Source organism: Strix aluco, chromosome 21 (genome assembly GCF_031877795.1).
Source record: "Strix aluco isolate bStrAlu1 chromosome 21, bStrAlu1.hap1, whole genome shotgun sequence".
NCBI lineage: Eukaryota > Metazoa > Chordata > Aves > Strigiformes > Strigidae > Strix > Strix aluco.
In genome coordinates this window covers 2,247,935-2,318,781 of record NC_133951.1, presented here as the reverse complement: position 1 = coordinate 2,318,781, position 70,847 = coordinate 2,247,935, and the positions used below count along the sequence as shown (strand labels likewise).

General features: G+C 51.3%; 1 protein-coding gene across 1 annotated transcript; it reads left to right on the top strand.

Annotated features, from left to right (window-relative positions):
* The first annotated feature begins 11,099 nt into the window (after positions 1-11,099).
* Positions 11,100-50,902, top strand: LOC141933148 (heparan sulfate glucosamine 3-O-sulfotransferase 3A1-like). The gene is made up of 2 exons (XM_074847548.1): positions 11,100-11,677; positions 46,444-50,902. Exons 1-2 carry the CDS (start codon positions 11,103-11,105, stop codon positions 47,060-47,062), a joined length of 1,194 nt encoding a protein of 397 aa, XP_074703649.1. The 5' UTR covers positions 11,100-11,102; the 3' UTR covers positions 47,063-50,902.
* Positions 50,903-70,847: the final 19,945 nt, after the last annotated feature.

Sequence of the window (70,847 nt, the reverse complement as noted above, 5' to 3'; positions counted from 1 at the left end):
TGGTGGCCGGCTCCATCCCCACCGCCGGCCAGCGAGCTGTGCTCATTGAAACACTGACCGCGATTCTCATGCAAATGGCTGGACGGCGAGAACAGATGTGAAACATTTGGTTCTGTTCTTGTTGGCTTGTAAAGAAATAATGCGACTGGAAGGGGGGAAAAAAGGGGCCAAGCAGGGTGCGGGGGAGAAAGTTTATAACAATGGTTCTCCCTTGGTGGCCTGAAGCAATGGAGTTTATGTCAGGCTTTGCCAAATTCATATCTCTAAGTGAATGGGACTAGTCCTGTCAAGCTTTGAGGTAGGGGCAATACACAAATATTATAAATACAGGGAAGTGTAGAAACTGTGTCGTGTCCAGTGTGGAGGCATCAATCACCTCCTTCCCGTCCTGAGTTTATAAAGTGGTTTCTGACAGTACTTAGACAGTTTACGCCGGCCGTGTGGACTGGCTGGAAAAGCTGACTGCATGCTCCAAGTATGTCGCGTTTGCTCTCAGGGAGCTCCGGTGATGAGGTGCCCTGGCAGGTTTTGTTAATATTAGCAGAAGGAAAGGAAAAAATCCACTGGTGCAAAGAAACAGGCAAGCTGAAAACACAACCCACGCTCCAGCTGACCCCCGGCTGGAAGGAGCATGGGGTGTCCATCACCTCCCTTCCCACACCCTTGTTCAGCACACGGGATGGGGAAAAGGGGCTGGTGGGAGAGGAAATCTAGTAGTGACACAGATACATGGTGATGGTCCATCTTTGCTGCTGTTTTTCATCATGGCTCTGTAACTACAGAGTTACTGCTATCTGTTGGCATGGGATGTCCATCTGGACATAGATGTGTCTTCAAAAATGTGTACGAGGCCCTTTTTTCTGTGAACATCCATGTAGAGAAACCTATGAAGACACACAGCCTTCAGTGAAAAATACACATGACATGCAGATTCATAGAGCTTGCACATTGCAAACACGCAGATGCTCCCCCCAACCATATGCACGCCCATACTTCTGTCTGCTCTCCTGTGCGTGCATGCAACGCAAACTCTTATATGCATCAAGAGCACTCCTTCACACATACATACACTGGATCCTGAGCTTGACTTTTCCCTTCTTTATCTATCTGGATACCTCTAAGCTGGGACACAAGCTCACAAAATGAAGGAGAACCTCAAGGCTGAGCTTTTCCCTCCTTCAGTAGTGACTAAACCCTCCCAGCATATTGCTGCAGGTGCCTCTGAAGCTCTCAGGAGGGAGGGAAGGGCTCATGGGTGAACATGGAGGCCAAGAAGGGAGTAAAGACTGAGAAGGGGGAGCCTGAGGATGGGGGGGGGGGGCTGAGAAATGACAGATCTGGTTAGCGTATGGCAGATGTGGAGGCCAAGAAGAGCCGTTGCTGCCTATCAACGTGTTCAGACTAACGTGACCTCTTCAGGTCAGCCCTCTTCCCTATGTAGAGGAGGTGACCACATCTCCCTGGGCACGTCCAACTGAGGCTGGTCAGGTGGACCTGTCTAACTCCACCCAACCCCACTGCTCCTCTTAGTCAAACCTCACACGCAGCTGCATCAAGGGAAAGGTGTCTGCTTATGTTTTGTGAAGCACTAAAGATCGTGTTTTGAAACAGCCAAGCCGATGACTGCCTGTGCAGCTCAGTAATTACACACTCCGTACCATGCTGTACATGCAAATTAGGCCTAAATTGACACCGGGATGTTGTGCTCCCAAGTTGTCCAAAGCTCAGTCCTGGGATTGCCTCCAAAACCCTCCAGTGTCTGGGATGCACTCGCCGGCGGGCAGTCCCCAGGGGGGCTGTGAGTCGCACCCTGATCCGATCGCACCCAGACCTCATCCCAGTGGGGCGAAGGGCTTATCCGCAAGCTGGCATGTGGGTGTGAATCCCTGTAAATCCCCCGGTGCACACCAGCAGGCGGGTGCGGACACGCTGCCAAGCACACAACAGGGCAGGTTTCCCCCTTCCCAGGAATTTTCTGGTGGGTTTAACACGGCCGTCGCCACTGCTCGGCCATCACCCAGCCCTATCTCGAAGCCTCAGTGAGTTATCCAGGCATGACTTCACCCGCTGCTGAAGCACAACCATCTTAGAGCTGGCAGCGTTTTTCAGCATCGCCTAGCAGGAGCGCGGGCTGTCTGAGGATGGGGTGCTAAGAATATAGTATTCAGCCCAAACTCCTGGGGTGATGCAAGCAGGCCAAATTTCCCATACAAGGCAGGAATGTGTGTCTCTCGTTCCCCCTTCCAGCAGGAACTAATGCTGTGTTGCTGCTTTGCTTCCTTTTAAAGTGCTCTCTTCAGCCCAGCAAAGCCAATAAGCAGAGCTGTCACCAGCTCCGCTCAGCCGGGACGGAGCGGGAGCAGCAGCGCAGGGTCTCCTGGAGAGGGGGGCAAAGCCTGTGCCCTTCCCCTCGGCGGCACCCAGGGATTCACCGGCTCTGACGCTGGTTTGCTGGGGGTGCATCATTACCCCTCTCTGCCTGCTGGTTTCACCGTAGGGCTCGGTGTTTTCTGGGTGCTATAAACACCCCGGGAGCACCGTGGGGCTCTGGGCTCAGGTCCTGTCACTGAGCCAGTTGTTTCCAGCTGTGGTTTCAGCCCTCCTGAGGGGGGTGGGGTATTTCAAAGGGATCTCATGGAAAGAGAAAGCCATGAGGCTCAAATCGGTGCCTCTGCTTTCAACCCCCACACGTACCATTGCTGTACAAAGGACAAGTTATTCCCTTAAAACCTGCTCTGAAGGGAGAAGCTCATGGGCTTCAGCCAGCCCTTTGTCAGTGGGTCTCTGACTCTTCTGTCCAGCACAGCTGCCCTGTCCCAGCCCTTTGGCAGCCTGATGCAGCGCTCAGTGCTCTCCAAGCATTGCTTGATATCCAATAAAGTCAATTAAAAGACTGCCCTTAACTTCGGAGCTGCTTGGTTAAGACTTTGCAGAGAGCCAAGGCTTTGTACAGTCTCTCATGAGGCAAGAAGTGAACCAGGACAGGAGCACAGGCAGCTCACACCTCCACATAGGGTGCACCTTGTCTCCAGCCCGGTCCTTGGGGTCATTTTCTCCAGCTGGCATGTCCATACTGGACTGGGAAACCTTACCAAGTATCTCTCTTCATCAAAGCCAACTCTTCTCCACGAAACACGCCACTTTCCCCAAAAGCACATTTTTAACAGAAAAGTTTTATCAACAGTTTGAAACTGGCCTTCTCTGTGTGTTTAATATAGAACCATAAATGCAGATTTAGGGTTTAATTTTCCCTGTACTGTTTTCATTGTCTGGCTTGGCACTTTTTTTAAAAATGGAGAATAATATTAAAAAGTACAAAAGGCCTGGAAGGTATTTATTGTTGTTCCAACCCGTAGCCAGTCACAACTGTATCAAACCCAGCACAATGAAGCACGCAGCGCACAAATAAAACGAGACACAAACAAAGGTAATAAAAGAGACAAGTATCTGTTTCAAAAGCACTGGAAGAGCAGCAGGAGTGTAACTACTTCGTGTTCCAGCTAATATAGCTGTCTGGAGTGATCCTCAGAAAGCTATACCAGGGAGCAGTTTATGGGTTTCCCTTGGAGAGCTCTTGTAAATATTTGCCTGCAGTGGCTGAGGACCATTGGGAATGCAGGGGAGATGTTCATCATTTCAGTTTGCCAGCCCAGCTAACAAACCCGCTGTTTGGGGTGCCCGTATAGTGCACCCTGCACACGGCCTGTGGGCATGGATGTGTAGGCAGGGCGTCACGCCGTTATTCTCAGGACATGCCTGATGCTCGGTTACTCCAAGAGAGATTTTTCCCCAGATGAGAGCTGCTGGTGCATAAGCACTCTGGGGTGTAACAGCTCGCTTTGGGTGTGCAACTGCCCTGTGTGGGGATTTGTGCTGAGCACGGTGCATCCCCATCTCTAACCCCTGCCCCAGGTCTCCAGGTGGAAATCTATGGCTTCCTGCAGCCACTCGCTACCTGGGGAGGGGTGGATGTTGTTCTAGTCAACCCAAAATGACACAATGCCTTTCCCCATCTCGTAAAAGCCAAGATGAGAGCTGGGCTCATCATCCAGACCCCTCAGTGTAGTACCTAGACCTCTCAATGTAGTTCTCAGTTCTCAGTGTAGCACCCAGGCCCCTCATTGTTGCTCCCAGACCCCTCTTAGACCTCTCCATGCACTTGCTCTTCAGGCTCACAGCCCTTTGCAGCCAAGCAACTCCCATCATGGCCTCACAGTACCAGCCTGCCTGGGGTAAGGGGTCCTTACCTGCTCTTGGGGTGAACGGGGCGGGCTGCAGCCATTGTCATGGTGCAAACAGCCTCCCTTATGCGGACAGGGTGGGTGGGTGCGTGCCCATGGAGTACATTGCCTGTGACTGGCAACATACCCAACACGCCTTGTGTGTTTTAGATGACTAAGGAGTCCACTGGATGCAGTGCCAGTCCCCTGAGTTTGCTGGTTGCAGTGAGTGCCACTAGCTGAGGTCCATGGGCTGCTCCTTGTCCGGACCTGCCCCTGGCTGAGCACCAGAGGTGGGCTCAGTGCACTCGCAAGGCCCCAGCTCAGTTCATGGGCTGCCGAAGGAGCTGAGGTGAGCAGACATCCAGCTGAGCATTTCAGTGAACCACCGAGGCTGCCCAATTCGCCCTGCCTGGCCCCCCATCACAGCAGCCTGAAGCAGTGGTAGCCCACCAGAACCACAACTGGGAGCTGTGGCTTCAGGAAACAAGGGAGAGGCAAGATCTGTTCCACTGGCCCTGGAGGGTCCGTAGCCCACCCCAGTCTTTGGGAAACACTGAGGCAGCTCCTTTCACGGGAGGCTGAGCTATTAACAAGGCGCAGAGGCCCTCCAGATAAATCATCAGCCCATATACCTCAGGGAAGGACAAACAAGGATCATTTAAACATCAGCCCTTTTGCCCCCGAGATTATATTGCGCATGACAAAGTGCCCCGCTCCAGGCCACTCTCTCTGCTCCTTTATGGCAGAGGCACCACCCTGAGCGTGGTGGACACGTTGGGAAGGGCAGGTCCAGAAATCAGGACCCTGCCTGCCGCAGCCGGGCAGCTGCAGCCAGCAGCCCTGATCTCCCATCAGGGCTTTGAATCCCATTCAGTCTCCTCCTCTTACTGGTTCTTATTAATTCATGCTCCCGATCTGAGGCCTCCCAGATGTCCTCACATCTTATGCCAGCTCTCTAATCAAGTTGGTCTGTTCTCCCTCCCTGCTGGGCAGGAGGTATCAGATACAAGGTGGACAGAGTGCCATGGCCAGACAGCAGGTACAGAGATATGTTGCCTCCTGCCTCAGCCAAAGCAGGACTAAGATTTCATCTGCTTTCTGCTCACAGGACTGTTTGCCTTCTGGGTGCAGGCACTGCATATTCTGCAACAGGACAGGTCATTCTGTCAGTTTAAGTGAGTGCAGGCTGAAAATACTCCCTCAAACCTTTTTTTTTTTCCCCCTGGTCTATATGATGTTGCCTGTGGATACTCTTTTCCTTTCAAAAAAAATTATATTAAAAACAAAAGAAAAATCCTGTCCCTACATTTCTAGTCTCTATGGCTCAACATTTCAGGAAACCTTTTCAACAAACCCCCCAGCACTGGAGATGCTGCTCAGCTCTCCAACACGTCTCCAGCACCTGCCCCTACGTGCTCGGCCCCGCGGTGATGCTCTGTGGGGATGCAGTTCCCGTTCCCAGTACTCACATGGTTCCGCTGCTGCCCTGTACAGCCTCGGCACATGCTGCTCCTAGTCAGGGCCCTGCAGATCCCATAAGAGAAAGACCACAGTCCCTTGTTTAATAACATGGGAACATTTGGCTGGGACCTCGCTGTGCCAGGCTCTGTACGTCCACACATACTCTGCCCCAAAAAGCTCGGTGGAACCAGAACTCACCCAGAAGTGCCAGGACAAGACCAGCAGCCACAGTCCTCCTGCCACCACTGCCAGCCTGGGGCTGGGGACATCCCAGCACTGCTCAGGTGACAGCAGCAGCTCATCCCTGGCATCCCGGCCCCGCTCCAGGGCACTTCCCACCAGCCTGCCCCATGCCACACCTCGCTGGCTGCTGGTCCCGCCGGCCCTTGAGGACAATGCGTGTCCCTACAATCCAAAGGCAACAAGTCCTTGAACTTTCTGTGTGATTTCAAGGAGGGGGAAGGCCCAGGAGATTACCGAGATCAATAGAGGATTTGGGTAAAACAGGACCCACCATTGACTCCTCCCTCTCCTCCGGGCTCTCAAATCCTGGGCTGCTGCTGGCCTGTCCCCATTAGCTATTGTTCCTATTCATTTTAGATGAAGGGGTTTTTGTTGTAGGAGCCCATGCGGGGTCACATCGCCCCTCGGTTATCAATCTGTTTCTCTCTCCTCTGTCCCATACTCCATCTCCCTGGTACAATGGGATGTTTTCTTCAGCAGCAGCTTCCTGACAGGCAGCGTCCCCTTTGCCTTCAGACCTTATAATCACTTGTTAAGCTGCGCTAGCCTCAGGCTCCCGGGTCCCTTTTCCACCATACTCCCAGTTTAACCCCTGATCCCATCAATGCTACGGGTCACCGGGAAAGGGGAAAAAATACAGCTGTCCCAGTGGGGCTGGCACGGGCTGTGCATGCACGAGGCGTTGAGCTAGAGGCCTTCCCCTTTCCCAATTGTACGGGATCACCTGGAAATATCAGGTGGTGGAAGCAAAGTCTTCAGCTGTTGCTTGCCAGAACGACAGAGGATTTGGGTTGCTGAGTTTAAGCCTTTGAAGACTCGCTTGCCAGAGGCTTTCCTGGTAAGCAGGTCTGTTTCTCGGTGCCCCATGAAGGGACCCCAAAAGAAGGGGATCCCAAAGCAGCCTATTTGGCATAGAAAACCTTGTTAATGGGCTGCCACTGGCGGTGGAGGAGGATTTTGGCAGCAGCCATGCTCGCTCTCAGAAGTAGCATCAGAAATTGCCTGTGCAGCAGAGCATTCCTCGGGGGGGGAGACAGGATGGGGGCAACAAATAAAATAATAAATAGATAAAAGGAGAAAGGAACAACCAAGCAAGGTAAGGAACAAGTGCAGACAGGACCCCGGAGGAGAGCCTGCCAGGACCATCCCGGGGCTGAGCCCACGCCAGCAGCGGGGCTGGTGCCAGGGAGCCGTGAGTCATGGGCATGACACGCAGCCCTGCGAGCTGGGATGGCCGTGCTCACCTCCACAAACTGGGATGGCCACGCTCACCTCCACATGCAGCCCTGCGAGCTGGGATGGCCGTGCTCACCTCCACAAACTGGGATGGCCACGCTCACCTCCACATGCAGCCCTGCGAGCTGGGATGGCCGTGCTTACCTCCACAAGCTGGGATGACCATGCTCACCTCCACATGCAGCCTTGTGAGCTGGGATGGCCACGCTCACCTCCACAAGCTGGGTTGGCCACGCTCACCTCCACAAGCTGGGATGGCCACGCTCACCTCCACAAGCTGGGATGGCCACACTCACCTCCACAAGCTGGGATGGCCGTGCTCACCTCCACATGCAGCCCCGCAAGCTGGGATGGTCACAGTCACCTCCACCCTGTCAGCCCCCCAAGGAGGGTGATCGCATGCCCCTGTGCCCGCCACAGCACATGGAGCTCCCCTGGGCACCCCGAGGCACCCCGCTGCTGCCATGCTTTGGAGAAGCACGCCGGTGTCTGTGAAGGGCTGTAGTGAAATGCTTCGAAATAGGTAGATTGATCAATGCGGCAGAAATTTAAGGGGAAAAGGAAGAGGCAGCACCGAAAATGTTGTCAGTTGTGTAATAGACTGAGTAAAATGAGAAGCACCTTTTGCTCCAAGTCTCTAAGTCATTAAAAAACCCCCGCGTTATCCCTGGGAAGGGTTATTTTTGTATTAGGGCTAAAACAGATAAGAGGTGTAAATTCTCAGAACTGGATGTCATGACGTCAGCCACCCAATTTTTCTGGCTTTATACTACAGCATTCACCCAACAGTCTTTGTACCGAGAGAAACTCATCTAAAAATAAGGACAAAACCAGTCTGTTAATAAACCTCTGTGGAATCTTACATTTGCAGCTGTACTAGCAGTGTCCACAGCAATGTGGGGCACAGAGGGGTGAAACTATCCACTATTTTATTTCCCCGTATTGCCCTTTCTACCAGGTAAGACACCTTCCTTCTCGGAGTGCTGTTGCTGGCTGCCGGAGCCCCCGGTGCCTTCAGCCCCAGCAGGCTGAAACGATGAGTCAGGTTCTGAAAAAAATCACAAGATTGCCTTAAATATCGTAAGGCTGGTTTAAATACAGATATATTTGGCTTATTGCTTTCTAGACACTGAAACTTTTTAAATAGACTCTGGTCATATTTTCCCTAGGCAACTAGTGACTTTTTAAAGGAAAGCCGAGATTCTCACCAACATTTCCAGGGAAAAAGCAGCAAATGTGAGTCCGGCTCTACAATCACAGCAGACACACACACACCACTCTGCACTCTTTCACACTGATTTCACTTCTCTTTTCTTGTTTTCTCTTGCTTGAAATGATCATTTATTCAAACAGAAAATGTAGCATTATTCTAAGCGTCTAGGAAAAAAGTATCGTAATAACTAGCATAAAGAAGCCAAGCCACTTTGCATTGATCATGCTCCTTCTACAGGGCCCACTCCAAAGCCCATTGATGTCAGCAAAGTCTTTTCATTGACTTCAATGAGCTGTGGATCACAGCGCAGATTTATAAAGGCATTTAGGTTCCTAATGATGTAAGTAGTTGCCTAGAGGTGTTAGGGGCCTAACCTGCTTATAGCCTTTTGTAAATCACACCAGGCATCTACTTACATGTTGAAGCATTGAAATACCTGAAACGCTACAGTGTCTTGAAGTCACCAAACACACCGAGTTGGAATTACGCTCACTAATTTTAGATAAAGTGATCTGGCTGCGTTGCAGCTGGGGCGGGTATGGATTTGGAAATCCGTATATTCACAGTAAGTTTCTATGCTTAGAGAGGAAAAACGTCATAAAGTTGGGAGAAGATCTAATAGAAAAATCCATTGCAAATAACATTTGTTATTAATTTTGGCCTGTTTACTATTTGGAAACACATTTTTATTAGCCAGCCAGCTCTGCAGATGGCTGATAATTATTCATTGAAATTCCCGCCCCCCCTTTTCATTGAATAATTTGTGGATACACCAGCTTTATTTCCAAGTAGTTGAAGTTTAATTCCTCAGCTAGGTCCACACCAAACAAGGGGGAAAAAAAAAATCTAAGTGTTTCATGTGCAAGTTTGTTTAAAAATTCTATAATCTATGACAAACATTTCAAATTAAAAGGACATTCCCACAGGCAATGAAATAATGAAGCCCTTAGAATCAGGCAGCCGAGGCATGAAGCTGATAGCTATTTCCACATTTTATGCGCTCTCAAAGGAGAAGAGCAAATTCTGAGAGCAATAGCATGTTGTGTTTGTAGATATTTCTTACCAACTGCAGGCCAGATTCTGCAGCCAGCCTAGGGAGAATTGCTTCAAGTGAGTGGGGAAAAGTCCGATTTCAGGTCTTTCTGGGCTGTATTCAGTAGAGTGCTTAGTGTAGCTGTCGGCTGTCATACTGCGAGTGTATTTTACACCCGTGTCAGTGGTTTCACCCGTTTTAAGGGGGACTGTTCTTCCCTGTACAGATATTTGTGTATGTAAGGGCGGGTATGATCGACGGGCAAATCAGGAATTTGTGCTCAGGTGCCAGAGGGATGGTGGGGGTGGATGGACAGACGGGTGGCCAGTGCGGGGCCAGACGGCCCCCACGCTCCCATGCCACGGCCCAGGCCTTGCGGGAAGGTCCTGCGGAGCCCCGTGAGCCCGTCGGCCGGCGGGCAGCCGGCTGCATCCCCGCTCCAGCTCCCGCGGGCGGCTGGAAGGTCAGTCCGCATCCAGAGAAACGCTGGAGGGGCCCGAGATCGTCTCTCTGCCCTCCGGGGCACGCCCGCACCCCCGGGCCAGCCTCCGGGACACTCCCCTCTACCGCCCGGGAGAGCCTCCGGGGCACCCCCGCACCCTCCTGGACGCCCCTCTACCCCTCCTGGACGCCCCTCTACCCCTCCGGGGCACCCCTCTACCCCCCGGGAGAGCCTCCCGGGCACCCCGCATCCTCCTAGACAACCCTCTACCCCCGGGAGAGCCTCCCGGGCACGCCCACATCCTCCTAGACACCCCTCTACCCCCCGGGACAGCCTCCGGCGCACCCCTCTACGCCCCGGGAGAGCCTCCGGGGCACGCCTGCACCCCCGGGACAGCCTCCGGGGCACCCCTCTACCGCCCGGGAGAGCCTCCAGGGCACCCCCGCACCCTCCTGGACCTCCCTCTACCCCTCCGGGGCACACCCGCACCCCCGGGACAGCCTCCGGGACACCCCTCTACCCCCTGGGAGAGCCTCCGGGGTACCCCCGCATCCTCCTAGACACCCCTCTACCCCCCGGGAGAGCTCCCGGGCACTCCCGCACGCTCCTCGACACCTCTCTACCCTCGGGACAGCCTCCGGAGCATCTCCGCATCCTCCTGGACACCCCTCTACCCCCGTAAGAGCCTCCCCGCGGCACCCCCGCCCCCCCCGGGACAGCCTCCGGGGCACCCCCGCACCCTCCCCGGCACTCCTCTACCCTCGGGACAGCCTCCGGAGCATCTCCGCATCCTCCGGAACACCCCTCTACCCCCCGGCAGAGCCTCCAGGGGCACCCCCGCACCCCGCTCCACCCGAGGGGGTGGGAAGCGGCCTCCCCGCGGCTCTGCCCCCCGCCCCTCCCGCCTCGGCCCCGCCCCTCCCGCCGCGGCCCCGCCCCTCCCCGCACGGCGATGTCTCCGCCGAAGTTTGCCGCGGCGGCCGCCGCACGTGGGAGCCTCGCGCCGAGCCCTCAGCGCTGGCGGCCCCGCGTCCTCCCGCCCGGCCCCGCAGCGGCGGCGCCGGTTCCCCTCCCCCCCCCGCCATTTCCCCGCGGGGGATGCCCCCCTGAGGCGCCGCCGCCGCCTGGCCCCCGCGCCGGGGATGCGGCAGCGCGCAGCCCCCCGCCACCGCTGAGCGCTGCGCGGAGGGGCCGCGCCGGGGGGCGGCCGCGGAGCATGGCCAAGGCGCCCGGCCGCCGCCTCGGGGTAGCATGGCCGTGAGCGCGGCGGCCGCCCCCGCCGCCGAGCCGCTGCCCCGCAGCATCTTCAAGAAGTTCCTGGTGATGCTCTGCTCCCTCCTCATGTCCCTCTACGTCTTCTACTGCCTGGCCGACCGCTGCCAGACCCTGCCCGGACCCATCATCGCCGCCGGCGCCGCCTCGGAGGAGGAGGAGGGCGGCGGCGGCGGGTACCTGGGGGGCTCGGCCGAGCTGCCCCCCTGGCAGGCGGCGGCGGCGCGGCGGAAGCGGCTGCTGCAGCGGCTCAAGCAGCAGCGGCGGCGGCGGCAGGAGGCGGCGCCGGGCCAGGAGGTGCCGGCCGGGGGCGGCGGGAGCCGGGCCGGCGGCTCGGGCGGCGGCGGGGGCAGCGCGGCGGGCACGCCCGGCACCCTGGCGCTGCTGCTGGGCGAGGGCAGCAAGCGGCTGCCGCAGGCCATCATCATCGGCGTGAAGAAGGGGGGGACGCGGGCGCTGCTGGAGTTCCTGCGGGTGCACCCCGACGTCCGCGCCGTCGGCGCCGAGCCCCACTTCTTCGACCGCAACTACGAGCGGGGACTCGCCTGGTACAGGTACGGGACGGGCTGCGGCGGGCGGCGGCTCGGCGGCGGGGCCGGGGCCGTGGCCGGGCCGGCAGTGCCCCCCGCTGGCCGCGGAGCCCCTCCACCGCTCTCCCGCCTCTCCCGGGCCCCCTGCCCCAAGCCCTCCACCCCGCCAGCCCCGTCCCCGCTCTCCAGACCCTCCCGCCGATGCTGCTCTCGCTCCCCAGCTCCCCCAGCCTCGCTTCCCCCAGCCCCCTCTCCGTTCCCCCGTTCCCCGGGGCACTCCTTCCCCATCCGCTCTCCCCCCGTTCTCCCGTTCCTGCTCCTAGATCCCCCAGCCCCTCTCTCTCCCCACATCCTCCTGCCTGCCCGCCATCCCATCCCCTAACCCCCCACCCCTCCTCTCCCCCGCTGCCCGCGCATCCCCCAGCCCTCCTGCCCCGCGGCAGGGCGCCCCCGGGGGTGCCTCCCCCCAGCCCGGGGTGCTGCCCGCGGAGGGGGAGGCAATGGGAAGAGCAGTGGGTGCCCCCATCGCCCTGGGGACCTCATGGGGATGCTGAGGCAGAGCTAACCCCACCTGCCCCAGGGATTCCAGGCCCCCCAACATCTTGCTGCTCCTCAGCTTTTCGGGGGGGGGGGGGGGGGGGGGGTGGCTTTGCCAAACCTGTGGCTGATCTAACTCCCAGCCGAGCCGCCCCGCAGCCCCAGCTGCCTCCCCTGGCAAAGCATCGTACCGTCACCTCCCGCCCAGCTGATAAAAGCAGCTTTCCCATATTCAGTGTGGAGAAAAAACATATTTCCCGTGCAAACGTTTCAGCAGCCCAGGAACGAGTAACCCAAAATGTCAGTTCCAGGACCGCAACCCACGCGCTCACCTTGCCCGAGAAACGAGCAAAAAGGTAGATGGGGTTCTTCTTTCAATTAATTAGTGTTTCATTAAACCAAATAAAAGGTATCCCCTTTAAAATGAGACAGTAAACGTTAAAGCTAAGGGGCAGGATTCTTACTAATGTTGTTTAGATGTTTTCCTTGTGTGTTTTAAAGTTAATAGATGAGCGTCTTCTGGCAGATTCCTGTGGAAAGGATTGGTTAGGGTGGGGGCGAAACTGCTCTTTCGCAGAGTGTGTCTGTGTTTGTGGCTTTCCTGAATGAACAAGCAAAAAGGAGAGGATTTCGGGTACCCCCGGTGCTTGGTTTACTTTCATGTTAAGCCCAGCTATTAGCAGAGAGAAGAGGATGATTTTGGCTCAGCTTGGGGTGACAGTATTGAAATGTGGAGTAGGATAGTACTGACAGTCCAAGTGTTTATGTAAAAGTCTTAACACGTGGAAGTAATGAGCTTCCTTGTGTATCCGCTGGTGTCAGAAACACGCCGGGTTTTTGCAGGCAGCAGAGTGTGGGTTCTCTGAGAAGAAAGCTTTCCTTTTGTGTGGGCTGAAGCTGTCTACAAAATTATATTTTTAGTGTGCACTTAGCCAATTTCCACATGCTGACCCTGTATCAGAAAGGAAACATTAAAAACGAATCTGAAAAACCTCAGGAACTTTAATCAAGTCTTGACTTTGAAAAATAAACACATGGCGCTGGGGTGGCATCTACTGAAATTTATGGTGGATATGCAGAAAAGCTCGTTTATCAAAGATGCTCCCGAAGCCTTGAGGAGCAGATGGCAATGGGATAGACCCGCTTCTGGAAACTGTGCCCAAGCGAGGAGTGCAGACCTAGACAGAGGAGGAGCCACAGGCATTTAGGGCATAGCACAGTCCTCGGTGTAGGGGATTTGATTTTCCAGGGGTTTGGTCTTGGTCTCACAGCTCGTACTCATTCGAGGTGCTGCCCTGCACGCTATTTGTGTAATCGTTATGTTTTAGCATTTGGTACATGAGCTCTCCCATTAATTGCTGCAGTTTGTTTGTTCTGGTATTTGATGTACTGAATTTCACCTTTTTTTTTTTTTTTTATTAGCCCTGTGGAGGCTGAGGTACAGTGAATTCTTTGTATAGGATTATTCCTTTGAGACCTAATCTTGCCAGCTTTGCTTGTATGAGTAATCTTTACTAACACACAGAGTCCCGGCGTGATGGCAGAGCTGCAGTGTCAGCCCGCTGGTAACCAGTTACCAGCCTGTTATAAATACTCATTTAAAAAAAAATATCTGTCTCTCTCCATGGGTTTGCTGTAATCTTTGATGAGGGTTCAGTGCCGGGGAAATGGCCAGATGTTTGCCAGGGGTCCTGATTTCTTATCTTTGGCATCAGAGGCTTAGGTTTCACGTGCATTTATGTTTCCCAGCAGTCAGACTAAACAGCATCATTACAAGGTATAAACACTTGGGTTTGCTTTCAGCGCCCGCAGGAAGCCGGCGCGGGCAGCGAGCGCCCTGTCCAAGGGAATAAAAAGCTCTTGGCTGTTTGCAGTGACACAGGCTTGCAAAGGCAGAAGAGCCAGCCAGCCTTCACGGCTGATGGTCGGTGCCGCTGTCACAAGGATGCCATGCCAGGGCGGTGGCAGGGTGGTTCTGGGGTCTCGGGCATGAGGGGGACCCCAGTTCCTCTCAGAAACAAAAGAGCGGCTCCGGTAACAGCTGCTTGTTATACGGGTGAGGGGGGATAAACGGGGGGCTGAGCTGTGGCTGCAGCATCAGGGTGATGCTCCCAGAGGGCCAGTTGGGTGGTACCTGTAGGGCAGCGGCTTGGAGGCACGGGCTTGGCACGTGAAGGTCCTGTCGCCTGCTGGGGTGCCACACAATGCACGAAAAGGCTGTCTGTTAAATCAGGTGGAATAATCACTCGGCTCTTGTAGCCTGAGCTGAGCCTGGGTACGAAGGCAGCTGCCCTACCGAGAGGCTGATTTTATAAAAAACAATCTGAGTGATTTAATTTAGTAAGTGTGACACCTCCGTGTGTGCTCGTGTGTGGGTTGAGTATCAAGGGAAGTTGTGTGCCGAAAGCAGCTTTCTCCGTTTCAGGTTTACAAGTCCTCTCTTCGTACAGGGACAAAAGGAGGGAGGGCAGCCCACAATGCTCGCATTGACTTCCCAGCGCAGAAACCTCTGCTCCAGCCCTGAACAAGGCTATTGAGCTAACAGAGTTCAATAGCAGGTGAGCATGGGTTTTAATAGAGTTCAACTGCCATCCCCCACCCTGAATACAGCTGTATACAGCCTGGGGAAAACTCCCAAGAATAGGGGCTAAGCTAGTCAAGTAAAAAAAAAAAAAAAAGATTTTAAAAAAAAAATATCTGTATTTGCGGGTGATATTGCAAGTCTGGCTGGTTCCCTCTGATCCTTTGTTAGTCTCGCGCTGATTGAGCTGCCTGTTGGAATGTCATTATACTGTCAGTCACCCCAGGAACACTTATTTCATATGTTTTAATCTCTCTGCCTCTGTAGCACCGATGCCAATTTCACTAGAGCGAAGCCAAGCTAATGTCATTAGATTACACCCGATCCACGGGAAGATGAAAGATGATTCAAAGTTACTCCGTCAGGTTGGGAATTTAAGTATTGCTCCTCCCTGATGCTTCTAGAGCTGGGAAGTGCCATCTCCTAATTAATGTCCTCTTGGGATTTTTCTCCAAGGCTTTCTTTTTTTTTTTTCTTCTTTCTAATCTGGGCAACCACTGACGATTCTGAGTAAAAGGGAACGTCTCAGTTGCTGAAGAGGTCTGGGATGGAGGAAAAGGAGGTTTGTTTAGAGGGGGATGTGCTTACAGCAGCTGCATCCCACCTTGTGCCGTTTCCCATCCTCTGTGCCTCAGATCATGGTGACATCGGAGCCCTGGGGATGGAGGAGTCAGGCCACTCCTGTAGCAGCGGGTGGCCTGGAGGTCCGTGGGCTTTTGTGGTTGCTGTAATTCAGCAGCGCGGTCTGTGAGTGCTGTGGAAGCGTGAAAGTGAGGACGGGAGCGTAGGCATGGGGAGCAGGCGGGTGTGTGTGATGCCAGGGGAGACTTGGGGGGAGCGAGTACAATCCATGAAAGGTGGAGCAGGACTAGATGGCCATCAGGAGGAAAGACCTTGTTGTAAAACTCCCTGCGGGGGGAAGATGGTGTAGCAGTAGTTGCCTTAAAGTGCTCTTCTCCACCACTTTTTTTCAGCCATCCTTGCAGCCTCTGCAAGAAACACCAGGTCTTTGTGTTCACAGTGTGCCCAGCCCAGAACACGTGTTTTGCTGTTGGACATCGAGTTTGAGCTGGTTTGGGTTTTCCACTCCCTGATGCATGCCCGCCTGTTTGTAGGAAGGTCTGGTTTAGCAGCACCTGCTCCTTGTCCTGGGAACATCTCCCAAACACACCTAAATTACTAATAGCATCAAGCCCAGCCTGCAGCAGTTCCTCTGGAAATTGCAGACTTGGACAACCATGTGCTGAAGAGGATCAAGGTCCTTGTTTATTTATTAGCTGTGTAATCAGATACCTCCCCGTACTGAGCTCATGGTGCTGGATAAAAAGGGAACAAAAGATGGTCTTGGCCCCAAAGCGCAGGTAATTCACTGTGAACAACAGCTGGCGATAGGCTGAGACAAAGATGGTGGAGAGTGTGTTGGTTGGTTGGGCAGCGTGGGTCTCCTGGCCAAGGAGTCATTGGAGGTGGAGGATGAGGTGGTTGAAGGGACTTCTCCTTAGGGGGGAAGAGCAGGGGGGGAGAAGATGCTCATTGGAAATGCTGATGAGATCAGGGCTGGGGTCACTGAGTCTGTTATAAAAACACTAACTGGTTCTGGTGCTCATGTGCTTTGCTGCTGCTGTTATGTGTGATCTGGATTTGGATACTTCAAGGCATTTTGGTAAAGATTTGAAAGAGTTTGAATGTTGGCACCCTACTGCTGGGGAGATGTCTTGGTGTGCCTCAGTTTGCCCATCTGTAAAGTGGGAGGGAAGTCACTGCCCTGTGCTGCAGGGTTGTGACTCTGTGGCACCTCTCTCCAGTGCAGAGATGAGGTGCTGTATGGAGTCGGAGCTTGTTGGGCTATGCTGTGGGTTAAATAATACCCAAAGTGGGTGAACCCCACCAGAGCTGCTGGCAGGGGTCCTGCAGCCTTGGCACTGTCCTCTCGTGGCAAGGTGGAGTGCCAGCTAGTGCACACACCTGAGGGATGGCACTGACCAGCCACACACCCCCAGCAAGAGCTAACTGCTAAGAGCTGGGGAGGGATCTTTCCCCTTACTCTTTAAATAAACCCCAAAGGGTTGTTATTTTTGGGGTTCTTTTAAGCATTTTGCATCTACACGGATCCCTTCTGTTTTCTGTTAATAGAGTAGTTCATATCCAGGGTTCATGTCCGATCCTGGTGATGGGGTGAGCTCTTGAGTTGGAGTATAAGGAGAAGTCAAACCCATTCCCATTCAAAAGAAATACTTAGAGTTTTCGTGGACTCTCCTCTCGGCAGATCCTTGGTCTGTACGGGGATATACTGGGGAGGTTCAGAAGTCAGTAGACCCCGTCCTCCTCGTCAGTACTGCCTTACGCCCCCGTCCCTGGGATGCGGGAGCCTGGAGGGAATTGGCACCATCCTCGTCCACCCCATGGCTCTGCCTGGGCCTGGGATGCTTGGAAACCAGGGCTCCCCTGGCCCTGCCTGCTGGTGCTGAGCAATCTTGAAAATATTGCCTCGACTGTCCAAGATTTTGTCAGTTAAATTCATAGAGCCGGGTCTCGTGAAAAGCAGCGCAAAGCTCCAGCTGGCTGGGGCAAGAGCCCATTTATGGCAAAAATTGTGATACTCTTTAGAGAAGCAGTAGATTCACCTCGCTTAAATCACTAGTCCTCCTTTAAGGTCGGATCTTGCAAATCACCACCTATGCACGTAGCCTGCCATCAGCTCTGCTGCCTTTGGGGGGGGCTCCTGGGAGTAATTACATCGAGTCTGGGGTCCAGGGCCGTGCTCTGGCCGCACCATCACCACCAATATGTGTGTTCACCACAGCCGAGGTAGGATTTCACCCCGACCTTTTGAAGTCTATAATAAGAGCAGTTAGGTCTGGGGAGGGGGAAGGGAGCTGGTGCCTTTCCAAAGAGTTCAGAGCAAACAACAAGTGATCAGAAAACCTGAGAATAACCCCCTGTGAGCCCCCTCCCTGACGTAGGCATTAAAACTCCTGAGCTGCTAATTATGCTTTTCCCCTGGAGAATATCGAGGTAACCCAAACTGCTTTCTCAGGGAAACAGCAGAGGCTGGCAAGGGGGAGCAGGGGCGGTGGTTGTAGCCATAAATCTTTCCAAATTCTCATTACATGCAGGTATTCTGGAAGGGAAGTGGATTAAGTTGCAGTTAAAGTTGTGTTGCTGGAGTTGGATACGGGGGTCTTAGCCCATTACAGAGCCCCGTGTGGGTCACTGGGACTGTTCATGCAAGGTCTGTAGGACCGGGGCCATCCCCAGGACTCTTGACAGTGGCCAGTGTCTCTGCCTGTCTCCTGTATAACCCACCTCCTGGGAAATTCAGTTTTTCATAGTTTGGAGTTAAACATGTTAACTTCCAAACTGCGCCCTCCTGAGCCCTTGTGACTCCCTGGGGCGGGTACGTGAGCAGGACGGTGCCTGCAGTGAGAATATAAATAGAGTTGCTCGAGGAAGTGAATTATTCTTGGCATTTCTTTCATCGAATGATGTGATTCTGCAGGAGGAAATCTTTCAGCAAAAGAAATCGCCGGTTCCCTTCATGCATGGCAAGACCATCCTTCTTGCTTCCTGGAAGTGAGGAGATTCATAACGTGCTCTTTCTGTTGCAACGCCATCTGTTGCAGATAGAAAGATCCCTGCTCCAACTCCCCCAGGCTCGAGGCTGCTGCCGGGTACATCTCTGGTGGGAGACAGAGAAACTTCCCATTGCTGCCCCAGGGGAGCTTTGGAAACCTCGTGTTGTTGTTTTTCCCAACTGTCAAGCAGCCGTGCCCAAGCGTTGTGTAAGAAAATCCCACCTGGGCAACTCCAGGCATCCGGACACCTTCCTTGCACAAAGCTGTGCAGATCGTGGGTGCCAGCACAGCAGCTTCAGCAGGATCCTGCCTAGCTCCCGGCTCTGAGTGGGAGATGGAGCAGCCTCCCCTGCCCCAGCCACGCTGCTCGGCTCCAGTTCCCAAGCACAGCCAGTGCCTGGAAACTGGGATGTGAACTGCTGGATCAGGTCTGACCACAACCACCCTTCCCACACCTTCCCCTGGTGAGAGGTGTTCAGGTTCAAGCACAACATGGTGATAGGAAGCTGGCTATTTATTTATTTATTTGTTTATATCTCTCTCCAGCAAGATCTTTTTTTGCTGAAATTTTCAAAAAGCCAGGCTGATTTGTTCTGACATCGTCTGTTGGAAAAGGGCTCCCTCCCGCAGCCTGTACTCTCTGGGGAAGCCTTTTATGGGAAAATATCAAATCCAATTGTTTTGACTTCTGTGTTTATCTGATGTTTTGTGTGTGTATGCTCACGTGTGCATCTCTGGGCTCTCAAGTGTTGCGTTTTTGTCGTTAACATTTCATTTCTGCTTTCATGGTATTGTTGTAACATTGAGTACCATGTATCAGCATCTTTCAATGTTATTTAAACACTTCTGCGCTGTCTGATCTGGACTGTTTGGGAAGCCCTCTTTGGGGAGAAATTCCCAAGCGTTGGCATGTTCCAGCTCGGAGTAAAACAAGTGAAGAAACATCTGGATTTCCCACCTGGGGGAAGCTCTGTGTCCTGACCCCTCCGGCACAGGGTTAGCGACTGAAAGGCAGGAGATGCAATGGCCCCAGAGAAGTGGTGTGCAGAGAGCCCAAGGAGGTGGCCTGACTTGGCTGAGACCCCCAAAACCACACTCCAGCATCAGCGACCCCACGGTGTTGACATGCTCCGAGCCCCTGTAATGTGCCAGCTGGAGATGCCGCTTTCTCCATTTTGTGCCTGGACTTTGTTGGCTCTGGAGTCCTTCCCCCAGCTGGAAATTTGCTCCTTAAACCCCTTTGGTCTCAAACATTGCTGGACTCCGGGTTGTGCCTTGCCAAGTTTTGCTTTAAGCCTCAATCAAAAGGCGTTTGGGAGGACCCCGGGTCACCTGGCGCAGTGAGGCATGGCTTTCCACTGCTCCTGCTGGACCTGTGCCCATGGGGGGGTCCCCAGGCCTGGATTCGGGGAGCAATGGGTTACCCCAGGTGCAATTAGTACTGTGCCATTAACACGCTGTGATTTGCATAGGTAAAACTGGTAACGGGAGGAGGAGGTTGTATGATGTGCCGAAGCCAGAAGTGGGAGAGATCTCCCTCCTCTGAGACACAAACGCTGGGTCAGTGGCCTCGGCCGTGGTGTTTCTCTTTCCAAAGCCACACTGTTGGGAGGTGCTGGCAGAGCCACAGCACGGCTGGCTTCCCCGGCTCTGGCAGCTGGTCCCCGGGTTAGTGCAGCGCCAGGGCCAGCAGCAGCATTGGTGGAATGGAGGATGCTCCACTCTACCAGGAGGAAAACAGGCAGAAAAGCACCCAGAGCCTCTGGCAGAGCAAGGCTTAGCACGTGGAACCTCTTGGTGTCTAGCTCCATGGTGCTGTTGATTTTTCTCAAACTGTGGTAGAAAGGGAGACTGGTTGGTACAAGCATTGGTGATCGGCGTTCAGCTTGTGCTGGGTTTCCCTCGGCATCACCTCCTGGTGCTGCTCTGCTCCTCGACCTGCTCCTTGTGCTTAAGGTCATGGAAAGTTCCCCTGACTCCTCTTACAAGGGTTGAGGGTGCTAATCCCCGTGTCCGGGCTAACTTCCAGCTCAGGTAATTCTAGTTTCTGCCCCTAAAAATTAACTCTGCAGTTTAAACTGGCTCCAGTTGTCTTTGTTCCCTGTCCACGGACCTGCTGGGCACTGTGCTGCTGGCAGGGACCCACCACGGGGCTCAGGGTGGTTGGTGTTTGATGACTGGGGAGTGGTCTTTCTTCTGGCTTGCAAGATGATTTGGATTTTTTTCTGTGCAAAAGCTGCATGTCACGGCAAGGGATAAAGCTAATGTTGTGTAATAACCCTGCCCTCTTGCACTGCTGAACTGTGCTGTGTGAATATTAATATTTTCTTATAAATGTTTGCCTGGTATTTCTCAGTCTTGTACCTGGGTGACAATGGTTGTTAGCTCCTTCATCATCTCTAGAGAAGGAAAAAAACCAAAAGCCCAATCTCCCTGCACGCAGCAACCAGAGCACAGGTAGCGACATGCAGAGCTGGGTGAGAGGAGCGTGGTTTGGGGTCAGTGGCTCTTTCAGCCGCCTCTGTGCAGGGCTTGGTGAGGCCCAGCTTGTGTGTGTTGGTTCCACCAAAGTCTGTGTGCCCTGTCCCGGCCAGCTTCCCCAGCAGGGCAGGGCCACATGGAGGAGGAAGATACTGAGCTCAGACACGTGTGCACGCGGAGGCGCGGATGCACTGGTGCCTCGGCGCTCGCTCCTCCCCAGCCCGGCTGTGTTAGGGGCAGCAGGGGCAGTGACCAGCTCCCTGCAGCCTTAGCTCATGGGGGGTTTACTGGGTTTCTTGCTCCGCCAACATGTTAGAGATGACACAGCTTTACCATGCGCTGGGAAAGTCCTTTCCACCTGCTTCTGGGCTGGGGGCCATCACTCCTCCAGCTCCCCTGCTGTCGCAGGGCTGGCTGTGCCTGGAAGTCTGCTTAGTTGCATCTTTATCTCCTTGGGTGCTCATGGTCCCTCTTATGTTTCCTCCTCCCCCGCACTGATGCGCTGTGTTATTGAGTGGCTGTGAGCTGTGAAAATCTCCCAGGAAGGATGCTCTGGAGCTCCGCTAAAGACTCTCCCCGCAGCCTGGGTCCAGAAGCTGCTGAGAGGAGCTTTCCTAGCGACCGTGGGGAGGAAGCCCCAGCACAGTGGGATGAGGGCTGCAGAGCAGCTGCCTAGCACAGGCTTTTGCTTTCCTGCTGGGTGCACAGAGCTGGGGTCTCCCACGAGCTGAGGCAGCCAGGCTGCGGGTGCTGCTGGGGATGGGTGCTGCCGGGGGCAGGTGCACAGGGCAAAGCCACCTCAGTGCGCTGGCAGCGGGTCAGGACGTGGCTGGGACCCTCCGCCCTGCACCTGCACGGGGTGGCTGAGAAGGCAGCGGCCATCCCTCTTGCTTCTCCATCTATACTGTCAGCAACAGGTTGGGAAGAAGCAGAAATAGGGACTTTTTCAAATAGTCTGACTAAATTGTGGAACTGGCTGCCATGGGAGGTTTTTGGCTAAAACTCTAAAAAGGCTGCAGAAGTGTTTAGCAAAGAAAGATGCATCAGGAACTGTCAAGCGTGAGGGACCAGAAGCAAAGTCCCACTGAGGGGGTCCCCAGGCCTTGGCTGGGGACCCAGGGGTTTGCTCCTGCTGCTGGCACAGGAATTAGCTCATGGGTCAGGGGGACCCCAGGGTCACCCAGGGAGGCTTATCTTCCCATAACTATTATGGGGGGGGGGGGGGGGGGAAGTATCGTTGGTGTTACTTGGTTAGAAATACCCTTTCTGGAAGGGGATGCATTTTTCAGTTGGCATCAAATGGCCAGTGGTGGATAGCGAAGAAGGGAGCGTTGCACTTTGCACCCATGGCCTGGGGAATTTTGGTATAAATGACCATCAAACAGCTGCACCCCATCAGCTCTCGTGCTGAAGAGCCTGGATGTGTGTGTAAGTGTAGTAGTTCATACTAGGTGCAAAGAAAAAAATAAAGATATCTCTTATCACTTACAGGCTAGTGAGAGCTGGGTAAGCACGGCTGAACTTTCTGAAGTATCTCTTCAGATTTCTGCACTTCTGAGGTACCCGAGGCTGCTCCCTCCGTGCAGCAGCAGCAGGCAGGGGCGGGCAGTGACCCTCACCTTCTGCAGCCCTGCTGGGACTGATGTTTGCTTTGTAAACATCTGGAGTGGTTTAAGGTCCGACTGCCACCCCAGATCTTCATTTCTGCCCGTCTGCTGGAGAGTTTTGGTGCCTGGATAGAGGGCGTGAGCCCCGCTCCTCTGCTCTGGGCAAACCTGCCTGGGTTTAAAGGGCTGCTGGAGGTTTCTGAGCAAGCACAGAAAAAGCCCCAGCCCTTCCTTGGGTTTGGATGGCTGGAAGGTGATACGTGCCCCAGGAGAGATGCAGTGGGGATGGCTGCATCGCCCCGTCCCACTTTCTGTGGCATGAGGTCACACAGCAGAGGGGGAAGCATCATCCTGGGGAGCAGGCGCGGGGCAGGCTGGAGGAGGGGGAGTGCAGAGCTGTGTGCTGGGGCTGCTGGAAGGAAAACTTTCTGCCAACAGTTGTCTTTCCAAGGAGACCAGCAACGTCAGCTTGCCAGGAGCAATCTCTCAATGTCATAGCAAAGAGGTGAAGGTATGAAGGCCTGGACATCAAATGTCTCGCACCAAACACCGAGGAGTTCCTTGTCCAGCTGCTCCTTGTTTGAGCTAGGGTGGCCGGTTCCCACCTCGCTGTTCCCAAGTGTAGCAGGGTCTGGCTTGGGCTGGACCCTTCTTAGGGCAGGAGATGGGATTTTGTTGTTCCCCTGCGGTGACAGGAGAGCTGAGCTCCCAGGGACGGTGCGGACATCGCCATGGCACACACAGCACATGCTGCCTGTCTCCTGTGTTGTGTCCAGGGCAGCTGAGGAGGCTTTGGGACACACGCAGCTGGGCTGGGTGCTGGTCTGTCCTGTGCCTCAGTTTCCCCATCTGCGAAATGGGGTTATGCTGCTGAGCTTGTAAAAAAATATTAAGATCATTGCAAAAGGTGCTTCTAGAGGGACAGGGACTTGGCTTTTCTGCAGTCAGTGAGCACCAGGATCCCTCCCTCCAACACTGCCTTCTCCGTCTTGCCTTTGCACCGACCACAGGCAGATGCAGAGGATGCACAGAGTCAAACAGCAGTATCACATCAGATTTAAACGTGCACATGGTGTGATCCCTGCTCAGCCTAGCATGGGAGCCGGGCTTGGGGCAGAAGAGCTCGGCCCCAGTGCTGCCTTTGCCATGAGTTGTGATGCTGCTCTGCCTGTGTGCTCCTGGCTCCAGCGTCCTCCCTTCCAGCAGCAGCAGATCCACCACAACAGCCTCAGAAAGAAAGAATTTAGTAGGACATGCAAGCAGTTAGCCCGGGAGCCTCCGAAGGGGCCGAGACAGGGGGAAGGACTTCATGGCCTGACCCAGATGCAGTGCACAGCATTTAATTGAGTTTGACCAGCTCCAGTGCCACGGGTCGGGGTCAGCCCCGGCAGCGAAGCCCATCGAGGCGCTGGAGCCACTTCATTTGGTTCGTGGACGGACTGAGCTCTGCCCTGCCTGAGCGGGGGGTCGTGGCCCTCTGTCACATCGCGGGGACCCGCTGCCTCCATGGCACGATGCAGCAGGGTCGGCGAGCCAAGCTCTGAGCTGCGGGTTTCAAGGGGGCTGCGCCTCGGAGTTTTACAGCTTCATCTGCTCATTGCTTCCTAATTGCTGTTGAGTTTTTCGGCAAAGTGACAGCGAACTGCCGGGTGGCAGCTGATGCCTGGGTGTGTCCCCATTTCTGGCACTCCCATCCCTGTAGCCTGGCTATTCAAGGAGCTTTATGACAGTAAAATCCAGCATTTGTTGCCCTCCCTTTCAGCCTGCCCCAAAACAGAGGTGGGAGGAAATCGGTGCTTCCCCCTCACCACCTGCCTCTGCTGGGTGGTGCAGTGGGGCAGCAGCTTGCCTCCCTGGCCACCAGAGCCAGACCCTGGCATCACAGGCAGCTTCCTGCAGCAGCTAAGAGGAGAATCCATGGGCTTGATTTATCCCTTGGGACCCACCAGCCTTCCCAGGCCAGACATAAAACTTCTGGTTTCATAGTGGAATTCCTCTGGATTCTTTGGTACATGAGAAATACGTTATTTCAGCACTGGATTTTTCAATTAGTATTTATTTTTGGACAATATAAGCATCTCCCCAGCACATGGTTCTGCTGCTTTCTCGGCTGTCACCCCAGAGCAGTGCCCCTGGCCCCACGCTCACTCGGAAGCTGCCTGGGCTCAGTCACATTATAGCCCTGGGAAGGTAGATGGGAACAGCACTGGGGTGGTGATCGCAGAGGTGAGGAAGGAATTTGAGTGTGTTTCCTCTGGACTAAATCTGGTTTAAAATTATGAGTGGCTCTGGATTTTATTAAAGCCCTGAAAGCAGCACTTGGCTTCGTTGACCAAATCCAGCAGCATTGTAAAAGCTGGTGTAAGCCCACACCAAGATGAAGGAGCCTGAGCCTGGGTGACCTGCAGAGTCATCCTCAACCCTGGCTGCTCTCAGGGCCTTTCCTGGCCGTCACCCCCCTGGGGACATCCAGGGGTGAGTGGGGTGGAGGAGTCTGGACCCAGACGGGAGCCCACTGGGTGTTTCAGCAGGGATGGGACATGCATCCTTCTTCTCCCCTCCATCCCTGGGAGCTTTTGGGTGGGTGCCCTGGTGGGTCTGGCCTCCGCTTATGGGCACCTTTGTGATCACCTTGGTTACTGGGAGCCAGGTCTTCCTGGAGCCCCCCTTTTCCTTGCACATCCCCAGAATAAAGCCAGATTTGTCAGACCAGTGAGTTTTGCAGCTGAGCCTGCTCTCATGGGAGTCTGTCTGTCTATCCGAGCGGGCTGTGCTCTTGCCTGCCTGCGGCTGCTGGGGTTTCCCGGCATCCCTGGATCTGCAGGTGGCTCTGCCCAGTTTGGGGAATGCATTTAGGAGTTGTTTGACCCCTTGACTTCCTGAAGATGCATCAGCAAAGGGGTCCAGAGGAAGCTCTGTCCTAGCTGATCTCTGAAGCCAGGCATTAAATGCACAGCGTACCCTAGGAAAGGGCTTGGAAGGAGAGTGCACCATGTGCTGAAAGCCATCCCATCCCTGCGCTGTCCTCAGGGAGGGGGCACTTACCACACCCCCGTACTTGGGAGTGGAGCCCTGCGATGGTCCTGCTCCTGCCCTGACTGGCCTTTCCCAGCCCACTCCAAGCCCTCAGGTCCCCAGAGCCATAAAACGGATTCCAACGGAATCCTGGGGATGAGGAGAAGGGAGAGACGCGGGCTCTCCCTCCCTCCTCTCCCTGCAGGCACCCCTGGCAGAGCAGCAGTGGGCAGAGCCACAGCGAAGAGGCACGTTCCTTGTTGGGAGCCGTGGGCCATGGGGGACCCGGGGGGAAGAGAGTCGGGAGGGAGCTTTAAGGAGTGATTAACGGCCTCAGCCACAGCAGGGCCATGGGTCAAAGAGACCCAATTATTTCCTGGTGATATTCCTGCTGGAGGGAATGATAAGCCAACAGGGCAGATACAGGTCCACCTGACCCCCAGCTTCAGAGCAAAGCGAGGGCAGGGACAATGGGGACACCCCCTGAGCCCCGTTCACGCTCTCCGCAGATGGGCTTTCAGACACAAACCCGTGGGTCACTCCGACGTTGCTGACTCAGGCACGGTCCCCTCTTCAGCACAGATTTCCAGGAATTCCGCCCTTAACATCTCCCGCTAGACAAATCATAGCCATCATATGTTTAGGGGAAAAATTGGATTTGCCTTGTAATCTAATCAATGTTAAATAACAGTAATTCTAACTCCGAGGCTGTGTTTAAAGTGCTGTTGGTCTCTGGAGATCATTGGAGTTATTTAATCTAATGAAATCACCATTACTGTCTAATGAGGGTGCACCATGGGGATGTCTTTCCTGGGAAGGAAAGCAATGGTTAAATAATTGGCAGTCAGGGCCAAATATTCAGGGGGGGTAAACAACAGAGTGCAGTAAGTTGAAGGTTTCACCTGGTAGGTACCCAGAGCTCTTTGGCTGCATCTTTCTAATGGTAGCTCATTGCTCAAGACATGTTGGTGGTGAGCACGTGCCCAGGTTCCTCCGGTCACCTCCCTGGGCAGGCTGGACCACACCAGTGCCGCCTTTTCCCTTTTTCTGGCCCAAGCAGGAGTTGTGGTTTTTAACCCATCTCCATCCTGTGTCACACTTGCTGTGCTACCCCCAGTGGGTTGCTCTCTGCGTTGGCTCTCCCTGTGGTGGTCCAGGCTGTATTGTCTGCTGGTTTTTAAGATGTTTTTCCCCCAAACCTGCTGTAGTTTTTGCATTTTCATTAAGCACTTTTTCCTTATCCCCTTCTTAGAGGGAGATAGGACCTGTTCCAGTTCACATTTCCCATGCTGGCTTCGCAGCAATTCCTGAGCCACCCGTCAATTCAGTCATTACGGAGCAAGCCGAGCCATATTGAGCCGGTTGCTTTCCTACGCACTGAACTTATTGTATTCGAATATATTGGAGTTATATCAGCAGCAGGCAGGGACTCTGCTGCTGTCAATGCCAGCACGGCTGTATCCTGTGTAACGGGGGAGTGTTCCTCCCCTGTAGCGCGTGCTCTAGTTTCCCATTATTATTTCTTTAATAAGACTGATACTTACTGTACATCGCTCATTTGCTGCTAAAATTGGAGCCATTAGAGCAATAAGTGGCAATTACCTTCTGAGCGGTGTGGCGTGTGAACCCAGCACGCTGCCTCCATGAAGGAGGAGGCTGAAACCTGCCTTTTGGGAGTAAACGCCCGCAAGCGGCCGCGTAACGCTGGAGCAGCTTTGTGAGGACGGCTGGGATGGCTCTCAGGGGTGCCCAGCATCCTCCGGAGGGAGGATTGCACCCATGGGTGCTGGGAGAGGACGCATCTGGCTTGACATCTGGGGATGAGGGGGATGAGGAGGGGTTGTGGCTCTGCACGTGCTGCTGAGTTATCTCAGGACACGTTACCCACCCAGCGGCCACACTCTCTGACCAGCCCGTCCCCAAGGAGTGGCTTCTCCCCTGGAAAACAATTTCCATGCTGAAAAAAAATAAAAAGGAACATGTCTGGTAATTTAATCATATTAAGTGTTCCTAAAATCACGTCTACACTGCACAACAGCATGCCAGAGGTCTCTGGAGGAGCAGCTGCAGCAGGACCAGTGAGGATTAGGTGCAGAGAGATGGGGCAAAGGAGGGATTTCTGGAGGAGGGAGGGTGAGAGGTGCCAGCAGGCAGGTCTGAGAGTCCCATCCTCTGTGACCACAGCCCAGCCAGCTCTGCAGGACGTCAGCCCTTGCCCCCTCTGTCCTCAAGGCCGGTGTGGATGAGCCACTGCGTGGGTCCCCTCGGCGTGGCGTGGGAGCGCAGGCGATGCTCCACTGCTAACGAGGAGGTCCGGGAGCTGCCGTTGGCAAGGACGGTCCCTACGGGCAGCTCCTCAGCGACAGCCGGGATGTCTGTGTTCATTATGCACATCCCTTTCATGCCGCCTTCATTATTCGCATGCTATCTAGTGTCATTAAGATATCAAGTTCATTTAGGTACATCCACATTGGCAGTTTAATTATGTCTGGGTACTACTCTGTATTTTATTCATGGACTATCTGGGGGCGGTTGTCAAACACAAGACCAGGAGATAAAGGTTCGGTGGCTGCAGAATGCTAATGTCCTGCTGGTTCCCTTTTGACAAATACACATGCCAGTTATTACCAAACTGATTATTTCATTCATTAACGCCACATACATCAGCTCCCTTCACCCAGTATTATTGTATACATTCATCTTTTCATAAACAATTACCTGACAAGGTTGGGAAAGGCAAGTACTGGGGAATTAATGCTCTGATGGGAAGTTCCTGGCGTGGGTTAGTAACAAGGTGCTGGGGGGATGTGGAATGCCCCATTAGCGTGATCGCTTCATTAATCAAATTAGGGACAATAGCACGTCACTTGTGTGCCATGTTTCCCAACAATACCAAACCTGTTTGCGTTGTGCTGGGGGCTCAGCGGACGGGGCCCCGTCCAGTTTGTGGTGTTGGGGAGACAGAATGAAAGCCCAGGGACCCAGCGGGAGGGTTGGGAAAGCATTCACTGGGGCCAGACCATGGTGTGCGTTTCTCATCTGCCCTTTTAAAAATTATTATTTTTATTATTGTTGTTGTGAGGAACATTTGCATGAGAACAGGTTCTTTGTTTATTGTTTGTGCCTTTTTTTCGGCTTCCTCATATTGCTTTCCCAGAGCTGTAACCCTCCACGGTAGCATTAGCGGTGGTGGTGGGAATGATTAAGACACCATGAACATGCAACCATCTGGAGAACAAACACCCCTGGGTCTTCTTTCTACATTTTTTAACTGTAAAAGGCTGGTGATGGAGAAGAAAAAAAAAAAAGTACAGGGAGACATGAACAGTGAAGAATAACCAAACTCATGAAATAAGTGATTCCTGTAGTTTTCTTAGAGATCATGGAGAAACCAGCCAGAGGAGACTAGTGATGCTGCTCACCCAGCTGGAGGTCACTCTTGCAGTCTGGATCTGCTGCCAGTAACATCTTCCAGCACATAATGTCCAGCATTAACCCCTGAGGAGGGAATCAGACCTGGATCTGCTCGCAGTGACTTCCCCTGAACACATAGCCCACATGGTTTCACTGTGCTGTTGGTCCCTTATTTATTTCTTTAAATACATTGTACCCTCACCTGTTTCCACCAGCAAGCTCGCTCATTCTGATACGGAGAAGGAGCAGCTGCAGGAGGCCACCAACACAGCCAGAATCAATTCAGCTTTTCACTCAAGCAGACACGCTCGGGAAGTAATGCTTCAGGGGTCACACTTCTGCACTACTCCAGCACAGGATTTGCAAACTAAATAAAGGATCCGGGTGAGATTTAAGTGCCTAACTCCCTTAGGCCCCTTTGAAAAAAGCCCCACTGGAATAACTAAGAAGCTTTCACTGTGCTTTTGCAAAAGCATTAATCCTCCGTGCTATCTCCACGAGTCTCTTTGATCACACTTCAAAATCTTCATCTCCAGGGGTCCTCTCTGGGCTTTCCAGAGTGGCTTAAGAGCAGACAACTCGCTGCTTCTCGGGGAGACCTGGGCTCCCAAGACACAGACTCAGTTTTCAAAGCCCCGCCGTGGCTCTCCATGTGGGGATGGAAAGATCACACCATGCCAAGGCTCCCAGCGGTGCTGCTGCCCTGCAGGGTGAGACTCCCATGCCCTGACCATGGGGTGATGCCCGACTGTTGTGGTGGGCCGTGGTGTCAGCATGGATTTGAAATCTTGCTGCTGTTAAGAGTATCAGTGTGGATTTAGCCAGTTTTTCCTGCATTTTCTTGCATTTTCCCAGGAAAGCACACAAAAGAGGGAGCACACTCAGGCTGGGTTTTCTCCCCTTTGTGGATGCTGAGAAATGAAGGGGGAAGGAGGGTTGGTCTTGCTAAGCAGGGCAGCCCTGGAAAATGAGCGGCTGAGGGTCATCTTCAGGAACCGACCTGAAACCCCCAGCCCATGCCAGTTCAGTGCTGAGTGAGGAAGATGAGGGTTTATTGGCCTGGATCCAAATGACTCAAGTTGACTCATGAAGCTGAGGTCACTAATTGCTTGGGGGTTTTTCATTCATTCGTATTCTGGAGAGCACTTTCTTCTTTTTTACATTAATGAGCTGGAGTCACTCGTAGGAACCTTGGTGTCACTCTAATGCCCAACCAACAGCCTCCATGTCCCCCCGCCTCCTGGTGCAGCGAGGTGAAGGTGACCATGGTACAAACCTACGGACCAGCTGGACCTGAGCCGGATGCTGTACCATGTACTCATGAAATTTAGATCTACTATCAACTAAAACTTCCTGAAATATGTCAGATGACTCTGTTTGATAGCAGGTTAGACAGTGATGCATTCCCTGGGAGGAGGTGGAATAGCTGAGCGCAGAAAAGAGCTCTTGATGTGCGACCTTGTGAGCTCTGGCTAAAATCCTTTAATAGACTGGGGGGCTGGAGGAGGCCAGGGTGCGATTGCTCAGCACAGTTCTTCAGCACCAGCCCCTGCCTTGCCCAGAACTTGCAAATTAGGCTAGGAAGAATCTTTTTAAGCTTTCTGTTTTCTGGAGACTTTTGCCCTCTTTGCACTTGACTGCTTTGCTCCAGGAATGAAAGTAGGGAGCCCTTTCCCAGCCATTAAAGTTTCATTTAGCGAAAGGACAAAGAATTGGCGCGGGAAGGATGAAGAATGACTGCACGGGTAAACTTGTGTGACTCCATGTATTTTAGATCATAGCCTGAGGTCAGGCTCTCTTTTTTTGTAGTACAGATAGAGGATTTTTTGGCCTTGCAGCAGAAGGAAATGTGTAGTGAGATATATAAAGAAGTCACTTCTCAACATAACTTAGGAAACAACCTCTGTGCTCAAAAGGGGGATCCCTTGAGGTGTCTGGCTCTTTCATAAAGCTCTCTGTGGACGTTCACGTGCACATACACACACACACAAACATACATGAAGCATCTCCAGCAGTATAGGGCATGTCACAGTATTTTCCAAAACTTAATAATCTCTGTTGAATTGTTTAGGACTCTACAACATTATCTTGGAGGACGGATCCTTTTATCTCTGCAGAGAAGGGAGAAAATCCATCTCCTCGCTCCCGACAGACTCTGGCAGTCGGTCCATTAACCTGGAGGGCCACAAGAGTGTCCAGAACTCCCAAGAGTGGGTCTCAGCCTCCTGCGCCCACTGTCCAGTATCATTGTCCTGCCTCCGGCTTCAGCTGCTTTAATGTAGCTGCTTTAGTTCCTGCACTCACTAGGTCCTAATTTTTGGTCTCTGCAATCTGGTGGGATTTCTCCTCCTCCAGAGGCAAGGAGGATGGAGGAACACCTTTTTTTCCTCAGTCACCCCTGTTCAGTAGTTTTCTGTGTACTTCCAATTTCCAGGCAGTGTTTTGTTCCCTTTCATGTTGTCTGCAGCTTCTCAACCACTGCCCCTCTCTCCTTCTCCAGTTCCCACCCTAGCTCCTCTCCTATCCTTCTCTTCTTTCATGGGGAGAACGCATGCATTGCTGTGAGTCTGCATGGCTGAAGGTGTGCCTGTGTTTGTGCCTAAGAAAAATGAGGCAGACATGGAAAACAAGCAAATCACATTATATATTGCAGGCAATAATGTAGCTCCCAGGGGACAGAGATAATATAGTGAGAGACAAAGGAACAATAGACTTTGCTGGCCTGAGCACTCAGTTGATTGTGGCTTTTCTGGAATGATGCTTGACTTCCTCTGCGGGAGTGGTGAATCGGGCCTCGGAGCTGATAAGAGATCAGGATGCGGTCCAGGGGCTGTGGCGGGGATGAGCATTGTTTTGTACAGGAGCCCTTATTGTACATATTGCTCTTGGGGGGGGGGCGGTTCTTGCTCTGCACAGAAGTCCCGCAGCACAAGGGATGGGGATTATTTTAAAGCTGGCTGTGATTTTTGTGGTTTGGAAAAACATGCCGCTGTCTGAGGGACTTCGTCCAGAGAACTGTGTTGATTTGCACTCCCATTGAGGGGTGGGTGCTGGGGCGTGGGGCAGGCGGGTCATTAGCAGTGGGGGGGTGCAGCGGAGATTCCCTGAGTTTCGGATGCAAAAAGAGGCATCAGGATGAAGCTGCTGGCATGAACCACGCAGAGTGCTTCCCCCCGCCCCACAGCTGGGGCTTGGGGTGCTTGGGGGGCACAACGGGGCTGTTACTCCCCAGGTTTGGAGGCGGCTGAGCGGGGGGCGCAGGGCAAGGTTAAGGCAGAGGCTGTTGGGGTGCGTGGTGGGGATGGCTTTCCTCACCAGCCTGGGCGCGAGGAGCCTTCCAGACCAAAGCACCACTGGCTTTTGGAAAAATTCCAGCTGGGATCTCTCCGAGGGCTACCCAAAGTTCCTTCTACAGAGGCAGACAGTGCTTTGAGATGTGCCTCAGACTTTCCTTCTTCTTTCCTTCTTCCCTCCCTTTCCCCATTTTTTCTTTTTCCTTCTTTCCTTCACCTTCCTTCCTTCTCTTTTTTCTTTCTCTTCTTTCTTTTTTCATCTTTTTCTTCCTTCTCTTCCTTTCTCTCTATCTTTTTCTTTCTCTCTTGCACTTTGTCTGTCTGTCTTTCCACCTTTCTTAGACCTCAGCAAATTCCAGGAAGGCATCAGTTGTCTTTAACACCCAAAGGAAAAATCGAAGGGAAGGGTTCAATTACTCGCATGAAAAATGAGTCTCCTAACCGAGGTCTATCCATTTGCTAGTTGTGCTTGTTTTAAAACTGAATTATAGAGACTGCACATTTTTCTGGAGACAAATGCATTAATTTTTCTCAAAACAGACAAGAGGGAAGCAGAGGGAAAATAAGATAATAAGAGTTTCCACAGTGATTTATATGCCTTTGTGAAAAATAATGGGGGCAGACGGCAGCGTGCACCAGCAGCCCGTGGGGGAAGGGGCAGGGGGGGGTGGCAGGGACGACTGCAAGGAAAACTGCCAGAAGTCCAAGTATGATTGTTGGTTTTAGATGATATAAGATCACTTTATGTCTCTGACTGCCTTGAAAAATCTCTCTTTCTGTCTATATATATACACACATAAAATATATGCCATATGATGCACTTAAAATCAGCACAGGCTATACTGTTTATACAGGAAAGGATTGTGTTTCTTGCCGACCTCTCCCCAGCCCTCCTTCTTCTGCTGAAGAATAAACTGGGACCTTTAGAAAACAAAGTGGTGGCTACAATTTTTAACAGATTTGCTCTTGCATATATTTATATAGGGCAGGCGAGCCCTTCCCCAGGGCCGGCTGCCTGCGCTCTTGGGCAGAAACCAGGGGGGTTGAGTTTATTTTTTTTTATCTGTTCACTTTGGTTTGATTTATATGCTAAAAGAGATATTTTTATTATAGTGCATAGTAAATTGGGTTTCTTTATTGCTCATGAGAGCTGTTTTCCAAAATTGGACTATTTATATAGTACACTGATTGCAATGTATTTCCGATCTTAACGTCTAACTGTAGGGAATAAAAAAACTTATACTGAATCGTATTTTTTTTAAAACTGCAACCTCTTTTGAAATAAGATGAAATGAGTAACTTTTTCTCGAGAAGATGTTGTGGCACTCAGCAGCTCCCAGGAAATCATCGTGTTTTAGTAAGTAAAGTCTTTTGGTGGGAACTGGAGACTCTGGAAGGTTTTGAAGCAGTTTTGCGGTTTGCCCATTGGCATAATCCACGGGAAACACATCCGGGAGGCCAAAGGCCACCGGAGCTGTAGTACCTACACTGATGTTTTGCTCCAGTTACTTATAGGAATGATTCAGTGAATTTATTCCCCTTTGGTTTCTGAGTAGAAAATCCTGTGGCGTTCAGGCAGATACGAGAGCAGAGGGAGGCTGGAAGTGATGCTTTAAAGCCAAACCTAAATCTGTTCCAGGGCAGATGGTTAATTGTATGGATCAATTTATTTGCCTAATGCAAATCACATCCCGTTTGCCCATGGCGCTGGGGGAACCGGATTCCTGTTTGTTTTGCTAAAAATTGGGCTGAGATTTCACTGCATCTTCCGCAGCTCCCACGTGAAGCTCCCCCGCAGCGAGAAGGTTTTGTCATCCGCAGTGGAGGATCACCGTGTCTCCGGGGCTGGTGGAGAGGAGAAACATCAGCTCCCGTGGAGAAGGGCTGGGATGGGGATCAGCTGCCAACACCGTGCTGGTCTGCAGGATTCAACCTCCCGCCTTCATGGCTCCAGGCCGGTGAAGGTCCTTTAGTGGATGACAGGGTCCCTTTCTCCCACCCCAACACCAGGCACCCGTGTGGGTCTGGCCTGCCCTGGTCCCCTCCGGCCATGGACCAGGAGGGTGTTTCAGGGGGTTCCCAACTTCCCAAATGGGCCTAATTGAAGCCTAAAGAGATTTTTCACAGATTCATGGCTTTTCAAAGGAGAAATTTGCATATTAATAAGAAGCTGTTCAGACTGATTGGCTTAATGTGTTTGGGGTAAGTATAATTAAATGTCAAGGGAAATATATCATGAAGTAATGAAGCTGAAGCTAATTTATCAAAAAATGAGTCCTAGAAAGGGAGACACTTCCAATAATAAACAGTTCTTTAACCTTCCTCTTTAAGATGATTTGCTTAGTCAGGGCTGAAATGTGCGGTCTGGAAGATCCTCGAGTGAGAGAGACATGAGATGGTTATTGGTTTGAGGTGGAGGTTTTTCCATGTTCTCCCCAGTATGAACCCCTCTGCCCTGGGACCCCAAGGCTGAGCCCACCAAGGGGGTTCACCCAAGTCCAGGGGTGGGGAGGTGCAGCTCTGGTCCCTCTGAGGCCACCAGCAGCACCTGGGAGGATGTCTGGGGGGTGTACAGGTGTAAGACTTCAGGGGCACCCTTAGGGAAGAAGAACAGGCTTGAGATATAATTATATCAGATCCTGGGTCACTTATGCCCTTTTTTTCCCCTCATCCCTCAGTCTTTTCTCTTTACTCTGTAAGCTTTTCAGAGCACATGCCACCTCCTGCTCTGTTCACATACTAGCTGGGGATAAAGATCAGCCCATATAGGCACATCATTAATACGAACAAAAAAATGCAGTGGACTTTCAGAATTGTGATGTAGGTCCCAAAACTGGGTATTTTAACATCATAATTGAGGAGGGTGAGGTCCAGGCTGAAGGCCGGTCCCTGTGAAGGCTGTGACCTGGTGAAGGGTCTGGAGGACAGGTCTGATGGGGAGCGGCTGAGGGAACTGGGGGGGTTTAGTGTGGAGAAGAGGAGGCTGAGGGGAGACCTCATGGCCCTCTGCAACTCCCTGAAAGGAGGGTGCAGAGAGGGGGGATGAGTCTCTTGGGCCAAGGAACCAGCGCCAGGCCAAGAGGGAATGGCCTCAAGCTGTGCCAGGGCAGGGTCAGACTGGCTCTTAGGAAGGATTTCTTTGCAGAAGGGGTTGTTGGGCGTTGGAATGGGCTGCCCAGGGCAGGGGGGGAGTCCCCATCCCTGGAGGGGTTGAAGAGTCGGGTTGACCCAGCGCTGAGGGATCTGGTGGAGTTGGGAACGGTCAGGGTGAGGTTAATGGTTGGACTGGAGGAGCTTCAAGGGCTTTTCCAACTGAGATGATGCTGTGATTCTGTGACTCTTCCACATCCTTCTGTGTGATGGAAAGAGATTGTGAGCTCCCTCCCCATGGTGCAGCCGTGCCGTGGGCAGATGGGCATGCACTTCTCAGCAAATCTGTGCTTTGGGTGAGCACTGGGTTCACAGGATTCATGTCCAGGCAGGCACTGACTGTCCTCTGCCATCCACCTCCAGAGGTGACTTACTCCTGTGCACACTGGGAGTGGGACTGGGAGCTCTCGATTTGCACTTTGTGCACTTGCAAGGAGAAAGGCAGGGTGCAAGGCTGTGAAAGCATTGTGCCCATCGTCTCAGCTGGAAAATCCTCCTTTGGCATGATATGGCATAGAGGGGAATTAGGTTGCAGAATAATAGAGGCATCTATAGAAGAGAGCAGAAGTAGTGTCTATTTTCATTAAAGAGGCACCACAATTACAATAAAAAACAGCACCAAAAAGCCAACAGAACCAGCCACCAGAAGCCTGAATTTACCTAAGCAAATCCATCGGGGAAATGAGGAACCACTTTTCATTTGGGAGCTACATCAGAAATATGATAAAATCACTGTGGGCCTGATTTACTCCCTTGCAAGAATTAACTGGTGCTGCAGGGATTTGGCAAATGGCTTGTGCCTTATGCTTGGAGCCCCAACTGCTGCCAGGGTTAAGCTCTTGCTGGGGAAGGTGCATGCTGCTGGAGAGGCCACTGTGGTGTAAAAACACGGTGGAATCAAACAATGCATGTGGCCACTACCAGAGGTGATGAGCACTGGGTCATCTGATGAGGAAGGGCAGGGTTTGTGCTCCCCAGTGCGTACCCCACAACTGCTGGGAGTGCCTAGAGAGGAGCTCTAAGGCTGGGTTAAAGAGCAGCTCGTGACCAGGCTGAAGGGGAACCACTGCAGGACTCCTCAGTGGCAGAGATGGCTGATGAACCCCAACCCCAGCAGAGAAAGCTCCTTTAGATGGTGCCTAGTGGTGTCTCCATTCCCGTACAAAGGATGGAGACATGGTAAAGGGGCTGTGGCCAAGGGCTCTGGAGATCCTCATCCTCTTCTGCTAGGCAGACGGCTGGGATTTACCAGCAACGCCACCAGACAGGACCCAGCGTCCTCCCAGATGGCTGCAGAAATACGCCACGATGACTTGGCTTTTTAACCATTGGAAAGAAAACAACTACAAAACGCCCCTTTTCCAAACCCCATCTGGTCAGCCCAAAGGAAGCGGCAGTGCCACCTGTGGTTGCCTCAGCTCTGATGAGTTGCTTGTTCCAGCAAAGAAAATCAATAGCTTGCACAGCTAATGGCATCAGAGAGTTTCTGCTTGTCGATAGCACTTAGGCACTGGTGGTCTCCGGGAGATGCCCAGATGTGCTTCCCAGCACAGTGGATTTTCGGGAGCCTCTCGGCACAGTTCCTTCTCCCACACTGGTGTGCCAGGACAGCAGCATCGCCTCTCGCCTTCACTGGGAGCCAGGAGCCCACCAGGCACCTGCCTGAGCACAGGGCTCCCCGCTTACCTGCTGCCTTCAAAGCAGCAGCTCCGCTCGTCAATAATTAATCAGAGCAATTAGACAGAGGGCTTGCACACCGTAATTAGCTCTGATCACTGCAATCTCCCTTCCGGGGGGGCGGGCAGCGAGGCAGGAGGCACTGGAAGCACAGCGGGGGGACAGTGCTGTTGAGCAAAGACCCACGTGCAGCCCCTCTTCGCCTGCAAACGCCTCCCTGCCCCTCGAAAACGCCCCACGGCCCCGTCGCTCCAGGGCTGAGGAAGCCAACGTGAAGTTACGCGTGTGGCTGCTCATACGGGGGGGCTCTCGGGGGCAGCGTGAACCCCTTATCTTGGGGACACTGCCTCTTCCTGATGGGTCACCTCGGCCCGGGGTCACGGGGCTCGGCCGCCCTGCCCTTGGCCAGGGATTGTTCCTGCTCTTCCTGAGCAAGGTCATGGCCCTGAGATCCAGGAAGAGAGTAGCCACCTGCGGAGTATCAACGGCCCCGTGCAAACAAGCCACTTTCTCCGCGGCGTTTCTTTGATGGGTTTCCCAGCTCCTCGGGAAGGAGGCGGCTTCCTGGCTGTGACCTCGGGCTGGGGTGACACCGGCTCTTACCCCATGAATGCTGCGCTGGAAGCTGACTGCCCAAGTCCCTGTTTTGGAGGCAGTCAGCTTTCTGGAGGGTTTTTTCTTAAATGCTGAAGTGGTTAAACCCACTGGTGGCAGGAAAGAGAGCTGCCCACAGCGCTTGGTGTGCAGTGTGGGTTGAACTAGGGGCGGGGGGGGTGTCATCTGCTGAGGACCCCCCCGAGCCTGGCACCAGCCCTTGGGTGGACTCATGTGATGGGCACAGCTGCCTGTCTTGTCCCTCTGTCTCACCCTGCCCTGGACAGACAGCTGGGCTGGACCAACTGGCTTTGGCTGCTGCTGGGGGTTTGGATGGGGACACAGCAGACATCTGGGGGGGTCCCTGTGGCCCTGTGGGCTGCAGTGTAGCAGGGGGTTTGCACCATGAGTGCCGGCTGCATCCTGTGACGGGCTGTCGGGCATTGCCGAAACTTCAGAGGGAACTTAACTGGAAGGAGAGGAGGCAGGGACGGGAAGGCAGCTCTGCTGATAAGATGCTGCTTGACAGCTATACCATGGAAACAGATGCTACTGGCTGCAGATGTAATGAGATACATAAATACCGAGACTTGCTCAAATAAACGCCGGCATCCGCCATAAGGACGGGCTGGGGAGCTCCCGATGCTGATAACTGTGCGTCAGCAGTGAGCACGGAGCAGCCAGGTTTGGGGGGTGGGGGGACGAGAGGCCCTGCCTCTGGGAGAGCATTTTATTCGGGAAGGAGGCACACTAACGGCGGGCGCTTTATCCCCTGCAGCGATATCAGCAGCCAGGGCTGTGCCTGTAGCACCCAGCAGTGACCGTCCCTGCAGCCTGGGCTCCAGCCCAGGTGAAGGTGCCCATGCTCAGGGGTGTCTGCCTGACACCAGGTCTGGGTTTTGGGGTATTTTTTAAGTGTCTAAAAGTGATGATACACCCCGTGTGCTTTGAGAACTGCCCTTTCATCCCAGCACAGCTCAAAGCAACGAGGCCCTGTTTTCATGTACGCTTTGATTTCTAAGATGCAGCTGGACAGGGTGCTGGGCCATCTTGTCTAGACTTGTGCTTTTACAAAAAAGGTTGGACCAGATGATCGTTGAGGTCCCTTCCAACCTGGTATTCTATGATTCTGTGATTCTATGATTGATTTTAAACCCCTCTGGAGTATTTGGGATAGTAAAAAAGCTGTGTCCTGGGAGCTGAGCTGGGCACAAGGGAGCGTGCCAAGGTGGCAGGAGGCTCCTCAGCACATCTCAGGGGAGCAAATAACCCAGGGACCATTTACTGCTCGTAGAAATGAAGCAGTCCTGTGGGACGCCTCTCTGACCACAGCCACAGGAACAGAACCACGAGTATCCCAGCAGGTGATGCACGCATCACAGAATCACAGAGTCATTCAGGTTAGAAAAGACCCTCAGGATCATCGAGTCCAACCATCAGCCCGACTCTACAAAGTTCTCCCCTACACCACGTCCCCCAACCGTCCTGCATGGTTTGCAATGATTCAGTGGGGACAGAAGAGCAGAGCCAGAAGAAAACTCAAGGCGCCTGACTCTACCACAAGTGCTTTGCAAGGGTGCAGGCATCCTCTGGGAGGTGATGGTTGTATTGTAGGTCCCCCCAATAACACCTCGATTTCCCTGTGTGTTCTCTTTACCCAGAGGAAATGCCTTGGCATAGGTAGGGATGGGACAGACCCACGGTCTTCCTTGTCCTCTCCCAGGGCTATTCCTGCCTCTTATTTTCCTTCAACCTCAGCCCAATCCATCCTCCATTAAAGCCAATGGCAAGAGTGTCCTTTTGATACTAATGTCCGTTGGACTTGATTATTACATCAGCAATGAGTGATTTTCTTTTTTTCTTCCAGTCCTCTCTGATCTGTTGCCACTCTCCTTTCAGCTTCCTCAAGCCCACAGCTTTTCTTGTTTTTTTAAAAGTTGTTTTATCAGTTTCCTGAAATGCATCTTTCCATTTATTGATTTCACCTGACATCTAAAGGAAGGCAAAGCAGGAGGCTCAACTAACTCCAACGTGCCCTCACAGCTCATCAAAGCAAATTTAGAGCCTTGCTAGAGCTGCCAGGGCAGCACAGCCCCTGGTCTGAGACACCGGCCTCATAGCAGGGACACATTCATCTCTTTAGGCAGTGTTTTTTATTTTATATACATACATGGTACTGGTTACATCAAGTTATCACTCTCGCCAGAGCATCTTTCTTTTCAGCAGTCTCCTGTACACGCTGTAACGGTACTTCTGGGAGTGTGGGCTCAAGGGTGGGGGAAAGGCAAGTGCTTGTGATAGCAAGTTTTGGTTTTTTTAATAAATTTCTGCTGCAGAGGCACTACTTAAAATGATTTGGAGGAAGAAGAGAAATGGTGGGGGGAGAGGAGAAGACAACTTGCTGGTGGCTGCAGTAGCACAGGGAGCAATGCGCACTGCTTCGGGAGCATGAGGCTGCATCAAGTCACAGTGGTTGCTCTGCCTCAGCTTCCCCATCCTCCTTGTTCGATACCTTCACGCTGGAGAAGGCTCCATGTTTCCCCCAGGACTGCCAGCTGCGTTATGTGCCATCACCGCAGTGTCTGGCCCCTTCCTGGAGACAGAAATTCTGGCAGCATATAGAGAAGTGAGAGGTGAAATAAGCCCCCTCAGAGTTAATTTTCCATCTCTGCTCTGCCCTGCCATAGCATCCGCCATCTCACCAGTCACTTGACATACAGAAGGCAGCACACAAGGGAGAGAGGCAGAAAACACTGTCAAGTGGGACTAAAGGGCACAAGAGTGCCAGTACCCATCTTGGGTTGCTTCTTGTTTTTTCGGGTGTTTGATGGAGGGGGGTTTCCCTCAGGCCTTGGGCACTGATGGCTCCCAGAGATGAAATGAATGCATATTTTTCACCTCCTTCTCTTCCTGCAATACACAAAGACCAGATAATTTTGCACAGACAAGCCATTTTCATTTTTAATACACTGCCGCTTTGCAGTGCAGAGGCTGGACTCGGGATGGGTGTTTGCTGGTGGGAGAGTGTCCCATCCTCCCTGTGACCCCGTGTTACATTTCTGGGAGCTGATTTGGCCCTTCTTTGCCAGAAAGGCTCTTCCGTGGGATTCAAGGTCCCGCAGCTAATTGCAGAGCTTTTGGGCTCTTTCAGAAAGAGCAGCATTTCTTTGATACAGTTTTCCTGCGATGACCTCTTCGGTGGCACTTCCTTAAAAACAGCACTTGCCACCACAAGAGACTTCCTTTCCCACCACTGCTGCGGGCTGGGGTGCTCCAAACCCCAGGCAAACCCTGGCCATTGAATCTGGAGCAAAACCAAACTGCAGCTGGTTTAAGCCGAGTGGGGCAAAAAGTATCAGAGGGAAGATTTTTTTTCTTTGAAGATTGCTCTAAGGTGTTTATTATCACATTCATTGACAACTCATCTGGAGCCATGAAAGCAGAGAGGCTCCTTGGTTGCTCTAATATCTGCCTGGGAATTTTTCTTCCCCATTTCTTTGTGTGTATCCCACTGCTTGAACCAGTAGCTCAGGCTAGTGGCAAAGATGGAAAAAGCACGTGGAGGCTGGAGCAAGGTTCTCCCCGGCCCAGGCTGTCCAGGGAAGGTGTCTTGGGGTGCAGCGCAGGGGTAAGCGATGTCCTTCTGCTTCTGCTGTGTCTCATAACCCCGCTGCAACTTGCAGGCTGTGTAATGGAAAGATCCTGATAGCTAAAAGTCACCAGCACCTTTGGGAAAGCCCAGCTCTGCGTAAACAGGCTGTACAAAACTCTGGTTTCATGTTTCTGCTTCATTCCCAGCCTTTATCCAGTGGCCTGTGTGCCCTTTTGGGGCTGTGGCCAGGTCAGCGGGAACGTGGCCAAAGATAAGGGTAAACATCAGTGTGCTGGAGAAGGGGCTGTGCAGCAGCAGCTCCTCCTTCGCTGCCTCGCTGCTGCTGCAGACGGGTGGGAGAGCACTGAGTTGGCCCAGCAGCACACTGAAGGGGTCCAGGGCCACAAACAATGTCCCTGAGCTGTCACTGCCGTGCGGATGCCCTGGCTTTGGGTTTTTCTACATCTCAGGACTCAGTTTACGGTGGTTTTGCACGTTTGGGCTGTACCCCTGCCATGTTTGCTGGGGTGCTTGCAGACCCTCTGCTCTCCTCTCCTGCCCTGAGCGAAGTTGTGGCTGCCCCAGGGACAGCAGAGCCCGTTGGGGTGACACAGCTCAGCCTTTTCCCCTTGGCTGGTGCTGGGACCAGGACATCAGCATTTGGTGAGCAGGGACTGATCTTCCTCCTTCGCTGTTCATCCACTCTGGGTTGTTCCCTGCTCCAGCACCAAGGAGCTGCGTTGCTGCCAGCTGCAAACCCCAGTGCTGGTCCCAGCCCATTCTCTGCATCCTCCTCCTCCTCGGTCACATTGCAATGGCCATGTCAGGCAGTGTACAAACTCATTTTTCTGCTGCAGGTGAGCTCAGGGTAGACCTGGCCACGCACACCAGTGGAGAAGGGCGTGCAGGAGCCTGCAGCTGAGGCGCTGCTTCGCCACAGGGCAGTGCTGACCCTGGCCACACAGGGCGGGGAGGACACCATCAGTCCTCTCTGCGGCATCAGGCTTGGCACTCTTTGTTCAGGATGATCATTTCAATCCATCCAGCATGGATACCCGGGCTCTGACAATTTTTAAAAGTCAAACTAGGATTGCGAGGGAGCAGGAGCTCACCTTCTGGGGTTAAGAGATGAGTCCTGCCCTTAGCACATGATGGGGGCAGGTTTTGCCGGAGGCCAGAGGGCATGTGGGGCTGGTCGCTGTAATCATGGCAGCTTTATTTATCGCTCTGGGTTGTGATGGCATGAGGCCTGGTGAAGAGCTGCCCTTATCTGCCAACACCAGCCTCCCTTCGAGAGAGATCTGGACTAGATTTATGTGGGAAAGGCTTGCAGCAAGTCCATCCACAGCTGCCTTTAATGCCTTGCATGCTGCCAAGGAGCCCAGGAGGTCCTGAGCAGGACATGGCTTGGTCCAGCTGGGAGCAAAGCACCAGATGGACTTCAAACAGCAAACTCATCTTGAGTTTTCTGGATCCAGTGACCAAAAGCTGCTCCTGCCTCTGTGGGAACCAGCAGCACAGGGCTGCTCCTCCTACATGGAACAGGCTGTTCCCTCCCAAAAATCTCATTTCTGGAACAACCAGTGCTTGTTTTCTCGCTAATCACCAGCTTCTCTTGCTGTTTCGAGTTGGTTGGACAGCAGCACAGGTCAGCTGAAGCAAACCAGATGTTTTAACCCATTTCCCAGCCCCTGACGAATCTGAGGCGGGTACCCATCATGGGATGGCAGCAAACACTGACACGTACCACTGCATCCCTTCCTTCAAGTTGAATTTCCAGAAACACAACCCTCGGGTGCTCAGTCTTGTAAGGACTGGTATGTTATTCTGGTTTCTTGACATAAAGTGATGCTTTCTTCCCCAGAGTAATGCTCTTGCTAAGATCAGGTGGACTCTGATCTCCAGGGTGAGGGTTGAGCCAACACCCTGCTTGCCCTGGGAGACTTAAAAGTCAAGCTTTTTAAAGGCATCATTGTGCATCCATAAAGAGAGATAACAGCCATAATAAACATGACACCAAAGAGCAGTTCCCACACCAGGAGTGTCTGAGGCTTGGGAGCCTGTTACTGGGACGTCCTAATGTGACCCCAGCACTAAAGTGCCGATGTCAAGGACAGACACGGCCGGGTGCATCAGGAAATCCCAGAGCAGCACCGCGAGGGGACCCGTAACCGCCTGGTGCTTCACCCCCCAGCCCGGCCCTCCGAGGCAGCCGACCCCGCAGCCGCACCTCTTCCCCCTGGCCCGGTGCTGGAGGGTTTGCTGCAGCGGCTCACAGGGAAGATGAATCCAAACTGTTGCATTACCAAAGTGAAGTCCCGCAAAGCCCATTGGGGTGGGAAAGAGGCCACAGCCTCTGCGAGAGCAGCCACGGGAGCCACCTCGGGGGGGCTTTGGCCGGACACAGGAACGGCCATCTCGGCCACCACTGCTGGGAAGAAAGTACGGACCTGGAAAAGGCCAGGTATGAATATGCACACATAGCCAAAATGCTCCCTTTGAGGAAAGTCTTCCTCCCCTATTAAGTAATTAAATAAAGCCCCAAGCTCTACTAAAATTAAAATAACAGAATCCATTTATTCTGGCAGGGCCCACTGGTGGCTGCTCTTGCCAAAAACATTTTTGTGGTTCTTGTCTTTTCAAGTGGCTCTTTTGCAATAAAACCCAGATGCCATTAGTCCAGGGAGGCCTCCAGGCAACTGTTTACATCCATGAAAGATGCCCTTTGTAATTAATTAATCTCCCAAAAGCTGTGGTAGCACATTCCCCGTGGCTCCTGGCATGTCCCTGCCCGCCGGCCCTGGCAGTGGAGGTGCATGCTCATTCCTGGGCGCTGAAGAAAGCTTTTGTGTTGCAGCCTTGCCACGAGAAGGGTTAATCTTCTCCTTGGGAAGACACAGTGGAGATTTCCACACTTCTCAAAACACAAACAGAAGTCAGCGCGCCTTCCCGCTGCCCTTGCTCTGCTGCCGGTTCAGCGGCTCCCGCTCGTGCTCAACAGCCACGTGCAGTTGCAGGAGGTTGTGTTACAGGGGCAGGGATCAGCCAGGATTGAGCAGCAGACAGCGGGGAAGGGGGTACAGCCTGGTTCCTTCACCCTTTTGGGGTGCAGGTGCTTTCAGATGGCTCAGTCGTCGCAGGGTTTCCAAAGCAAAGGGCAACAACACGACATCTGAGCAATGTGGGCTTGGTGCACATGGGGGAAAAAAGGTGGTTCATGAGACTGCCCTGAGCAAAATAACAGCTGAACCGCTGCACCGGGGCAGAGCAAAGAGCCGTCCAGCCCAGAGCTTCTTCCAGATGGTGGCTGGTATCAGGTATCTACAGAGGAACACACAAAAGCTGGTGGTTTGTGGGGCTCCTTCTCCTGCTGTCTCCTCCCAGTGAGGGCAGTCAGGGCTGGGAGCTGCCTGTGGCTGAAGCGGCTCAGGGACTCTCACCTTTCATTACCACCAACTCGTTTCATCCACCATGAATTTGGCCCGTCTGTTTCTGAACCATTTACACTTTGGGCCTTTGCAGCATCACACGATGGCAAATCCCACCGTAAAATTATGTGTTTGCTCAGCAAAGGCCATACTCATGCTGGTTTTGAACACGTCTCCATCCTTAGCAGCAATTGCCTTTACGTCTCCACATCCTTCAGGATGCACAAGCGCTCTCCCATACCCCTTGGCTTGTTTCTTCTCCAGCCTGAATGTCACAAATTCATGGAGTTTCCCCCAACCAGAAGCCCTCAGCAGAGACCAGCAAAGATTTGGCTTCTCTAGGACTATGTCTTTACTCAGCTTCTTTGTAATGTGGTTGCAAATAGAATTGCTTTAGGAAGGGTCAGTCCTCGCTGCCTCATTTGTAACATAATGACTCAGCCTGGGGTTTGGTTGTTATTGGTGTTTTTAGCTGTTGTTGGCTTTTCATTGTTGCTTTTTTGATAGATGAGTTTAATTTTGCTGGCATATTGCACAGGTTTGCAAACCAGATGTTGCTGCTGCAAGACGGTAACAATAAGGCAGGGAGGGAGCCGTTCATCACGGCACACGCGTGTCGCAACTGCGGCAAGGTCAAAGATGAGGGGTCAGGGCATGGGGGGGACGCGGGTCCCTGCTCCGCGGGACCTGGGGCCGCAGTTGCCATGAGAACTGCTGGTGGCACGGCGGTGAACCTCACCGGCGCTGCAGCCACCTCCCATCCATCTCCCGTTCCCCCCCGGGAAGGACCGGACTGTTGGAAGGAGACCAAGCTGCAGAGGAAAACTGCTGAGAGCCTGGAAGGAGGGATGGGTTTGTGTAACCAGACGATGATCGTGTGAATCGCGGGGTTTTTGCAGATGCTGGCTCCTGTCCGGGGGTGATACACGGGGTGATGCAAATGTGAGGGGATGGGATGTGGTGTGGCAGGAAACGGGGAGCAAGGAGAGGAGCTGGGAGCACCCAGGAGGAGCAGACAAACGGCCGCTCATACGGCTCCTACACCCTTCTGGCTTGCCTTAACACAGGAGCTCGGGTTACCCTGCGGCCCTTTAGCAAATCACACCCAGTGCCTGGCCCAGAAGGGCTTTGAATTCTCAAGGAGACCATGGAGCAGGATGGGCCCTGGTCTGAGCCCCAAGCCCCTTCCCGCTCCCGGCTGGGAGAGCTTCCCAAAGCAGCCTCCGTGTAGGATTTCTTTGGGTGGAAGAAGGAAATTGCTGAGGTCAGGGGGCTGATATTGCACATTTTTATGTGACATCAGCTTGCTGCCACCTTGAAAATACCAGAAGATAGAGTCTTACATCCTGGCCCTTGAAAATCCCTTGTGTCCTGCAGGAAGGGAGTGTTGTTACTCTAGAAATTCACTGTTATTCCAGGGAATTTAAGCCAATGTGCAGGAAACCCCAGTGTGGGCAGAGAGGAATTTAAAGGGATAGGACATGAGGATTGTAGAGATGTGCTCTGTTCTTACAGTGCCATTGCAAGAAGGAAGCTGGGATCCCCCTCAAGAAGCTCCTTAGAGGCCTTGAATAGGCAAAATGGATTTAGGTCTGATTCTAGGTAAATAGGCAGCCGAAGGCAGTGGGAAATCGGGAGTGTATTTAGGTGCTTTGCTAAATCAGAGCATTATGGGCCTCCTGACAATCCATGCAAGGAGGAAAGCACCTGGGCTGGAGGCGTGAGGCCCAGGAGCATCCTGCCCTCGGTACCCGGGACATCCCCAGAGCGGTGCCTGCGCTCAGCCCCCCCCACCCTGCCCAGGGGCATTTGGCACTTAACGTGTCCCTCTCTCCCCCTCTCTCAGGGACCTCATGCCCAGGACGCTGGAGGGGCAGATCACCATGGAGAAGACCCCCAGCTACTTTGTCACCAAGGAGGCCCCAGCCCGCATCTCCTCCATGTCCAAGGGCACAAAGCTCATCGTGGTGGTGCGGGACCCTGTGACCAGAGCCATCTCGGATTACACCCAGACGCTCTCCAAGAAGCCCGACATCCCCACCTTTGAGAGCCTGACCTTCAAAAACAGGACTACGGGCCTGATCGACACCTCGTGGAGCGCCATCCAGATTGGCATCTACGCCAAGCACCTGGAGAACTGGCTCCTCTACTTCCCCATCGGGCAGATCCTCTTCGTCAGCGGGGAGAGGCTGATCAGCGACCCCGCGGGGGAGCTGGGCAGGGTCCAGGACTTTCTGGGCCTCAAGAGGATCATCACCGACAAACACTTCTACTTCAACAAAACCAAGGGGTTCCCGTGCCTGAAGAAGGCGGAAGGCAGCAGCAAACCCCACTGCCTGGGGAAGACGAAAGGCAGGACCCACCCCGACATAGACCAGGAGGTGGTGCAGAGACTGCGGGACTTCTACCGGCCCTTCAACATGAAGTTCTACCAGATGACGGGGCAGGACTTTGGCTGGGACTGAGGCTGAAAAAAAATAATTTAAGAAAAGGAAAATATAATATAATATATATTTTTTTTACATATCAGTAGAGAGGGGGAAAATGCAGAAAAAAAAAATAGTTGTGCTGAAACATGATTTGTTCTGATTTTTTTCTTTTGACATTGCTTTGTTTTCTTTCTTCTCTCAGCGATGAGGTGATTTGTCCGTCCAGAAAAGGAGGCTGTGAACAGCAACCTGGTCCTACTGACATCACCTGCCGCTTGGCTGCTTCCTTCGATGGGCCCAGGGTTTAGCACTGTCTCTGTAAAAAAAAAAATGCAGGTGCAAGGTTTTTAGATGTCCTTAAGTCCACCTTCAGAAATGACAAGGATGCTCAGAAGAGCTCAAAGCCTCACTGGAAGGTCAGCCAGATTTTGGCTTGCAAACGCCATTTTAGACCAGACCTCATCACTTTTGACAATGAAACAAAGGAGGCTTAGTATCTAATTGGCTTTCAAAACCTTACCGTAGGGGATTTTTTTATTGCATGAAACCTTTGGTGACATTTTTTTCATTCATCCAATTTTTTATTTGACTTTTGCCCCTCCTAAATCAAGCTCTTTTCATCAACCAAACTTATTTTTCATCTTACAGAAGCCAAAACCAATAATCCTTTGTTTTGTTTTGAGACAAAACAATTTTGGTAGCCAAAAGTGAAAGAAAACAAATGATTCTTTTGACTCTCTGACAAAAATTGCCAGGTAGTCAAAAGGCCTCATTCACAGGAGTTGGCTCTAAACCAGTGCTCCCCATTGCCAACAACGTGTACCCCTTTTGCTACACTGACAACAGAGTGCTTTTCCCAGGGGGGCCCATCTGAAGGGATTTGGGTGATGGGCAAGGAAGGTCCACACTGAGATGATGCTTGTGGTACACCTGTCTTGAAGGTGATGGGAGACCCACCATCCCACCACTCTATGCAAGAAGCAAGTTCACAGTGTCTGGCGGATGCTATTTAAGCCATAATGAGAATGTTTTACGTTGGGCCAGTCTTAAAAAAAAAACAGTGGAGAAAGGGTGGTTTGGGAAATAATGAACAAAAATCACGTCCAGAAAGGGGAGAGAATGAGGAGAAGATGATGGAAGTTTTCTTGTCCTTTACCAAAGGAGAACCGAGGGGGAAACGGGAAAAAGAGCATTGGTTGTGCAGGGCTTTAAAAATTGTCAGGCAAAATGAATCTCCTGTTTGTAATAACCAGGAGCTATAAATTCTTTGTTTTGATCCTTATCACCTTTTTTGGATGGTAGAAATGCCTCAGCAACAGAAATCTATTAGTGAAGCAGGATCTTGTATTACCATGGGCTCATTTATCTGCTGGCTCTGTATCTTCAGCATTTTCTGGACTATAGAAGCACCTAATTATCACTTGGTGCTGTATAAACACCACATGATGATGCTCCCTCTCCTGACTCTAAAAAGCCCCTGATGGGGTAAAACAAACTAAGTGGGGGATCACCTGGTAATCCGGTTAGGAAAAAGCCTGGGGACCAAGCTCACTGGCTGCCTGCACACCAGCCAAGTTCTTAATAATTAATCACAGCAGAGCAGAGATTTCAAGGAGTCTGAAGAGAATTGTATCTGAAATTTCAACTGAACCCAAGAGGGAGTCATTTCCACCTTGGGCTGTCTTGCTTCACAGGTTAGGAAAACAGCTTGGTGACTCCTCAGCTTCATGGCACCAAGTTCCACAGCGGGTGTGGAGCCACATCCCCTCCTGGCTGCCCTGAGCCGCCTCCTGCCTACCCATCCCTACACACCTCCCTCCGTTCCCGAGGATGTGGAGTCCTGGGACTCCTGCAAACACCTTACAGCAGAAAGGCAGGTGAGGGATCACACAGACCCCCAACAGCCCCCCTCTTACCTGCTTCCCTCCAGCCCCTCAATGTTCATGCAAGAGATGACATGAGAAAATCAGAGATGGTCAAGCAGCTTTGGCTTCATGGGGTTGTGATCCCTCCCAGCACCTCTGCAGCTCAAAGCTCCCAAATCAGAAGCTGGAAGAGCACTGGGCTCCCCAAAGTGTCAGCAATCTGCTCTCTGCCCATGCCGGCCAGATCAAAATGGGCTTAAGGTGCAGCAAAAGGATGGGGGTTAATTACTGGGAAAACCTTTCTAACAGCAAGGCTTGTTGGGGCAGGAAAGGGAGATGGTCACCATCCCTCCCACGTTGTGCTTTTCCATCCAAGTGTGAAAGCCAAGCTGGCGGCGAGGACAAGGCATCACTCACTCACGGGCATAACTGAACAGAGTCAGCACTACCCAGGCACCAAGTCTGAGGTTTTTCCAAGCTGAAAAGAAGATTTAAGCATAGCGTGTCTTTGGTATTTCAAGAAGACTTAAGGTTGGGCTAATCTGTACAGGCCTTTGACAAGTATAAATATCACTTAAGAGTATGATTTAAAAAAAATCAATATAATTGCATTGCTATTGTCTTTCATATGGTCACATTTAGACTAGTATAAAGCAGCTTTATAGCGCTACAGATTGTTCTTCCCATATTGAACTCGCTATAGCAGCACCTAAACCACCTTCATACCAATGAGTTTCTACAACTGCCACCAAATCACTGTCATTAAATCAGCAGAGCTGCGGTGTGTACACAAGCCTACTATCATACGTGCCTTTAAAAAACCCTGCCCAGCACATTGAACTCAGCTACACAGGCATACTTTCCCAAAAATGCTTCAATGTTTTACTTCCACTAATTTCTGAGGGTTTGAATCCCTTGCTGCACACCTAGTAAAACTATTTAGGGATCTGAGACTGTTAAGTGATTTTTTTGATCTGGGCCATAAGTATTTTTGAAAATCCCTCCACATATGAACGATGGCTTTAAAAAAGAGGTCATGCAATCAAATTGCTTTGAACTCTAATAACATTTAAGCCTCTAAACTCTTTAGGCTTATTTTAAAATCCGGCCATGAAGTTTAGATTATTTTAACCTAAGAAGAACTGGAAGTAAACTATTGAAAACCGCACCCTTCCTAGGGCTACAGTATCGAGCATGTGTATTAGGAGGGGAAAGTAAAAGTAGCTATAAATAAAAAGGAAAGTGACCTATAAAGTTTGATTTTTTTTTTTTAAAGCAGAAAAATCTATGTTAACGATGAGAAACTAATTAGGTGTATTAAAATTCTTCTGGTTTCAATAATCAGATGTGCCATTAGGCACTGATGAAGCTTAGGCTTATATGCCATGCAACATTTGGATTTTAGAACTTTTGTTTTAAAAGGAAAAAAAAAAACCTTTATAAAGCATCCTATCAATGTCAAGTGCCAGCTGTATCATAAGGAGGAAGCTGTTTACAATGAGGGTGGTGAAACACTGGCACAGGTTGCCCAGAGAGGTGGTAGATGCTCCATCTCTGGAAACGTTCAGTGTCAGGTTGGACGGGGCTCTGAGCAACCTGATCTAGTTGAAGATGTCCCTGCTCATGGCAGGGGGTTGGACTGGATGAGCTTTAAAGGTCCCTTCCAACCCAACCCACTCTGATTCCAAGATCTTTGAGCAGACAGACACATCTACACCCCCCAGCTGAGGTATGCGCAGGCAGGCAGCACATCTCGGGGGGTTTGCACAGCACCTCACCCAGCCCTGGTGCACAGAAACCACCAGGAGCTCTGGCGCAGGGGTGCTGAGCACAAGTATTGCCCCCAAAGTCTTCAAAAATCGGGTTTTCTCCACTGATGGTGACATGCTTTGGCACAGGCTTGTACAGTCCAGTTCAGAAAGGCAGCTGAACCTGAGACCTCCCTTTAGCCCACTGCAGCAGCAGCTTTCAGCCAAACCTGAACTGTGGGAAGGCTCTTTGCACTGTTTCAACCAGCCACACCTGGAAAATTTGAGAGAAATGGGTTTTTCTTTACCAGTGCAGTTTGGCAAGACAAAACCTGGTCCCTCTGCTGCTGTGATTTGCATCGCTGCGATTTCTGGAAGGGCAAGGGCTGCTGCATCCACGTTGTAGCTGGCGCTGATTTTGTGCCATGGGAAATTTAATCAACTCCTAAGGAAATGCTGCCACCCAATAATTTACACAGTTAAACGGAATATAAACACCAACATGCCGTGAAGATCAGCGTATGAGACTCCTCTATGTGGTATTCAGGGTGGCCTTTGGGGTGCAGCACTAAGAAGTTAAATTTCCAGCAATGATTTGGCCGTGCCTACCCTGCATTGAGTGATTTTGACTAACACCGACCCTTGGCCTCCTCGGTTCTCCCACAGACACACTAGCATACACAATGTTAGGTCTCCGGATTAGGAAAAGACAAAAAATTGCCCATTTTCTTAACCATTAAAAAAATTCTTGTTCGTATATAACAGTTTCTGGGTTTTCTCTCCTCCCTCCCCTTTGCTTGGTGATACTGTCATCCTTCTCCCTTTGGTGCTATTTCAGTATGAAACAGACTAATTTTAATTTAATTTAAGAATGAAAAAGCACACATTTAATAAAGTTTACGGGTACTGAGAGGCTGTGCTCTCTTTTTGCTGGCGGCAGCAACCTGGAAAGAGTGGGCAGGTTTATGAAAAAAGGGGAAAACAGAATTACCCACTTGTGTCTGATATTAGTGTCCTAAACCTAACGCACGGCCCAGCGGCTGGGGGGGCTCTGCCTGCTGTGAACTCCCCAGAGACATCATCGGCATCGTTTCCATAACCTCTTATCTTCCACTTCATGTTTCTCCAGCAAGCTTAATGTCATACTCCTTTCTTTGGATTGCAAAAAACCTTGAAAAGTCAGGTCTTCACGGCTCCCCCCGCCGTTGACCCCTTAGCCGTGGCTGGCCATGCCACGTCCACAGCATTTCACCACCGAGTTTGACAAATTCCTGGTTTTCCCCCGACCTGGTGGGAGAGGAACAGACCCAACTCACGGTACATTGCGTGAAACCCGATGTGGAAGCAATTCACCAAGAAATATATACAGCAGAGCAGCCCCCGTATATCAGGTTTTCTGTGTGGTCAAGTAAAGTGATATTCTATTTACTTTTTTAGATGTATAAACAGATTAAGTCCCAGGGAAAATATGCTCCCAAACTTCATAATATTTTATTAAACCGCTGAAGTTTAATATAATCTTTTGGCTTCCACAGAAAAATTTTCCATTTCTTTTCTAAGCACCTTTGATTTTATTTTCTTTTAATTACTGTTATCCGGAGTTAACAATGTGGGTTTTGCACTCCACCCAGCAAGGACTATCCAGATTAGAAGTGGAGAATTTTGCTGAAATACAGAAATATCTATGTGGTGGTAAGAAGTCAACGACGCCTGGGCGGAAAACTCTAGAGAAGCCAGTGTGCAGAATGAATTCCCCTCCGCCAGGCAATAACAAGGCCACATTCCTCAATTCATAGCATTTATTACCTAAGACATTGGCCAGCCATGGCTTTTGAACAAAATTATACCTCCTTCGTCTTAGGCCTGTCCACACGGCTGCGCGGGGGCTGGCGCGCTGCTCGAGCTCGCTTCATCCCGGAGGCAGTGCGGCTCACTGCTCCGTGGGGAAAGCTCTCATTAATCCAGGTCTGACGCTGCCCTCAGGCTCAGTACTGTGCTCTGTGAACGCAGCTTTGGATGCATCGTCTATCCGGGTGTGAAGCTGCTGGCGAAGGCCAACACTGTGCTGAGCCTCGAGCACACCGCTTGGCCAGGGAGCTTCCTAATCTGATGACCAAGAAATGTCCTACGGACAGCCCAGCTCATGGTGAAAGCTGCTGGGAGCCAAGCAGAGCTCTTCAAGAAAGACTCAGCACCTGCATCTCAGCATCGTTAAGTAGGAATAATGATGGTAATCATCATCTCATGGTTCTTAAGACAACTATGTAACTTCTGGAGGCCAAATTCACTGTGTGAGTGTTACCCGAGGTCCTCAGCGCAGCAGAGGAACTTCAAATGCAGCTTATCAGCCACAAGTACATCTTCCTTGCCAAACCTCTTCGCTATTTCCTCTCCTGCAACTTGGAACAGTCCTGGTAATGGAGAGCCCTTCTTCTCAGACACACCAGCATCTGGCCTCTGCGAGTTCCTCCATTAGCGCTGGGGCAATGGTGATGTTGTAGACAGGATTAGACCTGCTTGGCCACAGTTTCTCCAGCTTATTTCTTTTGTTCTTTCACCAACAGCTGTGATTTAGGGCATGTGAGCAACATCTAAAGGAAATGACTGAGAGGTATTGGCTGGGGAGCACTTACCTTCCCTTGTACAGGGCTTATGGAACAGAATCAATAGATTTTTCTATAGTGCTCACTGCTGGAGACCCCCCCGTGGCTGGGGGAGATGGCAACGGAGTGAAAAAATTCTCCTGAGAAGGACAAGTTTAAGAGCACAGAGGAAAGGAGCCAAATGCATCATATCGACAGGGCGAACAGAGTCACGAATCTCATCACCTGCCTCTGTGCACGCCTGCAGCTGCACGCTGCCTCGTCTGCAGCTCACCGGGGCTCTGCCGGTGCAAAACAGCCTCAGCGGCTTCCCGGGACCCACAGCCTCAGGGCGGGCAGGGGTCTGTGTGTGAGCACAGGCTCCCCCTGCAATCGGGGCAGGCTCCAGCGAGGTGGAGGGCTGGGCAGGGCTGGTGGAGGCAGAGGAAAGCATCCAGCCGGGGCCCTCCAAGCACGTTATCAGTTCAGGAGCATCACAGGGTTTCTGGATTGCCAGGAGCCATTTCCTACTGTTCTTTTTTATCAGCTCTTCTGACCAAAAGAGCACATCTGCTAAGCCCAGACAGGGTCTGTTGTCCAAAGTGAAGCCACAGTCCAAGGACCCCAATTCAGGGGCACTTCTACAGACACGTCTCTAGCCACCTGCCATGGGAATTATAAAGAGATAAGCAATGGCATCACTGCACTATGATTTTTTAAAAAAACCTCACTGTGATTCCCTGTAACTCAAAACCAGTATTGGCCTGAGACCAAACTCCTCCATTTTCCACAATGAGAAGATTCAAGGTTAAATAAAGAAATTATTTGTGTGTCTACCCATGTGAGCTGCTGGCAGGGCTGGGGCTCAGGACATGGCCAGCTCTGCCTGTACAAATGGGATATTGCCCCTGTATGTCTTGGTGAGCAAGAGGTGCCATACGAGCTCTCCCCGGTCCGCAGTTACCCCGGCTGGCACAAGCCATGTCACCCGGAGTAGACACTCACGTAAGTGGCGTCTGGAAGTTGCTGCTGGTGTAGTAATGGACTGCACATATAAATCATCACATCTGCCATCAGGATCGTATCTGAGTTTTCACTGCCTCAGAAAAGCTTATTAATGGAAGAGTTGACCGGTCTCCAGCCGGAGCGCAGCCCTGGCCGCAGCGCCCTGCGCCGCCAGATCCACAGCGCGGATCCTGCCTCTGTCAGACAGAAGCCACGGGTTGTTTTCCAGGCAGCACAGGAATGTCCGTCCAAAGTCAGAGTCTCACGTTTCAACCACCCAAACCCCTCTCAGACCCAACACGCCCCGGAGCCGGGAAGTTCACGGAGGGAATGTGGGGTTCGTGGTGCATGTTGGACCCTCAACACCAGCGCTCTGGAGGGAAATGCCGCAGAGAAGCCTGCTCAGACGCCACCGCTGCCCGGCCGGCCAAGGGGCATTCATCCTGGTTTGACACCCCATATTTTACCAGCTTTACTAAAGAGAAAATTGTCACATGCTTCTACTTTTTGAGGAGCTGAGCTGTCCTTTATATAGCAGCTGTCAGCATAAATATACATGAGAAACAGGTTTTTAGTTCCTGAAAAATGTCTAAAAATTGTAAACAATTCTCAAGTCACACGGGGATAAACAGTCAGAATTTCAATATTGTTTATAGCTTTTAAAAAACAACAGTTGTTTGAGTTCAGTCAAGCCAAGCAGTTTGGATAGATAATTTTTAAACATTTGGTTTCAATTCTCCCAAACGTTCAGTGAAGAAGCCCCATTCATGTCATACTTTGCTTACAATTCAAAATTAAAAGTATTATGGACTAGAAAACCGGATGTTTCTATTTCAAAAAAGAAGTGTGCTCAGATATTGGACCATCTTAGATTCAGAACAAGTCAGAACAAGAAAAACCAAAAACACTCAGTCAAGAAGTTTTTCCAGGCTGATCTTCTCCTGCTTGAAGTTTCAGTTTTGTTGAATTACTTATTTGCTTTGCTTAACAAACAAAAATACTGTCCAAAAAAATAAATAAAAAAAAAAATCCTGACAAGTACTCTTTGTCAGCCTGACAGCAAAAACGTTCCTCCTTGGCCCAGTCCTTCCCTGTCAGCAGGCACTACAGCATCCCTCCCTGGCACCGGCCCCTGCTCCCTGCGCAGACGCTTTGCAACTGGGCAGAGTGGAAAACAGAGTTCTTTAATTTCCTCTTTGCATTAGAGTTCATTAGGAAAAATCCAGAGGCCCCTCACTGAGCAAACGGTTGCATTTGCATGTCTTCTGTGGATGTTTAAATTATATTTTCCTGTAGGGTTTTTTGTTTTTCCTGTGCCTTTCCTGCACCACTGACACTGGACTCCTTCTCTGCTCACAGTTAATTCCCGAAATAATTTTTTTCACTTCTGTCACTGTCTGAGCCGTATGGCTCACAGGAACATTATTTAGTATTTCTTTTGTTAGGAAATTATCTATTTAAGCCATTTGTTGGTATTAGTGATTACTCAATCAAGTTACATGGCAGTACTCCCATTCCCAGGCTGGATAAGACCTCTCTCAGGAAGAAAGAATGAGAAAATAGTTACTAACAAACTTTACTGGATGCATTTTGGATGCTTCACTGCCCCTCCTAAAACGCATCAGATCTGATGGTTTCTTGAACCAGTGTTTATTGTTAACACTTTGCAACCACCAAACTCTACTTTGTGATTGCATTCATGAAAATATTTGCAGATCTGGACTTTTAAAAATGTGGAAGTCACCTCTGTAACCATTCCTAAGTACAGCCACCAAAGACTGGGATAAATAATGCAAAGTAAGACCAAGAAGAGGAAGAGCACCAGTAAGAAATGCAAACACCAAACCATGCAGCATCTGGATAGAGGTTTGCAACTGTTAGCCCCAAATCCACTCGTGAAATCCACGGCTGTGTTTGCCTGGTGGCAGAGGCTCACTAGTACCGATGGTTTCATGAGAGCAGAATTCATAGACCGTGACCAAAATTGAAGCCAAGTTTTGTATGAGTCTGTCCTTGGCATCAAGTCCTTGCCCTCTGAATGCACAAAGAAGGGATTCTGCATTTTTCTTCCTGAATGTCCCGAAAGACAACAAAATTGGGTACTTGCAGTCCTGCAAACTGCCCAGCAGGCAGCAAGGGAGCCCTGTGCCAGGCAGCCTCATCCCTGCCAGACTAATGAAGCTTCAATAAACACTTTTATGACCAGACCAGACTTTGGACAAGAAAATAAGAGTTAAACCCCTTCTCCAAGCTTGTGGCTCCTAGGAAGGTATTTGATTTTCAACACAGAACAAGTGGGAACTAAATAATTTTTTGCTGCTATGTAGGGCGTAAGTAAATATGGCCCAAAATGCCCAGTTATGGGGATGGGCTCTATGGGCTCAGGAAGCCAACCTGTCTATCCTTGACCATGATGCCCAACTCTGTTGCCCTAAATGTGCTCTGGATCTGGAGCCTGCCTTGGCCTTTTCCTTCCTCTCCCAGGGGCTCTGTTTTCCCATTTGCTTCCCAGCAGCATCCTGCTTCCCTGCCTGAGCACTGGCTATCAGGAAGGTTTCTGCTTGTCTCCATCTCTACAAGGCCCTCGCTAGCTTGTACTCACACCAGGAAAAACCACAAGCAAGCTGTTAGACTGTGCAGCCCTTTGCCGATGCTGCCTGTTTCCAGACCAGAGCTGTGCTGCTCATGAAGAGCAGGACTGCATATTCCCACCCCTTGCAAAGCTGTCTGCTGCCGAGGCCATCCGGGATGCAGATGGTAAAGCAAATTAATTGGCAGTCTGTGGGGCACCACTGATGAACAGCAAGGGAGGCCAATTCCCCCTTGCCTGGATCCATCCCATTCTCACAGGAGTGTGTTGGCACATCTTCCTTTATCTACCAGCTGCAGTTTTAGACTCTTGGGAGAGGATGCAGAAGCAGGAGAAGGACAAGAATCAGTTATCCCCAGCCCGTTCTGCCCTGGGGCAGCAGCACCAAGGCTGAACAAAGAGCTGAACAGACTCTACTTGCTCTCCTACAAAGGACCTCAGGTTCTCACAGGCAACATACTACTCCAGAATATAGTAGTTGTTCTCTGATCCAGATTTCTTAGACAGACACAGGCGTGCGTTTGTTCACACACAGGGGTGTTCGTGTGTGAGACTGAAGCGTTTTGAGCTTTGGCAAGCCCTCCGTGCACATCAGAGTTACTGCTCTGAAATACAGAGGAAGCAACAGAAAAAAAGGACTCCCAGATGTTGCACTCAACTTTCTATCAGGCTCTTTGCTACCTGTGTGGCCCTGGCAGAGCACCGGGGATTCTTGGATGTGAGCTCCCGTGCTCCTGCTGGATCCATCCCGAGATAGGGAGCTGGCTGGTGGTCGGAGAGGAGAAGCCAAGCTGCAGCTATTCCCTCCCTCCGCTTCCAACCCGTGGGCTGAGCTCCAGTATCTCTGCTGAGAGAAGGAAAGAAGGTTTTTATTAATCAAATGAAATAAAGATTGAAGGGATGAAAGGGAAGGTTCAAGGGAGCTGCAGGTGGGGAGACACCAAGTCACTGGAGTGCAGCAGCTGTTCCTATAAGGCTCACTCTTGCAGAAGTGTTATTTGTCCTTCACATCCCTTCTCTGCTCCAGCCCCAGCTCGGCCTTGGAGCAATGTGGCTTTTCCACTGCCTCCTTCCTCCCTCCCTCTGCCCCCACGCACACCCACAGCGTCTCTGGGCACTGGCAAGCACCAGCCATGACGCTCAGTGCATTGCTTGCTCAGAGCTGCCTGCACACACTGCTCAGTAAGGAGAAGTGAGTACTTGTCAGATCTGGGTTTTGGGGATTTCCGTGCTCAACCCTTGGCCACCATCCTTTCCCATACCAACCACCCGAACCCAGAATTAAGCAAATGAATGAGCTTCAGAACATAAGAATTACTCTCTGCCTCTGTAATCCCAGTTCCAATTTATCAGCATTAAAAATATCAGTTTCCTTTGGCTACTTCCTGTTGGAAACTCCTTTTCCAAGCTCTCTTTCCTCTCCAGCACCACCACACCCATCTCCAACCAGAAATGACACCAAGAACTCCTGCAGCCATCTGTACACACAGGGTGTAACTCCATCCTCAGACTTAGATTTAGGCACTGTGCACCATGGTCAATTGGAAACAGAGACACTCAATCATCCTCCTTTCCTTTTATACTACATCCCACAAGCACTGAAATGCAGCCAAGTTTGGGAGGTATTGGTAGTTTGGTGGACAGCAGATCTCTGTGAAGTGATATGCAAGCCAGCTCAGGAGGATATTGTATTCCAAGGCAACTGAAGCATATTTCTGTTTTTACATCAAATTCTCTGCTACCTTTTGGCAGAAGGCTCTCTATACATAAGGTCTTGTTTGAAGATTCATGCCCTTGGCATCCCTGCCCTCAGGTTAAGTGCCGCAGAACTCCTTCAAGTCTGCAAGGCTTTGTATTTGTGCATCATCCACATCAACTCCCATCAAGCACAGCAAGGTCCTGGTCACTTCTGACTCCCTCTCCATGCCATCAAGAGAGAGCTGAGCTAGTGCCATGCAGCTGCTGGGTCCAGGCAGCCCTTTAGCAGTCACTGTAGCAGGTTCAAGCTGAAAGGTTCAGTCTCCAAAGAGCCAGAGGAGGCTGTGGATGGAGCTGGCTGGGACTCGGAAGGCAGGGAAACCTCTCCTGCCAGGGCCCTACGCTGCACTTCCATGTTGAGTCCGTTGCAATGGGAAATGACAGCTGATGAAAGCTGCTATTCACGGCCCTCTAAACAGTTTGTCACCCCCTCCTCATCCCAGCCCCTCCATGAGATTCACTCTTGACTTGGGTCCAAGCCCAGAGACCAAAGCAGCTGGAGAACCCCCAGCAGGCACAGTGGCCAGTGCTGTACCAGGGTGGGGGTTTTCTGGCTGTGCATCACAGCCGCCTGTGGAAAACAGCCGCAGGCTGCATCCCACCCCACTGCAGAGCCCAGGCCATCCCCAGCCTCTCCTCTCGTTCAGCTGATATTGTGTTTCACGTGAGACACTAACAGTCACCAAGGCCCTACTGGTGCATCTCTGTAGGTTTCTTTGGTATTTGAGTACCTCCCAGAATCACTCCAGATGTGTACACATCTGGGGGCCACACACAGAGCAGGCACATTTACCACTCTGATGTTTATCTGCATCTAGCCCCTTTTGTCCTTCCAGGAGTGCCATAACACTTCAAACCCTAGATGCGTTCTCCAAGCCCAAGGGCTCCTACACATCACCCCTTTTCTCAACTTTACAAGCTCTAAAAGACTTAGCATCACTAGCTAGCAGTGGTTTTCACCACTAAACACTGGGGTGTCTTCCTGCACTAGGTATCCAGAATTTAGGTTGGATCCTGTCTGTAAGGTTCTAGGCAGCTCCACACCTTGAGATGTAGGCTGAAAAGCTGGAGGAGGATTCAGAGAAGACCCATGAGAATGGCTGAAGTCCTGGCAAGCCCTGGAAATCCCGCCATGAGCGAAGGGGCCAAGAAAAATCCATCTGGCTTAACAGCAACGTTTTCTCCGTCTGTGAGAGAAGAGATCCAAGACCTACAATGATTTGAGCTTGGACCAGAGCCTTTGGTCACTCATTTAGGTGCCCAAGTTTAATCATTCAAGTCTGGATTTAATCATCCTCTGTTTCAGGTTGGCCAGCTGTGCTATGGAGTATGAATTAATTCTTCTACTTCTACCTCACAGTTCTGAGACTTAATGGATGTAAATGATTTTACCCTGAAAAAACACACCATGGGGGTACCAGGAAAATAATTCCTACCCACAGGCCCTAAGACTGCAAGACAGGTAGTCAAATAAAAGGGTAAATACAGCTTTTTGAAAAGAAATCTCAAAAAATCAACTCCCGCCTCTAAAACTCCGACTGTGGCATCATTTTACAAAGAAGGCATTCCTGCACAGGACACTTAAAGACAGACATTTCAGCAAGGATAACTCTGTGGATAATGAGAGAGTGGCAGCAGGCCAGGGCCAGCCACCGGTGCCTTTCCTCCTTGTGATGGTGCCACAGCTGTGACCAGCGGGGATGGACAGAATTCCTTCATCATAATCTAACCCTTCTGGCCTCAGCCATCTGCTGGGACAAGCCCTTCCCTCCTTGACTTCACACTCACTGAAAATGCTGTCCGGGATTGTACTCACCAAAGCTTTGGAGTTGAGGTCTGGTCCATGCCACGGGTCACTCTCGGGATGGTCTCTGCAGGAACGCTTGTGCTCCATCAACTGTAAAAGCCAAGGGGGTGACCTGAGAAGGATGGACCAAATGAGTGTCGTCAGCTTCCTAAAGCCAAGTGCCAAAACTTTATCAGCCACCAACCTGAGAAGAACCAGGAGTATTTAAAGGCACCTTGGGATAACAGTCACAAGGCAGCACCGATTCACTCCCCAGGTCTCTGGGAACCCAGCGAAGCTTCTTTTTGTGTCTGGTCGTGGAACAAGACAAAGCCAACACTTCTGGCACACAGTAACATTCTGTCTCCCATCATGGGGGGAGAGGAAGGGGGTCCCAAGCAACCATCACCAGTATATTGGGCCAAATACTGTCTCACTGTTTTCATGCCTGCCTGTATCCATCTCCTACCCATCTTCCCTTTAGCTTTTTGAGGCTAAGGATCTACAGCAACTGGATTTTAGCCATCACTCTTTGGTGCTATCACAGGAGAAACCTTCATGCCCAGAGGAGCAGAGTGTTCAACTGTCCCATAGGAGCACGATACGGTGCAGCTGGGATTTTTAGAGGGACTGGTGGGACCGTGAGCTGCTGCTACTGACTCTGAAGAGGAAGGACCAGGGGATCTGTGTCTCCTTGGAAGGATTTCCGTTTCCACAGCAGGCTTTCAAAAACATTAGCAGCCACAGCCTAAGAAGCAAAATGTCTATCTGTAGATAATAAACCCAGACAGATGCCTCCCACACGCAAACAGCCAGTGCCTCTGAGACAAGAGACTAAATAAATAATCAACAAATCCTAGAGCTGAATGCACATTTGCTATTTGCATCATAAATAAATGAGGAGGCTTTTATTTACTCATTCTGGGGGCAAAGCACATAACAGAGGAGCTCCTCAGAGCTCCTACGCCAAAGACTGTTATTACTTCAGCAAAACCATTCAGTACCCACCAGGTGTTTGCTCCTGTGCTGCTCCTCAGGAGACACACAGCTCGCCAGCGAGAGGGAAAACAAACACGAGGTCTCCATCACTGTGGAGTGCTCAGTTCCCTGCTGACCTCTCTTAGCACAGCACTGGCCAGGAAGGTCTCTAGATCCACCAAAAGACAGCCACGTTTGTCAATGTTAGAGAGATCTCACCTGGTGGTAAACCATCCTCCTCTTACCGCTCCATGGGAGCAGCTGTACAAGAAATGTGTAGGTCCTTCTTGCTGTCAGAGCTGGAGGACATCATTTTCCATCAGGAAGTCATTGCACAGTTGGAGGAGAAAGCCATGCTCTGGGCAGCACTTTGAGAAGGAGCAGCCCAAATGAAAATTAGTTTTTTTGATCAAGAAAAGTAGTCCCACAGTGGTGGAGAAAGGCCAGTCAGTGGCCCAAAACTCCATGAAATGTTTTAAGAAATAGTAAGGCTCTACCAAAAAATTTCAGTTTCACCAGATGCTTTCTACAGGAGACACCTGCTCAATACCTCCTTCCTCCCCACAGACTTCACTTGGGAATGCAATGAATCACCAGCTTCTCTGAAGCAAATGGCATATCCTCTATCCACCATCACTCCTCAGGATCAAATCTGCTCACGGACAAGCAGCTATGGCAAAACTGCACCAGCCTTGCAAATGGGCAGGGGTTCAAGTGCTGATAACCAGCATTCAGGGTGTCATTCAACAAAGGCCAGATCAAACCAGAAAGAAGAACAGAAAAGAAAAGTTCCCATTTCTTTCCTTAATACTCACAAAAGAAGGAAAACAGTTAGTGCCATTTCCAAGGAGAAAAGCCACCTTTTCAGCCACAAAATATGTCCCTGGAGATCCATCGAGCTGGGGTCTGGCTTGGTTTTATTTAGTTATGTATCAAGTGTTATTGATCCGTTTGCTTCAAGCAAACCAGCAAGCAGTGAAATCTTTTCCGCTCTTTATGTCCTGAAAATTGTGTTTTTTCCTCTTTGGGTTTGGGGATGACAAACAGCCAGAGCTCACAGAGGCTCAGAGCATGCACATGCACCCTCACCCCATCCGTCAGCTGCAACAGCATCTGGAGCCTGCAGCTCTTTTTTGGCTTATTAACAAAACACAACCGTGTCCAAGGAGGTCCCACCCCTGGACACCCCGGTGGCTCCATGCCTTGCAGGTGGCACAAGGAGGCCAACACGTGGGCAAGAGAAACTGTAGCGTAGAGTCAGGAACTGAATTCAAGCCTTGCATCAGAAATGCAAGGTCACCTTTCCCCATATGTCACTGTCCTGCAACTCCACGTGCCTCTCTGGTGACAGGAGGTGGCCAGTCTTGAGCAGATGCAACACAACATCATGTGGAAGCCCAAACCAGACCCTTTAGGAACAATTTCTCTCCAAATCAGATTATCTCATCCCATCACTAACCCAGCTGTCTATTCACACAACTATTGTATCAGCCATCTGATAGCCAAAATACATTTCTATGCTTGAATGGTTCATTGCAGTATTTGTATTTTGAATATACCTGTGAGAAGACCATGGCTTTGTGCACTGATCCCACTGAGATGGTCTTCTCTCCTGCCTCCTCACAGGGGGTACCTTGGTCCACAGCTTCCCAGTGAGAAAGACCCATTGCCAGCCTCAGATTTGGTGCTAGAATTTATACATCTTTCCTACAGGGAACGTGAGCTGCTCCAGCACTCGTCAGGCTGGCACCAAATGGCTAATACTGTTCAAAATTAGAGCTGGTAGAAAAATGTGTCATAAAATTTATTTTGCAAAGGAAAAGACATTTTTAGGATTTTTTTTTTTTTTTAAAGAAAGTTATTTCCTCTTCCCGCACCACCACCACTCAATCCTCCCCCACCCCACTGAAATCATGTCTCATCTTGCAGAGGAAATTTTGATTTTTCATCGGAAAAAAAAGCCAAACAACCCTAAGTGAATTATTTTGGCCTGAAGCCGACACGCTTCAGCTCCAACATATTGCCACAACACCTCCAGCATTAAGTATCCCAACCAGGAACGGCAGCAGGAGTACAGCTGCCATAAGGACGGGCGGCAGCACAGCCAAAGCAAACTGGTTTGGTTTTCCAGTAAAACATGCCACTTTCCAGCTCAAAAAAAGGTTGGTTTATCTTCTTGTACATGCACATTAGTGTATAGCCTCTTGCTACAGAAGCAGGGTAGGTTTCCTATAGGACTTGGTGTGTTATTTATTGCTAGGGGTGAGTAGATAATTTCACATAGCATGGTTAAGACTGGATGCTGCTGGGCCTAGGGGATGGGGTCCTGCCTCTGCCACTGCCTTCACCCCGGCGTACCTCGGCGCAGCTCCTGCAGACTGAGGGGGACGGTGGGGTCCCGCAGGGAAAGCGGCGTGAGATCACTTATTAAAACTCACACTCACGTGGGCAGCATGGTGCAAGTGAGGGTTGCTCAGGCAGGAGGAATGCTGGCCTGAACTCCTCCAGGGTGCAAGACTTTGCAGCTTTATCGATTGCTATTTTTAACACAGCTGGGGTTTGTGCAGCTTCCTAGATTGTAACAAAATCAAGAAAAAGCAAAATTTCACCCGGTGGCACTACCTCTGTCATGGATGGCACACGGGTGATGCATTTCAACCTAAAAGATTAAAATTTTGCAGTCCTATAAACAACTGTAAAGAAGCTCTGATAATGGGAAATGCCAGGAAACTTAATAACAACAGAGATTAGCACCCTGCCTATAGCACATTGTTCCTGCATTCAGCCAGATTTTTATATCTAATGTCAACAGCTACATACAAGCTGTGAATAGTTTCCTATCTCCTCTAGCCTTGAGTCTCCAGGAACTTGACTGACTTCCCTAGAACTGTTTTGGATTTACACTGGCTCTGCTGAAATCAGAATTGAACAGCCAGAGCAGACTGAGGCAAGCCAGCCCCGCTGCTCCGAAAGCAGAGGAGCCGTGTTGCTTTACGCAACAGGAGGATGGAGGAAACGCGCTTTGGATCTCTCTCTTTCCTTGGCAGAAATCCGCATCCCTCTTCCAGCTCCAGTAAAGCTGTGCTGATTTTTGGCGGTGGGGGATTGGGTCCTCTGCTCGTAGCTCTGCGGGATGATGGAGACGGTGCTGATAACAGAGACCTGTTTCTAATCCCAGTAAGAATTAACTGCCCAGTTTAAGCAAGAGCAAAGGGCAGGTTCGTCCACATTGGATGGAAGGTGAGCATGCTGCAGGCCAGCGGGTCAGACAAGGAGAATCCTCTGCTAACAGACACCCCACTGAGCCCCCAGCCCCTGCTAACCTGCCTGTAACACATGCTGGGAAAGCTGCCTCTGCCACTCACCTTCCCACCGCTGCTCCGCATCCCTGCCCTTGGCTCCAGAGCTCAGCTTTCCCCATCAGACATGGCATTCCCGAGGGCTCCTCAGGGCATTCCTTAAATCTCTGCTAATGGATGGGATTTGGAAAGGAACATCCCCTTAAAGTCCTCCCTGGTCTCCAAATAATCTTCTATGGTGTTTAGGGATGCTCTTTTGCATACGATATCTCTAAAAATAAACAAAGAAATTAAAGAAATCCCCTCCCCAAACTTTTCACACCAAAAAATAAATAATGATGTCATTAATTATTCTGAAAAGGGCTGTTTATAGTTTGGACTCCATAAAACAGAATGCCTGATTTAATACACTATCTGAGAATTTGCTGTTTTTCATTTCAGCACAATCAAGACCTAAATCTGTATCTCCTTCTCCCTCATCTGAGCTGGAAATGGTTTTATACTCCATCTTGCTTTAAATTATACACATCAAGTTTATAATGGGACACGGTCTATTTTGTTGCCAAAACCTGCTCCGCGAGATCATCTATTAAACTGTATTTATTTTTTATGACAAACAAGAAAAATGACAAAACAGCTACCAAGCGTCTGCTAACGAGGACCAAATGCCTCCCCAGGCACCGCTCCTATTACAGGCGTCCACACGGGAGCTGAGTTAACGTCCTCCCACCTGCCAGCAATGGCCGAAGGAAGAGATGGGGCTTTATAAACCCTGGTATAAGCCCTGGGGGATTACAGCTCTTGCTGTCTGCGCTTGGGTATGAGATCTGGGGTCAGGAGTTGTATCCCAGGGGGATGCAAGCAGGAAAACTCAGCCCTGACAGAGGGGGAAAAATGGTATTTGAAATAAAGGTGATGGGAGAGACCCCAGCTGGTGTTCAGCCTCTTGTCTGGGATCAGGGTGTGGGAAGGCAAGACCCGGGGGAGTCTGGTTTAACCTGAGGCTTTGGAGCTGGCAGATGGGAGCTGTAAGAGGCACAGGCTCCCCAGACAGTTCAATCCTCCTCCTGGGGATGAGACTCTCCCGAGTCTCAAGGGAGCTGTATGGACCCTCAGCTGGAGCAAGCCATGGACCTGAGTTCTGATTCTGCCCCCCCAGGAAAGGCTGGCCTTAAAAAATGACCTTGAGGAGTACATTGAGCTCGCCAGGTGAGCACTGGGCATGGGAAGATGATGTTCATGCCCTGGGGCCCCACCATGTCCTCCAAACTCTTTTAGTAGCACAGATTTTAGGAAACACCTTCTGCTACCCAACGATTCCAGGCAGGCTGGGTGACATCAAGCCATGGCCCACATACATCTCAAGACGTTGATCCTCCCCTGGCCAGTAGGATCTATCGGTCTATAGACTGATAATAAGGACAACATAACAGTGCCCAGCATGCCTCGGTGCCCTGAACTAGAGTGTCAGAAACTGGGGCCCCGGGAAGCCATGAAGGCAGAGCCACGCTGGGGTGAGGCACTCTCCGGACATGCCCCAACCCCTCAGGGCTCATTGCTGCACCCCCCGCTGGCAGCACCACCCCAGTGCAGCCCAGGAACCTAACGGCGGTGGGAACCCAACTGAGCGAGGAGGGTTGTGCACAGGGCGCTGTGATAACATTTAAAAATTTCCAAATCTGGGGCTTTGTCAAAATTCTGAAGCTTCCTCTGGAGGCCAGAGCAATGCAAGACAGGAAGGACCATCAAGGTTCATCGTTTCCTCCAACACACCATATCATCTTTTCTCTTAACTCATCGCACTGCAAAAAAGTCATGTTATTTTTCTCTAAAACGTGCCTAGGCCCCTCCAGTTGTGACCAGCTTTCACCTCAAAGTGGTCTCTCTCCACCTACCTGCTCCTCCTCCGTGCCAGCTTCTCCCTGCTCTCTGCAGGGCCCCACCACCCACCTCCCCGGCCCCGCAACAGCTTTGCATGCAGCCACAGAGCGGGGCAGGGCTGGGATATTTTTTTCCTTCCTTCCCCATCCTCAGCTTTTGCATGGCAAAGGAAGGAGTCACAGGTGAATGCAAAGGCAGCACTCTATTGACATGCTCCTCCACAAGTTGCTCTGGCCCAACCACCCTTGGCCCTGGGTCTGAAACCAGCCTGGCCATCAGGGCGGACTGAGGTACGTCCATTTCTAATGTCCATGTTTTATTCCTGAAGATGACAGCAACAAGAAGACCCTTCAGCGACCAGTGTAAACAGGCCTCCAGTAGCATGGGGTGCATTATATATGTGCCAAACTTTCCAGCTTTGAAGGAAAAAAGCAAATGCTGTATGGAGAGTGGAAGACTTCTCAGAGAAACCCCTTCAGCCTGGTGTTTCATCTGCTCTGCCAGACACCAAAACAGTCCCACAATTTCCCTTATGAGCGTTGACTTTGGAGGTTTCCTGTAGTTATTGATTGCTTATTACGGCACTAAGCAACCGTCCTACCTGGCTCTTTGCCACCACCATGGCGGTGGCCACATTGTGCAATGCTTTGGAAACCCCCATTAGAGGAGAGCAAGCCTGCCCATGTTTCCTTGGCAGGAAAGCAGGCTATGACATGAGATCTGTGGCTAAAAATCACCATAAAACTAATGCTATTTCAGTTTAAACGACAGCTCCATTTATACTACAGTGGTAATGTAGAAAGTCCTTCCCCTACCATCCTATTTGTTTACTTTTGCCAGCTAGTTGCTAGTGAGCACAACAGCAAGTTTTTAATACTGGGCACGGCAACCCATCCCATTACAATAAATTCCTTATGTATTGTATGAATAGCTAGACACATGAATAATTTAACCATGGTTTAATCAACATTAAACTAATGGTTTAATTAAGACCAACTATGTCATCTTTCCCTAAAAGAATTACAGGCCAAGGCTCTGGCTCTGGTTTTGTAGCATAGGAAGAACACATGTATCCTCAGTGACATTTTAAACAAATTAATCATGGCACCAGCAAGGCAAGGGCTGGACCACGATGGTCATCCCTTCTCCTGCTCCACCCAACTTGGTTTCTGCTGGAACAACAGAGCGAGTTGGATGCGATGGAAAGGAGGTTGTGGAAGCAAAGTCCATGCCAGCCTGCCAGCCCTGTCCTGCGCCAGATTTGCACGTGTGTGCGTGTCCGTGTGTCCCTGTTCATGTACATGTGTGCTAAATCCTCACCTTGGACCTGGGAATATCACCCAGCTGCAGCAGGCAGAGTAAGAGAAGAGCCAGGCAGGAGCTTGGTGCTCCTGTGCTGGGCTTGCTGCAAAGGTGGGAAGACCGTGGAAAATGCAGGGAAAAGGGACAGAGTAACTATCCCTTTTTTCAGCCAGCTGCTGAAAAGAGCACAACCACTTGGGCTAAGCAGCAAGCACGGGCAGGAGTGACCACATGCAGGATGCAAGAAATTCACAGCCCTGGTGCAATCCCTCAGGCAGTGGGAGAGACCTGATGGTCCATGAGAAAGGATCACCCATGAACAAACGTAGAAATGATCACCCATAAACATCTGCTGGTCTCCAGAAAGGACCAGAGAACCACAGTCCTCTCATTCTCTGTGGGAGCCCTCAGACACCGGCAGAGCCCCAGCTGCTGCTCGGCACTGAGCCCGTGGGAGCTGGACCCAGGGGTGGCAGGGTTAGGTCAGGAGATGCCCACCTGGGAAGGAGGGTTTGGGTACTCAGTCTCCACTCCCTGCCACATCATCTGGGATGCACAACGGCCCTTTCACTAACAGGGGTCAGAGGTGCTCACCTGGGAACGTTTCTGACCTAAGACAGGACACCTAACCTGGGACAACACCCGTGAAGCTGCAATGTTGCGGGTTTCCATTTCCAGAGAACTAAAACTCGCCACAGAAAATACTTATGAAAGCAACATCTTTTGCCATGGCACCTCCAACATCGGCAGTGTGGCACACACTGCACAATTCCAACGCCGTCAATAACGGGGAAAGCAGCTTCTGACATCCAGCCCCCCCCCAAACAAGCATCAGCCTCTTCAACATTTGCATTTCTCAAGAGCTGACAAGATTTTTGAAGGAGAAAAAATAGCTAGTTACAAGCTCAAACTCAATGGCAGCCAGTCGAATCCTCCCCCTCTGGACCTTTCAAGACACTTTCTAAAGCCCCTGTGAAGCCTAGATCTCACTCTGCCCGTGTCCTCTGATTTATTAACTGTTTTAAAGGAGTTTATGGCTGTTACTGCAGCCGGCGATCACTGCGAACTCTCAGCCCGCACTGCTGGCTCAGAGCTGCACGTTTGTTCCTCTCCAAAATTCACAGCCACGCTGATTTTATTCCAAGCAGCTAGGGCATCCTACAGTCCAAATGGTTCATTATCTCTGGCTTTCTTTAAAAGGTCAAGAAATGCTCTCTGCTTGGCAGATGGACTAGTGCAGGAGTCACAAAGTCTCAGGATTTGTGACATAACAAGGTTATTAAATTGCAAACTCTATCCTGAGCAGAGGCAACAGCAGAAGTTTAGCTAAAGTTTTTAAACAAAAAAGGGGATATTTTGAGAAAATTATTTTTTTTCCATTTTCTTAAGAAAAAAATCAGAGAAAAAAAGAAGTTGGATCTCAAAGCAAATAACTCTGTTCTCCAAACAACTCCATTTCTCATTCTTCCGGTATTTGTTTTCTAACCTGTTGCCTCCAGGCCCTTCCTCCCTTTCCTTAAACTCTTTTTTTTTTTGTGCTGCAGCTACTAGAGGAAAGAAGGAAAAGACAAGGAAAGAGGAACTCCCTCCATCAAATAAACCACCAATTCAGCAGCTCTTCAGTTCCCACTGCCTTTACGTTACATTGAGAAATTCAAAGCTCACAAGCGTCAGATACGACTGTCAGCTGCGAGCGCACGCAGCAGTTCCCAGTGCACGAAGTGAGCACCTTTGGGGCCACACAGCTATTTTGGGCTATTTTGGGCTGGGTGGGTGCAGGTCGGCACCCGCACCCGGTGCTCATGTCCTGGCTGGGCACCACAAATAGGCTCACAACCAGCAGGGATGACAGCGCAGCATTAAAAATCCATACCCCTTCTTCATCTCTGCAGCACTTTGTTATTGAGTCTTGCTGACCTTTTAAGCTAGAAGAGATCAAATGAAGACAAGTGCAGCAAGTGTTTAATAATAATAAGCCCCCAAAACAGAAAACCTCTGGGAGTTTGCAGAGCTGTCGCAAACACAGATCCGATCGTTGTGAAATCCTGCTGCTTGCCAGCAACCAAACTCCTCGGCTGGCACATAAAGAATGGTTGTGCCTGTTTGGCTCCAACTTTCACATGAACCAGGATGCTCAGGAGCTGTTCCTGCACAACCCCGAGTCCTCATTACCCTTTGCACCCCCCACAGTTCTCCATGGAGTACTGGACAATAATGATGAATGCCAGCCCCAAATTCCCAGCCTGGCAACACTCAGCAAAACTTCAGACTTTAAGCGCTACAGACCTTTACAGAGCCCAAGCTGAGTTTTATTAACTCTGGTCGCTGCCTGGACAAAGCATCCTTTATAAACTCCATTAAGTTCCTGCTTTTAGCAAATACTTTTTCTTGCAGTGCTGTAATTATCTGCCAACGAAGCAGAAACCACCAGATTGGCAGGATCCACTCCCAGGGCTTATAACGCCCGTTCCTCTGTCGCAGGTACATGTGGCAGCACAACCAGTCTATTTCTGAAGTCATAAGAGGGGGTGCAGAGGAAAGTGGAATGCAGGGGGAGGTTGCGGGCTGGAGGGAAAGGAGCAGGGGAGGAGATGCTCTCCGGGGTGACATTTCCCACTCCACTCCTGAATTTCTTCTGCACTACTCCCAGCAGCAGAGGCACCGGCTTACCCAGAGCCTCTGCTTCGCCTGCTGCTCAAGTGGCTCAAAGGGTGAAGACAGTGATTGCAGATCCAGAAGTGCTGCTGCCAGGCAGGGAAAGGAATAGGTGGGTTTGCCAGCCTGGGTGGCAACTGCCGTGTGTGGTTGTGAGGGCTTTAGCAGTCCTGTGCCTGTCTGCAAAGGGCACTCGTGCCACGGGCCCAGCTGTGGTCTCAGCTTGGCCATTTAACCTCAGGCTTCCCAAAACGATGAGAACTGGTGAGAGACAGCAACTGCAGCCGGCACATCTGCACACGGGAATGCGCATCTTGCCAAGCTCCAGGGCGTACGGGGCTTCAAATGGCTCCAGGAATGGAGGCTCCCTCT

Coding starts and splice junctions, on each gene's coding strand:
- LOC141933148 (XM_074847548.1), top strand. CDS start 11,103: ATGGCCGTGAGCGCGGCGGCCGCCCCCGCCGCCGAGCCGCTGCCCCGC. Junction 11,678..46,443: donor CGGGGACTCGCCTGGTACAG/GTACGGGACGGG, acceptor CCCCTCTCTCAG/GGACCTCATGCCCAGGACGC.